Raw genomic sequence first — 72,089 nt, forward strand, 5'->3', positions numbered from 1 at the left:
TGGCCGAAAACTGGGATGTTACAGTGGACAAGATCTTGCACCAATAGACCCATCAAAACATATCGCCCACTAATCGGATGAGTACTTTTCACGTGCATTGTTCATACAGCCATGTCTCGTGTGGGTATGTTTGTGTGTTTCTATATTTTTCATTTAAGTCTCAATTTTATCTGAGAGTATATGAGTAGTCTAAAAATTCTAAATATTTTTATGAGCAAACTAGAGTTCATTGGCAACCTATTTTTAACTGGTTTGATCCAAAAAGCATAAGCTAATATTTAATTAAAATTCTCCAAAGCAGCCTACTTTTATAACTTATTGACATATTTAATCCTTGAATAAATTCCTCAAAATCAAGAAAAATTCACTAATATTCTTATCATTTGATTTACTAATTTATAAAAATATTTCCAACACTATGTTATTTAGTGAAAAAGTGAGTTACTTTGTAATACTCTATCTTTTATATTTTTGTTATTTCTTGTGATATTTTCTTTTTAATTCAATTTGATATTCTCTTTTTAATTCAATTTAAATTCAAACAAATTCACGATCCACAAACTTTGTGCATCTTGAATTTTTTAATTCAAATTGAATTAAAAAAAGAATATCACTTAAAATGACAAAAATGCAAATAAATAGAGCATTATAAAGTAATTCACTTTTCACCAAATAACCTAGGGTTGGAAACATTTTAAACATTTTAATATGATAAGAATATTAGTAAATTTTTTGATTTTTGAAAATTTATTCAAGGCATTTAAAATTTCTATAAGTTATAAAAGTAGACTGCTTTGGAGAATTTTAAATAAATATTAGCTTAGGTTTTTCGATCACTGATGTATTCTCAGATAAAATCAAGATTTAAATAAAAAATATGAAAACACACAAACTTACACACACCAAATATGGCTAAGTGAACAGTGTATATGAATAGTACTCATCTGATCCGTGGACAATATATTTTGATGTGACTACTTGCGTAAGATCTTACCCATTCAAAAGGCGAGATCAAGGTCTCACTCACTAAGCGAGCGAGACCTTGTAAGCCCCACATGTCGATGGTTTTTTATTATCTGATAGATATGATTCACATGGTGTCACCTGTTTATCGTTGATGGACTAGCGTCGGTAATCTATTTCTGCGATTTTTTCAAACGAGCATGGATTCTGCAAATATTAAAGAAAAGAATATATATAAAAAAAATTCCTCAAATTTGCAGCTCTGAGCCGCTGGCGTCTCCGTGTCGTGCTCGTGCGTGGCGGTTGCGCTTGTGTTGCGTCGCGTCGCACGGAGAGCCTCTCGTCCTCCCGCCTCCAAACCCCATCTGCTTGGCTCGCCTCACGCACACGCCCCTCCATGGCATCCCTCTACCACCACTCCTCCCTCCCACTCTCCCCGCCTCACCACCATGGCAGCGGCGCCCTCCCCTTGCCCCCTCGATCCGCAGGTCCCTCAGCGTGCCACTGCAGGGCGCCGCCCCGAGACCACGATGCCGACCTCCTCCGCGCGCTCCAGTCCAACGGCAACGGCAGCCTCCACAGCGAGCCCTCGCCGCCGCAGGTTCTCGATTCGTGCACCCATGGAGCGGCCGGAGACAGCGGCTCGGGCGGCGGGAGGAGGAGCTCGCGGCTCCGGGCGCGGGACTGCGCGAAGCGGATAATGGAGCTGCCCGTGGAGGAGCGGGTGAAGGTGCTCGACCTCCTGCAGTGCGACGACGCCGCGCTCACCGTCTCCGACTACAACGACATCCTCTCCGCTCTGGCGCGGGCGGGCGACCACGCCTCAGCTGTCGCGCTGTTCCGCGCCATGCGCGTCGCACCCGACGCCCACTCCTTCGCCACCGCCGTGCAGTGCCTCTGCCGCCAGGGGGCGCCCGACGAGGCCAAGCGGGCGCTCGACGAGATGGTGGCGCGCGGGTTCCGCCCCAGCGTCGCCACCTTCTCCGCCGTCGTCGGGTGCCTCTGCAAGCGCGGCCGCGTCACCAAGGCCATGGTGGTGTTCGACGCCATGCGCGCGCTCGGGTGCGAGCCCACCATCCGCGTGTACAACAGCCTCGTTGGGGGGCTCTGCTACGTCGGCCGGCTCGAGGAGGCGCTTCACCTGCTCAACAAGCTCAAGGACTCGCCCATGACGCCAGACATCTACACCTTCACCATCGTGCTTGACGGGTTCTGCAAGGTCGGCCGGACGGAGGAGGCCATGGCCATCTTCCACGACGCCGTCGGGATGGGCCTCTCGCCGACGATATTCACCTACAACGCGCTCCTGAACGGCCACTGCAAGGAGGGGAACCCGCTCAAGGCGTACGGGCTGCTCATGGAGATGTGCGGCAGCGACGAGGCCTGCCAGCCGGACAAGATCAGCTTCAGCATCGTGCTGCCGGCGCTGCTGCGCGCCGGTGAGACCGCCGCCGCGTGGCAGACGTACAAGCGGATGGAGCGCGCCGGGTTCGAGGCGGACGGCCGCGCGCTGGACACGCTCGCTCGGGGCCTGTGCCGGCGGTGCGCGACGGACATCTCGGCCCTCGGGGACGCGAGGGAGGTGTTCGCGAAGGTGGTGGCCGCCGGGTACGAGCCGGTGTCGTACACGTACTGCCTGATGGCGCAGGCGCTGGCGTGCGGCGGCGAGGTGGACGCGGCCGTGGCGCTCCTGGAGGAGATGGTCCGCAAGGGGTACGCGCTGCGGAAACGCGCCTACACGGACGTGGTGCGCGCGCTGTGCGACCGGGGCAGGGTCCGCGACGCGCTGCGGGTGCTGGTGCTGGTGATGATCGTCAGGGACTTCGTGCCCGGACGGAACGCGTTCGACGCTCTGCTGGGCGAGCTCAGCCGGCAGGGGCGGTGGCCCGACGCCATGGCCGTGTACGCCGCAGCGGTGAAGCGCGGCGTGGTGGTCTCGTGGAAGCATCTCAGCAGGGCGAAGGAGCCCGTACAGTTGGGCGTCCCGCAGTGAGCTGAGGCTCTGAGCGATTATCCACGAGGATTCCCGCCTTCTCGAGGGCTTTCCGGTGTTGAAACTTGTAAGCAAGATTCCATTTGATTCGCGTTCCCGAAGCCTGATGGGAATGCGGTATGAGGTTCGTGCAAATGCATCTGATCTTCGTGAGGTGAGACACCGAGGAACAAACTATGATTGCATTGACAAGTGATTGGTTTTGGTGTTCTTTTGAGAGGAATTCCGGCTCGATCGGGTTGACAGATTGGCAGAGCATATAAAAAATTTGATCACCCATTTTCGGTGGTAGACATCACTCGCTACTTCTTATATCTCGGTCTCTAAATCTCTATATAAAGAGCTTCTTTGAAAGTTTCTCCCTATTTTTGAGTAACTCTTTAAATCTCGTTCCTTATATTCTACTCATCTATATTTGTCACATCCTCCGGTCTCTTATCATGCAATGAGCACTCATGTTGCATCATTTGACATCTCATTTAAAACTTTGAGCAACTATTGATAAGAGAAATAATTTCATAGGAAATTACGATCAATTTAAAACTTAATGTGAAATTGATGTGTTGTTAAGGAACTCACAAAAACACTATGCAACTTAGGGTTGGAATTAATTTTAGGAGTTATTCCATGAATTATGAAGGATATTAGTGATTTTTACTAAATTTTTAAGAATTATTTTGAAGCCCTAAAAATTAGTGGAAGTTCTAAAAATAGCCAACTTTGAAGATTTTTAATTCTATTTTGGCTCAGGCTTTTTGGGACAAACCAAGTAAAATAGGTAGCATTTGAATTATAGAACACCCACAAAAATGTTTGGAATTTTTTGATAGCATGAAGCACATTATTTAGTTAGAGAAAGAGAAGGAGAAGAATTGTTTAAAAATATCAATTATTGGTGGACTTCACATATCATTCTTTCTCCTTCTTCCTCATGACACCACACAACAGGGGCAGCTGGGCATCTGCACGACCAACACAATCCCCCTGAGTTGGCGCCCCTCCCTTGAGCTTATCCCCTCGAGTCATGCTCTCTCCTCATCCCTCTCTCCCTCCCTCCCGCTGCTCTCTCTCTTCTCTCCCTCCTAGCCATATCAGAGCCGAACAGAACCCGACCACCACCATGCAGCGTAAGCTGAGCTCTAAATCCGACGCCCGAGCTCCTTTCCTCACCCAACCGAGCTTGAGATGATGCTGGGAAGTTCGTTAGGACCCAACCATGCGTGAATCCCATCCGTTCCCCTGGCGATTTGAAGTTCGTGTCGGCCTCTTCTTCAAGTCACAACGAGGCGGCGGCAAGAGGGATGACGCGCAGGACACTTTCGCGGGAGGCAGTTGCGGACAGTGGGATGGCGAGCTCCTTAGAATGCAACGAAAAATGGCGACTGAGGTAAGAAAATGGCGAGGGAGAGAGTAGGGAGCCGACTGGAGCTAATATTTTTAGCCTAATTGCTATATTATGAGAAGCCGGATACAGAGCCAGCTGAAGATGTAACTAGACCCACAGAAAACTAGTGTGGATTGCAATTCTTCATTCTTGTTACGATCCTCGCTGTTATAGTCATCATTATCGATTACCACACCACAAGTCTCGAAAGATGCATCCGCTTACTTGCTCAACTTGCACAGCAATAATTCAAGCTTATAATTGTACGCACTGCCTGCACATGTTTTGCCATCCATCCGGAGCTATGAACACACAAAGCACTGTATTATTTATTGACGGCGCCATGAGAGAGAGAGAGAGAGCAACCAAAAAAACACAGGCTAGCAAACATAGATGGCGCGAATGCTTCGAAGGACAAAAGTCACAAACGGAAACACAGGGGACTACAAATTTTGAGCATCGATGCACGATCTGCTCAATAAGCCTCAAACTGTCAAACAGCTTACTCGTACGCCACCACCTACTCCATGACAAGCGGTTCCCTCTCCCTCATTCCCTTCCCACGCCCCTCCTCCCTCACCTTCACCTTCGTTATCATCAAAAGATGCATTCGCTTGCCTGCTCATCTCGCACAGTAATCATCCAAAGATTGGCAAATGCTATTAATATTTCAGGCTCTTAGTTGTTTCTTTCTTTTCAGTCGATGTTCTCGGCCATCCGATTTGTGTCCAATGGGCGTACACCTTTCACCTTTATTATCATCAAAAGCTCATTGGCTTGCCTGCTCAACTCGCACAGTAATAATCCAAACCTACGCATGTGCTATTTTCGAGGCACCTGTTTTTTTCTTTCTTTCGGTCCATGTTCTTAGCCGTCCGATTTGCATTGGAAGGATGTGCGTCTTTCTTCGACAAAAATTTAAAATTAGACAACATATATGAACGTATTTGTTGAAATAGATAGCATATTGTCGTATTTATAATTTTGGTATTTGTATTCGACACATCATTTACCGAAACTAAAATTTTGGTATACCGTACGCCGAAAAACCGCGGATCCGATCATATTCGACACACCGTGTACCGAATATGGCACTGTAGCCCGTATTAGGCACACGGTATGCCAAATACACACGATGGTCTTTGCCTGTCGTGCGGTCACTAATTCGGCATACAATCATATTTGGAACACCGTATGGCGAATACGGCACTGTAGTCCGTATTCGGCATACCGTGTGCTGAATACGGTTGATATGTGTACTGAATATGGGCTACAGTGCAGTATTCGTCACATGATGTATTGAATATGGGTTTTTTGACGTACGATTTACCGAAAATCTATTTTTGAAAAATAATGGACCGAATACAGATGCTAAATTTGTAAATACGATAACATATTATCTATTTCGATAAATACACTTATATATATTATCTAATTTTAAATTTTTGGCATTTTCTTCCTCCCACTCCTCCCATCTCGGCCGCTGCCGGATGCACCGTCACCCACCGCGGGGCTAACCCGGGAGATCGGAGAAACCCCGCTCGGAAACAAACCTCCGCTAGAGAGGAAAACCATCAACAGAAAAGTTCGCTGTTTTCAGGCCCATGAAGAATAGGAGGCGCGCCAAACTTATAATTGCACGCACTGCTGCACGAGTTTTGTCATGCATCCAGAGCCATGAAGTATGAACACACACACTTTATTACTTATTTACGGTGCCATGAAACACACACAGACACAGAGGTCACAGCACAACACAGGATAGCAACATTGATGGCGCGAATGCTTCGAGGAAGAGAAGTCACAAGCTGGAAACACAGGGGGCTGCAAACTTGAGCATCGATGCACGGCCTGCTCAATAAGCCTCAAGCAGCTTACTCCTACGCCACCTGCTCGATGACCAGCGGCTCCTTCTTCCTCTCCCACGCCCCTCCTCCTCCTCCTCCCTCTCCTTCCCCTTTCCCTTCCCACGCTTCCCCTTCCTCGTCGCCAGGAACGATGGCAGTATCAAAGCCTCCTCTTGCGTCCGCACCAGCTCCCTGAAGTCCTCCTCGTGGGCGTCGAACCCGGCGGCCAGCTCCGGCCCGAGCATCATGCAGAGCACCGAGGTGGCGCTGACCAGAAATTGCAGCCTTTTGCCCCGCGCCAAGGTGGTGAAACCGAAGAACTTGAAGGGGCCGCCCCGCGACGCCACCTGGCAGAATGGGAAGTAGCGCGGTACAAAGAACACGTCGCCAACGCGCACCACCGCGCTCATCGCCAACGACCCGTTCGGAAACACATGGACCACGCCTTCACCGCTCAGCACCACGCCGTACTCCGTGGCCTGAGGGTTCACGTGCGGCGCCAGCATCGATCCCTGCCACACACATAGCAAGCATCAGCTCTGCTGCAACCAACTATCTTCTCAATCGTGCACTCAAGAATACAAAAATTGTTCGTGGCTCCCACCGCGGTGAGGTTGACAAGATAGACACTGATGTGGAGTGGTGGAGGAGCTCGTAGTCGTGCTTGTCGACGGCGATGGTCCAGCCATAGGTGTTCCGGAACCCGGGCTCATGATCATACATGTTGTACGGCTCTGGCGCATCTCTCTTCTCCGCCTCCGCGACAACAACGCCATAGGCGTCCGCGCCCTCCGAGTCTAATGAATTTTCATTCGGCACCAGAGATACCGATGTTATTAAAGAAGAAAAGAATTGATCTATTTATAAATAAAATTGAGTCTAAAAACCTTAACAACTTGTAACATGTGATGATAAAAATGACCTCAACTTAAAAAGAACGACATCCATACCAAATAGTACAACCAAATAACAGATAAATTCAACCAAACTGAACTCGCGTGCTAACCAACCAAACAACTACCTCTCACACAACTCAGATCGGCGGAGCTTTGCTCCCACACTGCACCTTGATTAGCGGAGCTCTGCTCCCACGCCTCACCTCTCAAATACACAAGTTAGCAGCGCATTGCTTCGGAGGAGGGTGCATTGAACCACATCACTGTCATGAAGCGTCAATCCAGAATGAAGAGCCATTGCAAAACGACGACGTAGGGGCCAACCTTCTATCATGCTCGATTTTTCAAAAGAATAATCAGGTGCATTCCACATGTATGCCAGGATCAGTTTCATCATACATGCGGTGAAATGTCAGTGATATACAGTTCTATATCGAACAAAAACAACTTTATTTAAATAAATACCAGAGTTTTTAAACCATAGGAGAAGAATAAGAGGAAACTCCAACGAAAGCTTCAGGACACACCATAAGCAATCGACTGTGGGCAACGCGACCTATGATGCTCCGTCTTCATTGTAGTCTTAAGCTTACTTGATCTCTACATAGTCTTCTCCAACTGAGTATCATTTATTATTGGAAACAGCAAGTGTGAGTACATATCGTACTCCATAAGTGTGAGAAATTATAACATAAGGGCTTAAGTCAAGAAAAGGTTGGACACTGATTTACTGAACTAAGCAACATTAACTTATAACTCTAATAAACAAGCATCCTAATTACTAAGTGTGAAGACACTACTTAAACAAGAGGAACAACTCATCAGATTCCATCCGACTACCAAACTCACCAGATATTCCACATCCGGCTACCAAAACTCACTAGGTAATCTCATTACCTAGCTACCCAACTGTCCATACCAGAGCCCTGATCCCAACTAATCAAAAGAAGTCCAAGCCGCTCTTGGCCGTGAGCACAGCTGATATATCAGTTTTACACTCTATAGAGTTTGCACACTTTACCCATGAGTCATGATTTCATCATCCGCATTACCAGGTGATAGTCTCCATGTTGCTGTGCCGGTCAAGCACTTGCACACTTCCTAAGGTGTGCCGTCAGAAGATCACTACAAGACCTTTACAAAGCTCTCGTCAACCTGTTAGCACCCACTGAGGTTTCACCGCTAACAATGATTACATCACTGCAGAAGCCCCCTCTTGTGCCACTCAAACCGTCCAATGGTGCTCATAGAACTAGAGGGGTGACTAATTAATTTGCCAGGCTGTACCCATATAGGCCCCGTGGTTACGCTGTTTAGCCGAGTTACATGCTTCAAGAGCCGGTCCTTAGGATCCCACACAGGTACAAAGCACAATCTAACTGTGCATTCCCGAACCATCATCAAGCCAACCATCCTGTTAGGATCCATATGTTCCATGTCGCTACAAAAGATTACTCAATCCGGTTCATGTTGCATAGACCATTAATCAGATTAACATTTAAACCACCCGACTTGACAGCATGACTAAGCATTTATACCCTTAACACCCAAACTACAACACAGGCAATAAGGATAATCTGGAATGTAATAGTAAATACTAAACATGGGATTCATATTGAAAAGCATGTAATGAAGGATAAATAACTAACATAAATTTCTAAAATAGGTGCAAGATGTTCAAGGACACTTATCTTCTCCGAAGTGCTGCTCAGTGTTATTGAAATCTTGATCTTCAAAATTCTCGAATGGCTCTGAAACAGGATCGTCTACACACGAAGATAACAACACGCCAAAAGCAAGCACAAAATGAAGCTAACACAACAAACAAACGGTAAGGCTGGCTAGGGCACAATTTTTGAAAGATTTGGGCGCAAGAATCGCCCAAATCGAAGCTACGATGCAAAAGCTACGGCTAATTTTTTTTTAAACATCTAAAAACGATGGAAACTATTTTTTCTGAAATTAAACCTAACTTTTAAAAGGCTTAAAACATTTATTTAAAATTTTTCAGAATTAAAGCTAATTTTATTTGCAACAAAACATATTAAAAGCATTTATTTTACTAAAGAAAACATATTTAAACCATTATTAGAATTATTATAGATTTTCTAAACTATTTTCCAAAAATAAAAATATTTATTTGAATCATTAAAACTCTTCTTAGAATTAAAACTGGATTAAAAACCTACTAAACATATTTATTTAAAATATAAACTATTTTCTAGAATTTTTCTATTAAAATGAATTCTTGGAATTCATTAGATTTCGGAATTATTTTTCTAAAGGAAAACCCGATTTACTACGCAAGTGATGACTCAGACGTCAGCACTGAGTGGGCGCTGACTCCGCTCGGGAAGATGACGTGGCCGACATGTGTGCGACATGTGGCACAATCCTATTGGCTAGCGAAGGGGTATCTCACCTTTTAATCCTGGTCGTTGCTCTACGATCCGACGGTGGAGGGCAAGCTTTATCGGCTCCGGCTCGGGACGGCGATGGCGTCGGGTCTCCACGGCGGCGCACGGCCGGAGGACGGTGGCGATGGTGCTATAGTGGTCGGGAGGCGACGGTGAGCGGCGGAGCATGACCAAGTGCTGACGGTGAGTCCATTTGACTGGTCGCGGCGTGTTGGGGAAGACCGGAGAGGCTCAGCTACGACGGGCTTCAACGGCAAACGTCCAGCAGCCTCTGGAACTCAAACGTGGCGACGAAACTTGATGGAAGTTGGTCAAGGACGTCGACGAGCGGACGATGAACACAAACGTGAGGTTGGACGGCGTCGGTGAAGTGCAGAGAGGCACAACGACGATGAGGGTGCTCAACGGAGGTTTGGCGACGGTGCAGGAGCCCTTTGGTGGGGGAAATCCGATGAAGCTTGGGGGCTTGGGCGCGGTGAGTCGAGAGGAGCCTCGGCCGGGGGTCGATTCAGATTTTATAGCCGGGGAGGGTGGTTGTAGAGTCGGGGGATCGAGTTGAGGGCGTTGTGCGGCGGTTGCGGGGGAAGTGGGGCGAGCGGGAGGTATGGGGTGATCGAGCGGAGCCCACATGGCAGAGAGAGCACAGAGAGAAGAAGAAAATTGGCGTCACACCTACATAAGAGAACAGAGGCTTTTTGAAGTGATGTCTTCAGAAAGGTAATGACATCAATGCCACTGTCACCCATCTGGACATGGTTTTTACCCGAACAAGCATCTAGGGTGGAGGATATATGATAATGTCATCTCCAGGGAGGGAAAGATGCTCGAGGGCGTCAACGATATTGGCACCGGTAAGTCGGGTAGAGCTTTTACTGTCAGCTCCCCACCCTAGAAACATGCACAAAAGGTGGTAGGGTAGCCCGAGCCAGGGCCAAGACCAAAGCAACAACATTGCAGCCTCCTTGCAGCCGCGCCATCCCACAGCCATCCCAGCATCACGAAGCTCCCCACGGGCACAACCTGAGAAGAGAAGAAGGCCGGGCAAGGGGAGAAGCAACGTAGAACGCTAGGGGCCGGGATTGACATAGATGATATGCTGAGAGAGCGCATGAGCAGCAGCATAGGCACCACGATAACACGACACAAGGGGAGCACCACCACCAGCACAATAGCACATGACGGCACTGCACACAGCAAGCACGGCAAGCGAGTGTAGCACAAGGCAGCGCGACACCACCACTAGCACGAGCACGGCGAGCACCATTAGCAGCCAGGTGAGAACCACCACCAACACACGGCAGCATGGCACACAGTGAGCATCACCACCCAAGACAGCAGTGGCACAACGTAGCGCGGTGCTGACAGGGCCACGGCATGGCAAGCGACGGCTGCAGCCGACGGGGGGAAGGGTCAGTGACAGAAGGGGAGAAACAGGGCACCACATCGCCGGACCACCGCGTCACACCACACCGTTGGCCCGGGAGAGAACAAGCCACCGACCAGCCTTGGGAGCCACACCGCTAGGCCTTCGAGGAGGCAGGACGAGCCTAGACGGAGAACAATATGAGAAGTGGTGAGTGGCTGCCTGCCACACCGGGCGACCACCGAGGAGAGGGGGTGCAGTTGCCGGCCATACGAAACCACCACGTGGCAAGGTCGACCAGTGCGTCTGCAGCGCCAACGCTCGTAAACCCATGGGCTCTCAGCTATGCAATGGAGGCTGCCACGGAAGATGCGCACTGGGTGCGGCTGCAGGGGTGGCCTACCACGCCAAACCACCACCAGGGCGAGGGCGGCACGAGTGGTCACGCCGGAACACCCACCAGATCTGGGCACAGAGCCAACGGATCCGGTTGGGACAAGCACGGATCCGGTGAGCTGCCGGCAGATCTGGTCGGGCACACGCAAACAACGCCGAGGGGGGGGGGGGGAGGGAGAAGAGGGGGAAGGGATGAGAGAGGAGAGAAGCTCGGACGGCGCGGGGAAAACTGACCGACGCCGAATTGCTGCCACTGCCACCGGTTGGCAGTGGCTGCGGTGGCTCAGGCTTGGACGGTGCGACACAGTCACCCCCGACTCACCCCTGGTCAGCAGCTTCCTCCACGACCACGCCGGCTGTGCATCGTTGCCTCACTCATCGTCATCCTCTCCCCTGCCCTCTGGTCTCCACGCGCTAGCCTTCTTGCACCGTGCTCCCCTGTCCCGCGCATTGTGTCCGTCGCTCGCCCTGCCCATGCTCTTTGCCGTGCGGTGGCATCGATCGCCTAGTGGGGTGCGGTGGCTTGGGCTTGGACGGTGCGGCGCGGTCACCCAATGAGTCACCCCTGGTTAGCAGCTTCCTCCACAACCACGCCGGCTGTGCATCGTTGCCACACTCATCATCTTCCTCTCCCCTGCCCTCTGGTCTTGACGTGCCAGCCTTTCTGCACCGTGCTCCCCTGTCCTGCGCATCGTGTCCGTCGCCCTGCGCATGCTCTTTGCCACCGCTCTCGGTCTCCGGCATGTAGTACATGACGGGGCCGCGGGTTTGTGCCAGTAATACTCTTGCCAATTCGTCGTATGTGGCCTGATACAGGACATGAAAAGCAATCATGCATACATCAGTAATTGGACATTGCCATACATGTTGCACGGTGTGAATTGTTCGTATTAGCTGACATTGAAGGCAATGGCAAGCGTCTTCGGGTCAAAACCAGCGAGCACCGACATCGGGTGCCCTGCGCCGCTAGGAAGAAGGCCTCCATTGTATCTTGGTTCATCAGACGAGATGGGCCTTTGAAAGTACGTGCTTAGATGAATGTTTGGGTTGTGCTAAATAAGATGTGAATTTTTATTTATTTGCGAGGATGTATTAAGAAGATGTAAGACGATAAATGTTCTTTTTTTTAAAAGAGTAAAAGGATGATAGATGCAGAGTATAAGCAGACCTGATATGGAGGGCCAAAGCCGAGGTTGTCGGAGGCGTCGATGCTGGCATGCTGCATATGATCTGCAGTCTCTGGCCTTTGCCGGTGTTGACCATGTAGAAGGTGGAGCCGGCGTCGATGTGGAGGACGTCGCCCATCTTGAGCTTCCTCTCCACCAGCTCGTCCTCGCAAATATAACCAACCTTCACTTCCCCTGCTCATAACACTACGTATGAAACCCATCAATGCACGCACAAATTAAACCACCAACTCGATGAACCTTATTCTAAAATTCACTTGGCAAGAATCAGGATCTGAATTCTGAAACCGTGACACATATTAGCACGTGTGAACGTGTCGTGTCGTGTGTGCATATATACCTCGATGCACGAAGAGGGTGAGGCTGGAATCGAGGTACTGCGGCACGAATAGCGTCTTGGGCTCCATGGGGATGAAGCCGATGTACATGAGCCCCTCGCGGGCCCCGGCAGGCACGGCTGCACGCGCACCACGCGCACCAGCCCGCCCTCCGGCTCCATCACCTTCTCCAGCCTGTCCAGCACGAAAAGCCCCCTCCCCGTACCGCCTGTGATAGAAGGTGTAGAGAAATGAACGACCTGTGATAGAAGGCGTTGAGAAATGAACGGTTTTTATATGTATAAAAGAGATCTTTTGTGAAAATTATTTTTATAAGTAGTTTATTGAGATGGTTTCTCAAGAGAACCATATGTGTAGATGGCGTACTTTAGCATCCGATTGTAGATAAATAGATTTTTATAGATGGGTGACATAAGTACCCGTATATATTTTACTCCCTCCAAATTTTAACGTATTTTCAAAATAGATTTTAACAGTACGTGAATCAACACAGGTCCTATTCAACATAAGTACAATAATATTTATAAGTATAATATTTTTATATCACAAATCAATTTACATCATAAGTCAAATAATCAACACAAATATTATTTCATCTCTCACTCACAAAGCCTCGAATGGCTAGCCAATTCACCTCTGCGGTCAAACAATCTCTATTCTTGTGGATGACTTCGTGTATGATGAACCGACACATGTCATTAGACGTTTTGGATATCTTCGTCTTTGAGCGAGGTGTGAATACATTCGATCATCCGTTCTTGAAATGAAAATACAACTAAATAAGTTAAAACACTACTGACAACGGAAACAGAACCAAATAAGAATGTGCAAGTGCAATAATGACTTACGTTCTTAGGATTTTATTGTGTATCTCCTGTTTACCCTAAGAAACTGGCAAAGATAGTATCCACAAAGTACGATATTGAAACCTTGCTTGTGGCACTTCAAATAAAACACAATGTATTCGTTAGTTTAACAAGGATTTTCGTCATAAATAGTGAGATACAAGCATTAGAGGTGTGTTATTACCGGAAAGTGTGTACGAACCGTCATCGCATCTAGCTTGGCCGTATCGTGTATCCCACCTTTTATTATGTACCACTTGTAGGTCCTATTCGAATGTTAATAAGTAATTATCAATTCATAAATGATTTATAAGAATTTTATGTATGAGGATTTTCTTTACCTCTGTATAACATCGATGAGATATTGGTAGGATGATAGGAGGAGATTGACTGAGTCAAGGATCACGAGTCTACTCCGCTTCGATATCAACATTATACAAATAAAGTGGTCACTATATGAATACTTATGTTAGATTCTTGACCAACCAATTAAGTTAGGTGCAAAATAAACTTTTAGGACTAATTGACATATCAAACTTACTTAAAGTTGTAGGGAGCCATGATGTAGTCCTTGTCTTGTATTTGTAGCATAGCCCTTCCTATGCAGGTTAATATAGCAAGCCGATGTGATTTGGTAATTTCTTTTAGGACCCTTGTTTTCTCCTTTTTATCCTTTCCCTTAATCTCGGGGGCATCAGTCCTCAACTTCACGACTATGTTGGGCTGAAAATTTTTGTTGCATATCAATGAATTCGACCGGTAACTTCAACTTTTTCATATCATTAAATTTCATTTTACAGAATAAGTCACTAGTCATTAGCTTTCATAACATACATTAATAGATATATGAACATAGAGGTAGATTGTAGGCACTTATAGGCACCACACGCTTATGAGATTGATATCGAGTTTATCGCGGCGGAACAAAGTGTGCATGTCCTAAAAATTCACCATGAGATAGGAGTCTCCGCTTAGAAAAACGTTAGCGGGGACAATAGCAGTGATTATCGAGAACCTCGCGCGACATGACCTTATGTACTATTCGTGAAATCTCCTCATCTCCTATAGACCTTCTTGGAGTTGAAACAATGGTAGAAATAGCTTGTCATTCTCATATTTCTCAGGAACATCCGGTGTATGCAAGAAATCTAATTGAGGGGTACTTAATATTTTGCCAGTCTCTTTCATGAGATCGCCCTTTGCTGGAGATTTCTGAGCGGACGATGCCTTTGTTTTGGAGGATAGAAGCCACCTCTTCACTGGAGATGTTAGAGTCTTTTCGTTTGGGGTAACTATGATAGGGACTCTCCGATGCTCAGGTGAAGATGCCGGAGGCATAAACACTGGAGGCGGAGATGCCGGAGTCGCAGACGATGGAGGCGTAGGTGCCAGAGTCACAGATGGTGAAGCACGATGCAAAGATGTTTGAGACAGAGAGACTGGGGGGGGGGGGGGTGAAGGTGTCTGAGGTGGAGAGGCTTAGTGCTGGGGCAAAGGTGCCTGAGACAGAGATGCTAGGCGCGAGGGCGGTCGTGACGTTGGTGATTATGACTGCTGACGCCTGAAGATGATGTCTCGTCTGGACCATAGAATGAAGTTGCCAATAGCCTCATCGAGAATCTCGATACCCTCAGGTGTGCTGATGTCTAGCTTTTACTTCATGAAAAGTGGTTGTACCGAGTCCATTTGTATCTTGACGTAACCGACCGGAATATCTTGATTGTGAAACATACGGTCTGGAATAGAACTCTAAGGACTTACACTTAGAACTTATAGAAAACTCCTAATGACCCTCGAGCTATGTAGACCTATTATCTTAAACCTAAACGATACATACTAGATTAAGCCGGTAAGTAGTTACCATTATTATTTTGGGGGTAGCGTAGATGTGTTTCATAGGCTCTAGACTAGTCGTGAAGCTGAGACACCGAGTCTTTGGGTTTGCGTTTAGAGATGCTATGATCGTGGTTACGACTGATGCTTCTTATCCACTTTTATCCTTGAGTTTTTGGGTTCCTTGTCACATTCCAAGGTGTTAATTACATAATTGAGTATGCATAATCATCATGACATTACATTTTACGTGTATAATTATTATTTTAAACGTTCAATCGGATTTCAAAGGTTTTATGTTCAGAACCTTTACACGTTTTCCCCGCCTAAATGTGAGTATATTCATGAGTAAAAATGGTTTAGAGTTCTTTAGAAAAACCCCCAAAACTTCTAAGAAGAAGAAGAATAGAAAAGGAAAAAAGAGATTGTTCTCGCGGTCTGACCAAGAGCTCTGCGCCCACTTAAGGAATCGGCCAACTCTCTCGATCTCTCTCTCACTTGTCACTCTCACTCACACTCTTCCATCAACCTTAAAGAGAGAAGTAGAGATCCACTTCGATGTGTTTGACGACCGGAGATCGACGGGGAGAACTTCCCCAAGCTCGTCGAGGACTTCCCCGAGCTCATTCCCTTCTTCCTCTTCGCCGAAGATGTTTCTATGCGGATTCATTTACCTCAAGCCCGGACGCCACCCCGGAGCCTAATCTCCAAATCAAAGCTTCCCCAGAGTGATCCCCTTTAATAGAAATATTTCCTACGCTATGGTGAGACATCTCCTACTATTTTCCCATAATTTTCGAGCCCTAGTTGGTCCCCATTCCATTTAGACTCAAGCTCCACCCTAGCCTAGATCCCATCCATGGAGCTTTTCAAGTTTGGCTAGGTGAATGTTGTCTAAACCACCCTAGAAGCACTCCACTAGCCTCCTAGAGTGCTCTGGTACCCTTCATGGTCGAAGGCATCACTGGAGCCTTCACCGGCGACCTCACCAAGGTGCTACCGGTAGGGAATCATGGTCTGATTACCGCTTAGGCTGGTCTGAGCGCTGGTTGTAGGTCAAAACCTCAGTCAAACTCTAGAGTCAGGAGTCAGACCGTTACTAGGGTCAGTCTGACCGCCATACCACGTGGTCTGACCACCCAGGGGTCTGGTCTGACCACGAAGAACACAAAACCCTCTGAATGCCGACTGTCTGAATGCCGCCATACCACCGGTCTGACTGCTAGCTGCTCGAAGCCTTATGAACTTAGGACGTATTATCCAAGGTTCAAGCCTTTTCCAACTCAAGTCATTTGTCGATCTTTTGCAAATATTTTCAAAACACATCGTTTTATTATTATTCAAACATGCATCATATGCACACTTTTTCGGTTTTCAATTGTTTATGCGATGCATTCTTGGTTTATTTAGAGAATGAGGTGCCGACTATCCAAGTGATTGAAGGCGACACCGAACCACCAAAGTTTTGTGAGTGTTGCACAGGAAGTGTCAGGCAGACGCTGGAGCAGCAAGGCAAGCATCTAAGCATATTTCATCTTATAATTTGGATCATGTGGAGTCTAAATTGATAAGTTACTGTTTATGTAAGATATGCATGCTAGAGTTCCAATGTCGGGTCATATGGGTAGAACCTATGTTGATGCATTACCTCTACCTTGAATTGTTGGTGATCCATATCCTTGTAACCTGGATTAACAATATTGTTGTCTAATTTAAAAGTTTTCTTCGATATGCTTAGTAATGGATAGGTTCTCAGTAGAAGTTGAGAGTTGGTTCAACTATTGTTCGTGAGCTTAGGGCTTATTTTTGTTCACAAGGATAATTATGATATTGGGGAGTATGAGTTGTGAGGATGAGGCGAGATGTGATCGGTGCTCAGGGTAGACTAGGAGAGTAACCCGGATCGTTTAAGTATAGACCATTGTTGCAGTTGGCTCTAGCACTTTTTTACTAACCATATCTGATTACGGGAAGGATGAGCCAAATACCTCATATTGTTGTGACCCTTTGGCTTGCATGTCTTGGGTGTTGCATGTCTAGTTTGCTCTGGAAGTAGTTCTAGATAAACCACGCACTTAGAGGCGCCTGTTCAAACTGTTGGGGTTTACTTGGGAAAGTTTGACATGAGTACCCCCTTATGTGGGCAAGTGTGGTCACGCAAGTCGAATGGTTCTCGAGTCGTGTGGGTAAAAATGTACCCTCTGCAAAGTGTAAGAACAATTCGAATTGTCACGCTCTTGGTCATGAGCATGCTTCTGTCCAATTGCAGCATGAGTAGAGTACCGATGTGGGATGATGGTATGGTATGTTGGGAAATGGTTGGTGATGGCTATTCATGAGATAAGATAGTTCCGTTACAGATATGTTTGTGTTATGGATTTCACGATAGAAGGGTATATATGGTTAAGTGTAGATGCTCACACTTTTGTGTCAAAATTGCTTTTGCATATAAATCTACTTAACCTTGTGACCGATTCCTTGCTAACTCATCCAAATGCATAATCCTTGGAGTTGGATTATTATATGTACCCATTATAGATTAAGTCTTGTAAGTACCTTTGTACTCATGTTGCTTTTACAGATGTGGAGGAGCTAGCGTTTGGTTACTTCTTGCCCGCCGAAGTAGGTGACGGGTAGGAGCAGTGCAAACTACTCGAGTGATGCAGTTTTGGGGTGGTGCATCAGGGCAAATGGCTCCACCCATTATTTGTTGTTCATACATTTTGTTTTCCGCTGCGTAGTATCTCTAGGTGGCTAGGAGGTGAGATTGTTCTTTTACCCTCCTAGTGTTCGTGTGTTGTAAATTGTTGTAAATGATAATCCTAGAAAGACTTGTAATATAATTTCATTACTCGCTCTTTATTCAGTTTTGTTGTGATGACATATGTTGGAAAGACGTGTGTTCCGGTATTTGGCATAAAATGCCGGAACTACCGAGATGGTATTCTAATTAATTATTGTGGTCATGATTATGTAAATGATTGACTCGATGATTAATTAAAATACTATTTGGACAGTTTCCCACATTCCTCGCTTGGTTGGTGTTGAACTACCATGCCAAGATCTCGTTTGTCACAACGGAGACCTGCCTTAGGATAACTGTACCTCGAACAGTGATGATTCCCTTGAGTTCGGGGATGTTCACGAACTGATAAGCGTGATGCATGACGGCCAGGAATTTGGTGAGAGTAGAACTTCTTAGGATGGCATTGTATGCTGTCTCGAAGTCGACCACGCCACTCTAATTTTTTCTATTTGAAAATTGTCATGCTTTTCGAATGTGACGGGTAGTGATATCTAGCCGATGGGAGTGGCCCAAGATCTGGGCATTATGTCATGGAAAGTTTGAGTAACTGGTTTGATAGCAGGTCGAGAGATATGCATTTCTTCAAGTACGTTAGCAAAGAGGATGTTCAAGGAACTCCCTCCATCGATAAGGACTCGGGTAACTTTACAATTGTTTATCGTAGACTCGACCGTCTTGTACTTAGGCCAACGTCTTGTAGTGACTCTTGGATTCATAGGACGTGGAGCCACCAAACATGTGGTTGATTGTCCTCTCACCTGGTTAGAAAGATATCGGGTTCGTATCGTCTTCACTGCCATTTGAGTCAGAGTCTCTACTTTGGGTCGTGACCTGGATCTTCTTTCCCTTAGCCACTTTTTTTACCTCCATTTTGACCAACTTTTTCCAGAGGCAGAATTCGTAAATGTTGTGGTTGTCGGTTTGGTGGAAGTCGCACCAAGGATTTCCGTTTCATTCATCGGACTTCCTTCTTAGCTTGTCTCACTTGTAATGATCTCTGATGGATTATTTTTTGACTCCACCTTCGTAGGGCCCCTTAGCTCCGTGTATATATATATATATATATATATAGGAATGTCATACGTCCTCTGAACTCCCCCTTATTTTTGGAAATAAACCTTTCCAGTTACAGGACGCCTTGTGTATCTACGTGTGGTTTCTTTTCTTCCAGGGATCCCCTTCTTAGGAATAAAGATATGCCTTGAGAATTATAGGAAACCCTAAGGTACTCGGATATGGTAACTATCCATTATTTATCGTCAAGGCACGTGATACAAGATAACAGGGTGAAGAAACAACATATTGCATATCTTGACCCAGTATTCTTTCCCTACAAAGCATTAGGGCTGATGAAACATGGGTCACTAAACACCTTATACATCAAATATCACATTTCAAGGGCAAGCAATACTTTATATTTCCCTATAACCCAGGTAGTCATTGGGTTTTAGTGATCATAATTCCTAATGTCTACAAGGTGTGGTACATGCATTCCATAAAGTCGCAGCCACTTAATTATATTGCACAACAAAATATTATTGATACGTGAGTTCTATCAAACTTTACTCAATTCATTTGAGGTTCTTTTCCTCTTGCGACATTTAAATTTATATTGTTCTTGCATGCATGTATATCTTTTGATGCATACATCCACCTCAAACGAGGTCCACAACCGAAAACACAAACCAAACTGAACCATTCATTCAAATCCCGGTATAGTAAAATATTTTAAATACGTTCTTATTGTACTATATGTTCTACTGACTTTACACAAATATATTTTTATGCTTTCTAGTGCTACCAGCAACCCCGGGTAACGCATGTGGCTTCTATGTTGCTCACCACATGCAGCACATCATTGAAATAAGCAGTCATCAAGATCCAAAGGTTGTACATTATCACTTCTACATCAATCTTCATCTATACATGCTAATTACATACATATTTTCTCTACTGTCAGACTTTAAGACTGCCAATAATTACACTGCCAACTATAACACTTGCTGAAATCCGAGGACGGCTCACCTTTTTCTTAATTTCTCATGTAATAAATCCAAAATGAGAATTTCATTTAGACTGGTGATGTATGTGGTGTGTACTCTATATTGTGGAACTAATTTGTTAATAAGTTATGTACATATGTGGAGAAGCGTTATATATTGTGTAATTTTGATATTGAGTTCTGTTTAATTTTGTGCTCTGTGAATGTCAGATGTGTCTGATATATTAATTGCCTATATATAGGGTTCATATTTTTATGAGATTATAATATGTCTAGAAGGTCGCATGGGAGCAAAATTAGAGTGGGGGGGGGGGGGGAGGGTCTAGGCACACACAGACGGTTTTTATACTAATACGTCTAAAATATTTACACACAGACGAATCCTAAAGTAACACATTTGTGAAATTTTGCCTCAAAGATAGTATGTGTCACATGACACAGACGATTACATACGAACTCCGTCTCAAACAATAATCCAGATATAGACGGTTTCTACAATTCCTGTATGAAACCATCTCAAAAACACATACATTTTCTACAATTCCCATCTAAAATCATCTCCGAGACACAGATGGTTATGCAAAAAAATCGTCTGTCATAGCATATACACATAGACAGTTACGATGGTAAATCTGTATGTGATACTTGTGAAATTGACAGTTGTATAGTCATATTACGTACATAGTTGTTAATCAGAACTGTCTGTGTACCTATATTACAGATGGAGTGGTACCTGTCTGTGATAAGCGCAAAAACCCAGACACTTTTACATAGAAAGAAATGAAACCCATCTATTATAGGATTTAACAACCGTCTGTGATAACCCGTTCTGAGGTAGAGGCCTCCTTTGCATAATTGAGCCTTTGTGATTTTCAGGAATTATAAATGGGCTTGGCCAATATATCTAACAAATTCCCCATTAGATCTCAAAATTCTGTAGAGATTTGTTTATTCTCTATATTTTTTGATACCAGTATTTCGATGAAGACCTATTAGAGTTGAACATCCATCTAGAGCTTCAAGTTACACTCATTCATAACTTAGACAATAGACCACACCTTGAATTACATGTTTGGTGCAAATAATTTTAATCAAAGTCATAACTGATACTTATGTGCCAATATGCTACCCTTCGGGTGGAGCATATAAGTCATAATCTTTGGTCTCTTCATGAGCTTACAATAGATTACCTAAGTCTCATAGACTATGACCAACAATCGAAGCTTATATATGTGTGTTCGTTCAAGAATGCTCTTTAGGATAATATCTTTGCTAATTAAAGCCAATAGAACACATTAAAGCAAAAGCCAACCTACCGTACAAATTCTGATAGTATTGCATCTTCACTTAGAGTGGGTTAAAGGCATTCTCCTTCAGTTAGCTAATAGCTTACTCTTCCCAGGTTCTAATTCACGAGACATCCGATCAAATAGATTGGGTTACCACTATAGTATAACTCATATGGGGCTTATACCCATCTCTTTCGATGCATTATGTTGATGATTGGTGAATCATTGATCTTACAAATTTGTAAGATTGGAGAGGGGATGTTTTAAGTAGACGAATCACATGAGTACACACAGGGATTTTATACATATTCGTGCCTCCCTGAGGATAATAACCCTATGTCATATTTATCTTATATTTCTCTGAGCCCGTTACAAGAGGGTATGGCTAGCCTAGATAGATCTAAATCTAGTCGACAACTTCCTTGCTCGGCTTCAGGTGTCTTCTGGTTTGTGACTTCTAATGGCTTGTATCGCTTCTTCTAACTTGTAATGACTTGTCCTCCATAGAGGCCTCAGGTTCCGTATATGCAAGGGACATCATATATTATCTAAAGTCTTCCTTCCCATTATTAAAGATAAACTTCCTTATTTACAGGATACCCTGAGTATCTATTGATAGTTTCTTTTTAATCTAAAGATCTTTTCTCTGCAGATAGAGATATATCCAGAAATTATGAAAAACTCTGAGATACTTGGATATAATAGTTATCCAGTAGTCATCGTCACATTATCTATCGTATTCTGTGATAAACCCTTATTAGTTATGGAATCAGTCAGCTTATTAGTTATTTGGATATAATCAAGGCGGCTGGTACTTCACGGATCCTCCTTCCACGTCACCCTTTTTGCCTCCTACGCCTGCAGCTTGCCACCAGGCTTGAGCGCGCATCTCCCGCACCACCTAGGCCTGTGTGTGCCTCCTTTTGCCGGTTGCCGTGCACCTCAAACGCGTCCAGCTACTTAGGTCTGCCATGGCGAGGGTCGTGGACAATGCGATGGCACGTTAAGGAATACCTTGGGTGGCTGTATGGGAATGACGAGCTCTGTCATCGAATGCTAGCAACCTGTCGAGCGCCGCGGCCGCGGCCGCGGCAGAAAGACGAATTTTGTAGCACCCACATACCGCTGGCGCCGCCGCTACAAATTGAGATGGCGGGTAAGAGTTCTGGGGAGGATGGAAGAGGTGAGCATGCAACGCAGGTCACCTGTTCTGTTGCATGCTCACCTGTTCGATGAAATGTGTCAGGGGTAAGAACTTGCAGAAACTTCATTCATGTATCTTCCTTGACATTTGTGAGCTACTTTGAGTTATTTTTTTCTTGGAATTTCTGGTTCTTCTACATTGGAATTGTTTTAGGCCTTCCTCAAATTCTTTTGGCTGAACGAGATTTATTCCTGAACAACCCCCAAATGACTCCTTGGATTGTACCTTGCTTTACAATAGAACTGGTTATTCGTGTCGGATCATTAGTGTTCGCTAGGTTATAACTGATACTGATGAAGTACCAGTGTGGTTCGTAACATCTCACGCTCGATCGATAATTGAGCCGGGTTGAACCGACACTGATATTCAGTATCAGTATTGGCTCTTTGAACAAATCGACACTGATATTTCAATACTGACCGGTAATCATGAACCGACACTAATACGTGGTATCAATGCTAATTTGTGTTACCCGCCAACACTGATAATTTAAACGAACCCGAAATTTTGCAGAGGCAAAGTGAATAAACATCCACGTCCGCTCGGCCTTATCTCCTTGCCTCTCACACACCCTCGATCTCCTCTTCTCCCTGTCCTATCTCACTCTATCCTCGGTCTGATCTTTCTCTCTATTCTCTCTCTCTCTCTCTCTCTCTCTCTCTCTCTCTCTCTCTCTCTCTCTCTTTCTCTCTCTCATCGATATCCTCCCTTGCGGTTGTGGCGGCGGCCTCCTTTGTCCGCGCCTCCTCCGAACGATAGCCTCTTCGTCCCCCGCGCCCCTCTGTTGCTCCGCCATAACGGCCTCCTCTACGGCCATGGTGTTGCCGCTTGTGCGGATTAGGCTAGGCGAAGCGAGCGGTGGCCCGCGGTGGCGGAGGAAAGGGGTGTGGCAACAGTGGAGGCGAGGTTGGTCTCCATAACACCGGCGGCTGTGTGTGGTGCAACGACAGTGGGGGCGAGCATGCAACAATGACGATAGAGGACCACCGCTCGTCCACAGCGGGTCTAGGGAGCGGGCAAGGTTGCCCATGGCGGCAGCCCTCCCCCATGCGAGCTATAGTCGAGAGGGGATGTCAGGCTGCCCCACACGCCGCATCTACCCTTCACCACCGGTGTTGTAGTCGATGGAGTTGGAGGCATCGTCGTTGGCAAGGTACCTGGCGGGCGCGGCGATCATGATGGCCAGCGTGGTCCTCCCGCTCATGATCGCCGTGCAAGCGCTCCCCATCTTCCAATGCCGCCGTCGCAGCTGGGCCTTCTTCCTTCTCCAAGCAGATGTATGTGTTCTCTGCCTCTCTTACTCCATTTATTGTGATGTATGAATCGTGATCTGATTATGATTTGCATGCTTTAATCTGGGATAGATGTTGTCACTTATTCTGAAGAAAAAGAAGATAGACATATCATTTATTCTTAATTTTGGTCATGTAGTATCTTCTCAGTTCGTCCGAAGCACCTTGAACTGTAAGCTTGATGATATAGGTCTATCTCAAGTTGGTGAGTGAATACGTGTAAATATTGTATCATGTAAATACGTATATTGAATAATACAAATATTATGAGCAAGCTGTATACGTACTAAAATCATTTTTATTTCTAAAATACGAGTTTTTTAGCCCTGTAATATGGATCAGTGTCGGTCGGTATTAGAAACTTGCATTATCAGTGCCGACCGGTACCGATAGTAATTATCAGTACCGAATAATCAGTGTCAGGTTCAAAAACCACCATCAATGGTGTTTTTAGTGGGCACTGATTACTATTTATTAGTACTGTTTGGTTTTAAGTCCACAGGGTGGTTGGAGGTGGATTAACCCAATCCAAGCATATATTTGATTACACGTGTGTTATTTCACCAGGTTGCTAAACAAGTCCTAAATTTACAACGGTGCTATAGGTAGTAGCCCGTAAGAGAAGATGGTTTGCTCCCACATAAACCACATAAAGAGACATACGACGTGTTTAGCGTAGTGACATTTTTTAGTGCCGAAACTGCCTCCAATCGCTTCGGTCATTTCGCTTTTCGTGTCGGCTTGTATTCGGACTTTCTTGGATTTGCGGAGTCTGAAAGCCTTTCTCCTTCTTTTTGTCATGTCAGATGCAGCCTTTGGCACTCAAATGTGGATTCACCTTCATAGAGCGCTTTTCCCTGGGCGAAAGGGACATGGTTGTACTGGATTTCTAGTCCTAGAACTACCGGCTCTCGATTCTTTTGTACTGAGCATGCAAACAGGTCGAGGAGCTGAGGATGTTTCCAATACCGGCCGCAGCTCCGGCTTAAGCAATTGCGGCAGCTCCTAATCAACCCGAACAACAAATACTATCCTCCACCGCTTTTAGGAAACTAACCTACAATTCTGGTCTCGTTTCACTTGCAATTTCTTTTGTTTCAACTCGATTCGAAAGATTCTGACTTATAATTTCAAGTTGAAGAATATTGAACTTCGTTTTTAAGATGTTTGTTTCATTTTCAATCGTTCGGATTGGGGACGGGACAAAAATCGCCCATCGGCCGCGCTTGGACTATGGATTCCAGTGCTACTACCACTTCATCTTCTACTAGCTAAGTGTCGGTGCATTGTAATAAACATATAAATATTGGATACGGTAACATCAAGCACAAGCTTAAGATCTGCAGATGTGGATGCGTCATAGAAGCACTGCCGAACGAATACGTCGGGAACAATACCGTAGTTTGATTTTAGATGGATATTATCTGCTAATTTCCCTTCTAATTTCTTTTCCATATTTTCATTAGTAAAACGAGTCTCACATCGGTAGCCGGTAAAGAGGCAGAGAGGTTGAAGGACGAAGGTAGATGGCAAAAATGAGTAAATTATTCGAATTTTAGAGGATTTAATTAGATGAGAGGATATCTAAACTATAAAGGCACGAATGCGTTGATATAAAGCACCACGTACAACCCCTCTAGATCAAATCCAATGCGTCACTTTTTCTCTCTTATTGTCTTCCCCTCCATATCAAATCCAACGATCCCCCTTCGCTCAACTGCATCTAATAAAAAATCAGAAAATACCAAGATAAACTTGGCCGACCCCAACTCCCGGCCCTGCCGCTGCCAGCATCCTCCTCACCTGCCCGACCCGCTCCTGAAATCGTCACCCGCTCCCAAAATCACTGCCCGCTCCCATCGCAATGCACAACGCCCCTTGCTTCTCCGCCCCCCTCCGCCTTCTTTGCGCCAGCCTAATGCCCCATCATGGGCCCATGGAGGTTAGCCCACTACCAACACCCTGCATAGCACCCCCCACCCACCGCCACTAGCACTGCTCCTGGCTTCTTTGCACCCCCACCCACCGCCTCCCCCCCGCACCCCGTCATGGCCCCTAGAGGTTACCCCACGACCATCACCGCCAAAATCACCGTACTGCACCGCACCCTAATCATCATCGCCGGCACCACCCTCTGGCTTCTTCGCGCCCCCTATAAGTACCCCTGCTTCAAGGGCAACCCCCCGGCGGTGGCTTCTACCTCGGCGAGTACTCATCCTCCGTCCGCCTCGCAAGGTGAGTAGCACTAGAATCTATTTTCCTTTGCTCCCCGCTTGTGCACGTGGTTGTTTATGGTGGTCTCGATCAAAGCTGTCCAAACTTTGTCGAGAAAGTCGGTGCTTTTCCTGCTTTATGGTGACTATCTCCTATTTCATGTGATGCATAGCGAACCACATGATAAGATTTCTTTGTTTGACGCACCAAGTATTCAATCCTTGATTTTTTTAGTGACCGATTACCTGATGCTTGGGTGTAGGCATGCAATTGTGCTTTTGACAAGTTTGTAAAGAAATTGCATCTGAAGGTCTTCAGATTGAATGTTTTCAATAAGTCATGCAATAGGATTTGTACACTTTCCACACCTACATTGTCTAACAAAAAAAAGCCAATATTAGTTTGTTAAATTGTTGATATCATATGCTGGTTTGATATGATCAATTCAAACAATATGAACCATGATATCTTCCTACTTCATAGAAATACCCCTTTAACCGTGAGCTGCAGTGATAATAAAAAATACACCTATAATAATATGAACCATGCTATCAATTACATTATGATATTTGTCACTAGGGCAATGGCATAGATTCTGGAGTCTCAGAATGCCTATCACTATGTGGCTGGATTTATTCAAATAAGAACGTTGTTAGAGTGACGAATTATTCCTTGATTCCCTAAACAAATATTCATACGTAACCATTCAACATTTCAAATAGGACACCTCTAATTGATGTGTAAAGTTGAATTCTTTGCGAGTTCTTTCAACGCTCGAATAAGTCAACTTGAGTGACGTTGATTTGGAGAGCAGCGAGGATGACACAATGTCCAAGAGCAAGACATTTCATGATTTGACTGGGTTGTGTCTCATGGCAAGTAACAAAGAAAGCTCAACTGAGGATGAACTTGATAGCGGCGGTAATGAGGTATTACCTACTTATGATGATATATCTATTGATGTTGTTCATCTTGGTACACTTTAAGAGAAACGTAACAACAAAATTAAGAAACATGATATTTTAATTGAATCATTGAATTCTAAAAGTGCAAGACTTAATATTTTAAATTCTGATGATGATGCTTGCAAGTCATGTGACTTAATTTATAATGAGCTTACTTCTCTTAGAAATATTCATGCTTCTACTCTTGAAAAACTCACAGAAAAAATTGAGAAGAATGAGAAACTTATTGTGTTAAATTGCAGATTAGTTAAAAATGCTAGTTGTTCAACATCTAATTTGCTTGATTCAACTTTCTGTTTTAATTGTTCAATTCTAGAATTGAAGTTACATGATGATAATGCTAGAGTTTCTCAAATAGCTAATGACATGATTACTCATGAAATTCTTTCATGCTCTAATTGTCATATAAAAAAAACTATGAATGTTGCTTGTAATAAGTGCCTAGCTCTTTCTAAATAGGTTGGTTATTTGAAAGGAATTTTAGAACGTTTTTCTAAGGAAAAGAAAAATCTAAACATGATTTTAGATCTATCTAAGTCAAGCATATAAACAAGGTTTCGGTTTTGATCCCTATGCTCATTCTAAGATAAATGCACACACTGTTGTTAGGGCTCTTGGTAGTGGCAAATTTGAAATAGTTGCTGAATCTAAACCTAAGAAGGTAGTTTTTAAGTTTGCTAGATGTTTATCTTCTACAACGAATGCAAATCTAGCTTCTTCTTCTAAATCCACACATCGGGTTAAATACACTTGCACTCATTGTGATAGAGATTGACATTTAGTAGAGTTTTGTTTTAGACTAGCTAAACAACAAAGGAAAAAAAAAGTTTAAGGCTAGGTCTAATTTTCGAAAGGCACATGTTATCCCTCGTGAGGTTGTTGCACCTCATTTCATGCCCAGGTAAAATAGTCATCACCTTTTGCTACTCTGTAACTTAGTATGAACCTACTCGAGGTTCTCGAGTCGAGTCTAATCGGGTTACTCTTATTTTGCCTACTCGCTGTTCTAGTCGGGTGACTCAGTACTGGATTCCTAAATGCTTTATTACTAACCCCAGTACTGAGGCATCAACATGTTTTTTTGCTTTGTAGGTTTCTTGAGCAAGGAAGGAGAACGTATGGTTAGTCAATTTTGGATGCTCACGCCATATGTCTGATGATAATAATTGGTTCTCATCCCTTGGACGTGCATCTCATGCTGAGAGTGTTACATTTGGAGATGCTTCTTCTGCTTTTGTTGTTGCAAAAGATACAATAAATAATAAGTTTATATTCAAGGATGTTGCTCTAGTCGAGAACTTGAAATTCAACTTGCTTTTTATCTCACAAATGATTGATGAAGACCTTGAGGTCTATTTTAAGAAACATGAATGCAAAGTCTTAGATGCTTCAAGTGATCTTGTTCTTAGAATTTTGCAATATGGAAGAGTTTTTAAAGCTAATTTTGATGCATCACCTTCTTTTAAGCTTATATGTCTTGTTGCTAATGTGTCTAAAGATTTATTCTTTGGCATCGTAGACTTGAGCATGTTGGTCTAGATCATCTCACCCGAGTTAGTGGTTTAGATCTTATTCGTGGTTTGCCTAAGCTTAAGGGTGATAGCGAATTAGTATGCTCTTCGTGTAGATATGGTAAAATGCATTCAAGTTCATATCCACCTATTACCATGGTTATGATAAATGCATCTGGTTAACATTTGCACCTTGATATTGTTGCTCCTTCTAAAGTACAATCTTTTGAAGGTAAATGGTATGTACTTATTATTGTTAATAATTTCTCTAGATACTCTTGGGTTTTCTTTATGACATCTAAGGATGAAGCTTTTGATCATTTTAGGAATCTATTTCTTAGATTGTCTATTGATCTACCAGGTTCACTTAGAGCTATTAGAAGTGATAATGGAACCAAATTTAAAAAATCTTCTTTTGATCACTTTTGTGTCGAGAAAGATATTGAATATCAATTTTCATCACCTAGAGTACCTCAACATAATATTATAGTTGAAAGGAAGAATAGAACTCTGATTGAGATGGCTAGAACCATGTTAGATGAATTTTCTACTCCTAAAATTTTTTGGGCTGAAGCTATACCTACTGCTTGTTATGTTTTAAACCATTCTTAAGATCTAAATTGGGTAAAACTTCATATGAGTTGCGGTTTGGACATAGGCCTAGTGTATCTTATTTTAGAGTTTTTGGCTGTAAGTGCATTGTACTGAAATCTGAAATTTTGGATAAGTTTGAGTCCAGATCAGCTGATGGAGTTTTTCTTGGATATCATGCTCATATTCGTAGCTACGTGTGTTTGTTTTGGAGACTAACAAAATTATTGAAACCTGTGAGGTTACTGTTGATGAGGCTAGTTTTGGAACTAGATCATGTGATGCAGGTATATGTACACATGTTCAAGGGAGTCTCAGAGCATATTTATGGATGATGAGGAGGAGGATAAAATTTTAATTCCTGTGACACAATCAATTGAAGATCATTTGGTACATTTGACTACTTTTGCTACAGTTGGATATCCTAAGCTACTGCATTATCTGTGCATGTTGAAGGTGAAGAAGATATTGCTTCTGGAGTCAACGCTCCTTTGCACATTCAGCGGAATCATCTACCTGATCCGATGATTAGAGATTTGCATGAACGAGTCACACAATCTAGGTTTATTGATTATAAATCTCATGCTTATTCAGTTTTTGTTGCTTCTTTTCAGCCTAAAGATGTTTCACATGCATTAACTAATGAATCTAGAATCAATGCCATGCATGAGAAACTTGAAAATTTTGAACGCAATAAAGTCTGGAAGCTTGTCGCACCTTTTTTGGGTCATACACTTATCGGTACTAGATGGGTTTTCAAAAATAAACAAAATGAGGATGGTGTTGTTATTAGAAACAAACCTAGACTTGTAGCTCAAGGTTTTACATAGGTAAAAGGGCTACATTTTGTGGAAACTTTTGCTTTGGTTGCTGGACTAGAAGCCATTAGAATTCTTTTAGCTTTTGCTGCATCTAAAGGCTTTAGATTATATCAAATAGATGTCAAAAGCACTTTTATGATTGGCTATATTAATGAGGAAATTTATGTTAAGCAATCATATAGTTTTGAAAATCCTAAATATCAAAATTATGTATACAAGTTGTCTAAAGCTTTGTATGGTTTAAAACAAGCCCCTAGAGCATGGTATGATAGGCTTAAAATTTTCTTGTTTGAAAAGGGTTTTGTAATGGGAAAAGTGGACAAGATGTTGTTTTTGCTCAAGCATGGTAATGATCAACTATTTGTTCAAATTTATGTAGATGATATCATCCTTGGTTGTTCTTCTTATGCTTTAGTGTCCTAGTTTTCAGAAAAAATGAGCAGTGCATTTGAGAAGAGTATGATGAGTGAACTAACATAATTTTTGGGTCTTTATGTTAAACAAACCAAAGAAGGTACTTCTGTTCATCAAAGTAAGTATACACAATACCTGCTATGATGTTTGAGATGGAAAACAACAAGCCGATCATGACACCTATTGGAACAACAACGATATTTGATCCTGATGAAGATGGTGAGCGAGTTGATCAAAAAGAATATAGAAGCACGATTGGATCATTTTTGTATCTCACCGCTTCAAAGTCAAACATACAATTTGTTGTAAGTTTGTGTGCACGATTTCAACCTTTTCCACAAACGGATTTTCATGTATCTTCATATCACTCAAGATTTTGACATATGGCTTTATGCTTTTTCTTGTATCAGCTTAAGAGCTTTTTCTGATGTTGATTTAGGAGGTTGTAGAATTTATAGAAAATGTACATCTGGTACATGCCATTTCTTGGGTAATTCTCTAATTGCATGGTCATCTCGAAAATAGTCTTCTGTTTCATAATCTGCTATTGAATCTTAATTTGTAGTTGTTGCTCACAAACTCTTTGGATATTTGCTACACTCAAAGATTATGAGATTAATTTAGAGAGTATTCTACTTTTCTATGATAACACTAGTGCTATAAGTATTGTTAAAAATCTTGTGCAACATTCTTGGACTAAACACATTGACAACCGATTTCATTTTTTAGAGACAATATAGATAAAAGGGAATATTGAACTTCTCCATGTAGACACAGAAGACCAACTGGCAGACATTTTCACAAAATCTTTGGATTCTTCTCGTTTTACTTTTTCTTCGAGGAGAACTTGGTGTTATTCATCCTATGGGATTATTTTGAGGAGGAGTTTTATGTCTTGGAGTTTGTCGGAGTTTAAAAATCCAAAAATAATGAAATATGATGAGCATTATATCTGATACATGTGTGACTTTTGAAGCCAATGCTTATGCTATATGAGAGTTTTTACACTTTCATATCTATTCGTGTAACTGTGTAGTTTTTGTCATGACCTTTTAATCAGAATGAAAACTCGAATTAAATTTGTCATGATTAAACTTTCTTGACAATTTTGATCTCTTCAAAAAGTTATAAATGTGAAAGTATCAAAGTTATGTGTTAAAGTGTTGAGTAATAGTTGATAGGCAAAACATCAAGGAAATATGCATCGTCGCACTTTGATATGAACTTGAAAGAAGTTGTGTATAACTGTAACTATTGTCTTAAGCTTCTGATTATCTTTGACATAGGCTTGATATGGTTGGATAGAATAAGACTGATGGTGCATACAATTTCTTGCAAATGAATTTTTATCTTATACGATTTTATACAATCAATCAGTTTTTCAAGCACAATCAAGTGTTAAAGGTTTAATTTTTTTTGAGATTGAAGTACTTAAGATTAAAAGATCATTCCTTGCAAATAAATCATTAATTATACTTCTTAAGTTGTGATCACACTATATTTTTACATATGTAGATGGGTTGGTGTAGATATTCTTGATAGTGTGGTTTGGTTGAGTATATGTTATATATGTGGCTGATCTATGATGCTCATTATGATAAAAAACAACAAAAAGATTTGATTCTTTCTTTTGAATTTTTTATGAAATCATTGCCAAAGGGGGAAAGAGTTGCTCATTTCGAGAGAAATTTGTGATAAATCTTTGGTTTTTCTCAAATGGGAAGAGATTTTTTCTTTCAAAGGATTTTTTGTTGATCTTTTGATTTCACTTTGCGTTTGATTTTTAAAATCAAATCATGTCTGTTAAGAGGTTGCCAATGTTCACATAAGGGTTGCCAATATTTTCATCAAGGGTGAGATCATGTGATGAAAAATTAGTTTGAATAATAAAATTGGCAGAGCAAAGTGATTTAGCATAATGACATTAGGATAATATTCATGAGTTGCTAAGATGCTGCTTAGATATGCTTATATGCTGGTGTTAGCGTAGAGATGATACAATATACTCGTTTATGTGGTGCTGTGTGAACTGATCTTGAATCAAGTCGGGAAGAATTTATGCTCGTACTCATTTGTTTATTCATGTGCAGGTGTTGCTCGAAGACAAACATGGTCGATGATGGATCAACAAAATAAGTTCATGGAGGAACTGAGGTTCAGTGACTAGGTTCAGGAGGAATTGAGGTTGTAGTGATCAAGGATGTCATGCAGAGCGTTCGGGCTAAAGAACAGTGTACGTGAAGACAATGCTGCATGTGTGCGACTAGGTGCATTGTGGAGAATGGAAGACGTATGCGAGGCTGCAGGCAACCAGATTGTGTGTTGGATTCGTTCGAGTACATGGCAAGATTAGGCTGCGGTCTGATTGGTCGAAGAGTCCAGTCCCATAAGCAATCGAGTGCTAGTCTAAGTTGGACTCGAGCATGAATTCGATTCGTTTATAGGTGGATGTGTCTTGGTATGGTTTGTGTCCAGGTAGGATACGACCAGATTGTGTCCAAACCAAGGACGGTTTGGGGGGCTATATATTAAGAGGGTCTTGGTCAGGGTAAGGAGGACTAAGAACAAGAACATACTCAGAGAACTTAGACTTTGATCTAGAGAGTAGATATGTTTAGGGTTTAGGATTTTGTGGAAAGCTTTGTTAGATGCTTTTGAGGAGGCATCTTGCAAATCTATTTATGCAATGAAAATCAAGTTTTATAAGCTGATGAGTTGCTGATTCGAAATTTTCTTTCTGTTCTATATTCTGCATGCTTAGTTTTAGTTTTTGATTAATTCCATATTTTTATCGAGTTTAATCTTGGTTTAATCCATCCAAAACCTTGCTAGAATATATAGTGTTTGATCTGAGAAAATTTCGAGTGACTTCGGTTTGATCTTGAATAACTTTTTGTTTAACTCGCTAAGTTTTAATCTACTCGATTCTGGTTGATATAGTCTGTTTCAACTGGGCGTTATTCTTGATCAACATATCCGATTGACTCTATTCTTATGGGGTTAGTTTCGTATTTGAATCTAGCTTCAGCTGATCAAATTTGAGGGCAATCGGACTAGGGGATATTTCTCTAAAATGTTTTTACTAGAGCATCTACAATATGTTTCCAGTGGAATACTGAGTTTAAATCAATTTTCAATTTAGGTGAATAAATCTTTGAATTTGGTTTCCACAATCATTCACACCCCCATATGATTACCTTATTAGAGTATAATCGATCCTACAAGTATTGAAAGGATAATTAAGCTAAACCAAATAGTTAGATTAATTGAAACATCCCTGATTGGATAATACAACTTTCTAGCGGTTGTTAGTCACGGGCAAGAGGGACCTCAGATTCGTGAAAAAATTTTGTTGAAAAAAGGTACCTGGCAACAGGGGTGTGACCTATATTGGGTACTTATGGATTCAAGTTCATCTCGAAAGATATTTTTTAATAAATAATGCTAAATAATGCTTGATTTATAGTTTTAGACTAGACATGCTATTTTGTTTTTTATCCTTGGATGCTTGCTTCGTCGTGATTTCTATATTATTCTTATGATGCCAATAGTTACTCATAATTTTCTTGCCTCAAATGTTCTTGAACACAACCAAATGTCAAACACATAATTTCTCTGGTAGGTGAGAGAGACAATCAGCCCACGCCCGATTTGACTAGATTACCTGACATCGCCGATCTGATTAGATTACATGCGATTTGATTTGTGCATGTGTACTAGTCCTGGAGATCAGGAAGCGACAAGAACTGATTTTGGTTAGTCAGAGCAGACAAATCGGAAATTTGATCCAAAAATTTCAGTTAGCACACTAACTGGTGGGTTTGTTTATATGCTATACATCAAATTTTCATGTGAGGAACATTTTGATGCGTTGCTTGGACTTTCTTCTTCAGAGCTTCTGATTGGTTTGGTTGGTCAGAGCAGACGAATCAGAAATTTGATCCAAAAATTTCAGTTAGCGCACCAACTGGTGGGTTTGTTTATATGCTATATGTTGATTTTTCATGTGAGGAAAATTTCAATGCGTTGCTTGGACTTTCTTCTTCGGAGCTTATTTTTCTTCCCGGAGGCTTCTGATTGGTTTGGTTGGGGTCATCGGTTTCTTTTTCCAAGCTTCGATGGATCATATCCAGTGGTGGTGATTTGTCAGCCTCACCCTCATGTGGTGGTAGTGCCATGACATCTACGCCGCTTTTGCTCTTGGCTGACGGTGAGGGCAGGCCAGCCGAATTTATTGCGTGCGTGCGTGCATCCGATCCATTGCTTCTCCTTGTACGTCAGATCAGCGATCTGGAATTGGTTGACCAGCTACTGCTACTTGGAGCCACAAGGGAGTCGAAACACTCATGTTATTAGAAGCAGCAGCCTTGTTTTTTCATCTGTTGCAACAATCTTACAGGACGTATCCCCAAAAGCTTAATATTATGAGGTTATTGTTCCCGAGAGATGTTATATGTTTCGTCAGCTCATAAGTTTTATAGTCAGTGGATATCATGTAATCAACCACTCAAGTCACAAGCCTACATTTCCAAAACATAGGTTACTTAAGTAATACTCACACTATAGAGCTAATCATCAAAACCACACTATTCAAATAGATTTATATCATTTATAGGTTATACAATTTTACTCACACGATATGCACACACCCACACCATCGTTGTGGATAGAACTGACATAACGAGATCCATATCTACCAACACTGCTACAATAACCACCCACGGAATCACCAGAGGTCTAAAGCATATATCATATATAATCATGGCTCGAACATGGCTTTCAGCATAGCACCAGTCAGACCTCGAACTGCTCATAGTCTGAGTTTTCTCCTAGTTCCTGTTACAATCCCTATCTCCTGGGTGGGTACCGAGCCAACACTAGTGAGATCTTAATCCAAATCCTATCCATTTAAAACGTGTGGTTGCGTGATAGTAACTAAGTGAGATGTCAAAACCTTGCCATGCTCATACTATCACGCATGCACGCTTGCATTCTTTGTTCTCTTTCCTACATGCACACATAAGTCTGTAACGTTTACGTGCTTCCAAACCTCATGTTTGGCCACCGCACAGCACCATCATACCATCATCATGGAGCAGCACGTAGTCTGAACACAATAGTCAGCCGCCCATATGTGGACCGCTCTCCGACTTCTCACGACCGCACCGCCGCCACGCTAATGATATATGCATATGTATATGTTATTATTCTAAAAATGAGAACTACCTAGAACATGAAGTCATTTTATGAAACACATACTGATTTAGGCTGCTTCATGTGCCCTTAGATCAGACATGCTATTATGTGTTTGTTTCCTTAGATGTGGATATTTGGCTTGGCTTTTTGAACAAACCAATCGAGCCTTCTCCCCTGTTTTCTTAACTTGTTAGTATATTGTGTGATGAATGGTCGGATATCCTTTTATCGTAGATGTCGTCTTTGAAGCGAATTGATTGTACCACGACGTTTAATGACCTCGCTAACGTTGGTATTATGAGTAAGGGTGATTATCATCTCTTTGAAGCGGTTGTTTTTCTATATACTTTGCTCAATCCATATGTCAACTACTGACTAAATCTACTGTTGTTTTTTTATTAGATGGCTCCGACGTTAACGGTCCGGATGTGTCTACATCATCCAGTGCGCTGCCATCACTCACGGATGTCGAAGAATGTAAGAGCCAAAGGGAATAGGACCGATACGTACAAATGACTATAGATAGGAAAGAAGAGATCCGCGAAATAAATCATGAAAGGGTAAGGGACCGGTACATGCAAATGCATATAGATAAAAAAAAAAGAAGAGTTGCTCAAAATTAAATGTGAGACGGAAAAGGACCATTACGCGCAAATGAAGTGTAAAGCTTGTAAGCGGCAAAACAATGATGCAACCACTACATAGCCAACGCTCACATATCCCAAAGAATGTAGGGGGCAGAAGGATAGTGAGTGGTACACACAAATGTCTACAGAAAAGAAAGAAGAACATCTCAGAAAGAATCGTGAGTGGTGTACGAATAGGATAGATGGTTCCACAATTCACACTCCCGGTTGCCGTGGAACATCGAATCCACTCCCTATAACACCTGGTAATTCCAACAATTCATTATTGAGTTTTTCATCAACACTTGGGGATCTAATGAAGCATATCATGTTTTTTGTTGTGTTGCATCTACAGGCATTCCAAGTGTATGTGGACAATCTTGCACCATATGGAACAAGCAAAATGTTGCTCTTGGCGACGAGACTTGTTGGCTACGCTGAAATGATAACTACCAATGGTCAAAAATTAATAATTCACATGGTTCGGTTGCAGCATTGGACATTGACCAAGGTGGATTTGGAAAATCCACTATCACAATGTTACATCACATGCCGTGTGCGGTACGTACTCCATTTGGAGACACGACAAACACTCTGATTAAAGGTACAACAACATGCCATATATTCATTGAACTAATTAAAGAACATGTGTTCGTGCTCGATCTGGTTACAATCTATGATGAGTGCAGAAAAAAAAAACTAGATGCAAGTGTCGTAGATCATGCTCAGCCGTCTCCTAATCATGGTATGCCCGAATGTCTGCAGATAAGAAGGTTGAATACTTAGAGAAGAAGCGTTTAGCCTGCCAGAAAAAAAAATGAAGTGTTCAGTCTCAATGATCGAGAACCTTCTTCATGTGAGTCGGTGAATCGCACATGTATGGTGATGGTTTAATTACTCGGTTTTGTTTCACCACAAATCATCTGTCATATATTTCAATAGGGAGACTAATGTGAGTGCATTATCTGACAGGTACAGCTGGCAGTGGTATTGATAGTTTCACAAGCAGTGACCATTGGAGTTCTAGTCGTGAGCCAGACCGTAAATGTCAAAAGGGACGATAATGGTGCACGTAGATGTCAGATGAGAATAGATCGGAATACTTACATAGCCTATGTATTAGTTGCCAACAAGAAACACCAGTGCACTCGTGGAATCAAATACTACACACATCACAATTGGAATACCTGATCCTTTGAATCATATTGATATTCGTCCATATCTTGATAATGAACTTTATGAATATGTTACATTTGAACCACCGGAATTAAATTCGTCGAATGAAGGTAACACATTATCTGTCATTGTACTCTATTTTGATGTGTTCTCACACTGCTTATTTTGACCCACAGAGCAACTCGAGGTAGTCCAGAATGTTCCCGATGATTTCGACAATGATGAAGGGAGGTTATATCGTGGTCAAGGCAAAAACATCAATCCAATTTGCAGTCCCATATTATATGTTGGTCTATCTGTTTTATTACATAACATGTCCATATAAATATTTTGGTATTTATGCATATGTTGTTTTTGAATCATACGTGGTGGAAGGTCCTGATAGTGTGTGCATGCAAGGTTATGATCCATCTGACCACATCTACCAAAATCTTCCAAAGAAGCATCATGTTTTAAGGGAAGCCAAAAACTGCCCCATGTTGTGGAGCCAAATGGTTCCAATACGAGGGACTTGCTTTTTGTTGTAGGAAAGGAAAGGTTAAAAAAATCATTCCAGATGTACTGGATGAGTTGCGACGATTGTATACAAGTCTTGATGATGACGATGCAAAATACTTTAGACAACACATACGATATTTCAATTATCATTTCTCCTTTACAAGTCTTGGTGTTACACTTGATCGTCATGTTAGCACTGCTACAGAAACTGGTGTATATACATTACATGCACACAGTCAGCTATATCACTGTCTGGATCAACTGGTACCTGGTGGGAAGGGTCCACGACACCTCCAACTATACTTCTATGATACTTATGAGATAATGGAACACAGAGCTAAGAGGTCTCCTGGTCTTGATATCAATTTGATCCAAAAGATTCAAAGGATACTAGAGCACAACCCTTACGTGCAAACTTTTCAGAGTGTTGGTTCTGCTCTAAACCTCCATGATTATAGGATTGAGCTGAATACGGATATTGCACTGGACCAGCGAAGGTACAATGCCCCCACAGCTTCACAAGTTGCTGCTATCTGGATGGAAGGGAATGATCCATAAAAATGTTTCGATAGAAATGTTATAGTGTATGGAAAAGCCAATCGACCTCGATATATCTGGGCATACATGGGTGCTACGATCCGTTGGTATATCCTTTATTTTTCCTTGGTGGTATAACAGGATGGCAACGTAAGATGCTTTATGAAGGCCTTGACCCAGTATATTGGCCAAACAATTATGATGACAACCATGATGAGAAACATCTATAGGCTATTTCCTATCTTCCCAAAATTAAAATTTTACATGATCAGTTAATATTATTTCTTAACCCCTTATGACTATGGTATTGAGTTTATGTTTTGTGCAAATAGTGGTAGCGAATCCAGCAAGCATGTCAGTGCTAGGGAATATTATTGTTTCAAGTTGCAGATCAGGCTTGGAGAATTTAACATATTGTTACATAGGTATCGTCTTTTCCAACGATGGGTTGTTGACATATATATAAAGATAGAGTCTATGAGGCTCGATTGGTATACGAAACTAGAGAGTCAAGCTCTCATACGTGCAGACTTGTACCAAGTATTATATGCCATCTTATTTATTTGAGAATTGTATCATTAACATGTGTCCTCCTTTTATCCGATGTGTTGCTTATTATAATACCAGAAAGGGCATTATAGATACAATTGTTGCTGGTGAAGCGCGTGCTTCTGATGTTGGTCTAAGAATTGTGCTCTTGCGAACTTTCCTTGGAGGAGATTGAGACGTGCAATCACGATTCCTTGACACAATGGTTTTAGTGACCCATTTGGGAAGCATGTTTACTTTGTCACAATGACCTGTAATCCACATTGCGAGGAGATAACAAGGCAACTATTCTCGGGCCAGACACCACAAGATAGACCAGAATTGGTTGCGAGAGTATACCGCGCTAAGCTGTGTGATTTACATGATTTTTTTATCAAGAAGAGTCACTTGGGTGGGGTCGCATCATATGCATATGTTATAGAGTTTCAGAAGCGGGGTTTTCCACATGAGCACTTCTTATTGATTATGGCCCCTAACAGTAAGTTAAGTAGTCCTGATGATTACAACAAGATTACTTTAGCAAACATTCCTGACCCTGGCAAATACCCTGTATTGCATGCTCTGGTTATCAAGCACATGCTACATGGACCATGTGGTGCTATCAACAAAAATTGCCCTTGCATGATAGACGGACAGTGTCACTTCCATTATCCTTGACAATTCTGTTCAACTACACAGCAAGGAAAATACTCTTATGCTATATATAGGAGAAGGGAAGATGGGCGTCAAGTGTCGTATTGGATAATAGATTTGTGGTTCCGTATAACCCCACACTGCTTATGCGGTATAATTGCCATATTAATGTCAAAGTTTGTTCAAGCATCGAAGTAGTTAAGTACCTATACAAATATGTCTATAAAGGCCATGATCGTGCATCCTTCTCAGTCAATCCACAAGATCAAAATGGTGCAGTAATCAATGAGATTTGACAATATAGGGATGCAAGGTTTATAACTCCCCCCAAGGTCGTGTATTGGATATTTGGTTTCCCTTTGTACGCCGTATCTCCTTTTGTTTTGCAACTCCAACTCCAACTACCAAACATGCAACTTGTGTCATACAAAGCTACTGATAACTTGAATGATGTTGCCAACCGAGAGAAATCTAAGAGGTCGATGCTTACTGAGTATTTCAAGATGAACCTGATGGATAACACAACACGTAAATTGTTACACAAAGAGTTCCCAGAGCACTTCTAGTGGATCAAGTCTGACAAGCGTTGGCAGTCAATGGTAAAGAGGCTACAGGTTGGGAGAATTATGTACGCAAACCCTGCTAAAGGGGAGAGGTACTATTTACGTGTGCTCCTCAACCATGTGAGAGACGCAACTTCATACGAGAACCTTCATACTATACATGGGAAAACATGTTCCACCTTTAGAGAAGCATGCGAGATGATAGGGCTCATCAAGACTAATAGATCCTTTGATGAATGCTTGGTTGAGTATGCTACTTTTCACATGCCTTATGCATTGAGAAGGCTGTTTGAGTCAATTATTGTATTATGTGAAGCGACAAATATCCGTGGCTTATGGGGAAATCACTTTGAAGCAATGTCCCAAGATTATCGTTGTACACACAATGATGCAGCAAGGGTTGAGCAAATGGTGCTCATGGATATTAGAAACGTGGTAAATAGTCAAGATGGTAAATACATTACAGGTGATCTCCATGATGAATTATGATTTGCAGATAACACCTTGCCTTGTCGACTAAAGTATTATGATTTACATAACACATATAACAATTTTTCTTGGTAACTGTATGAATAATTAGACTCAATTATATAGCTAAAATATGGTGATGTGAATAAATGGTTGGCCAAATAGCAGTTCTCTTATAGTTATGTCAGTGCCAATGTATCTAACACTGTATTGTAATCATTTTGTTATATTAAATGACAGCTCGGTTAATATAATTTATTATTATATTATTTATACAGCTGATTATTATAGAAATCAATCGAGACAAATATTAGAGGAATTGTTAATAGGTGTGGACGAAGAGTATCTGAATCTTATTAATACACTGAACACAGAGCAGTGGTCAGGGTTTGATGAAATAATGGATCACATAATCAACTTTAAGAGCCAGGTATTCTTTGTTGATGGTTCAGATGGCACGGGAAAGACATATTTGTACAAGGCATTGCTTGTAAAGGTTCGTTCGATGGGTCTGATAACCATTGCAACTGCAACGTCTGGTATTGAAGCGTCCATCATGCCCGGTGGTAGCACCACCCACTCTGGGTTCAAGATCCCCATAAAGCTTTCCGACAACAACATGTGTAATTTCACCAAGCAGAGCGGTACCACTGAGTTGCTTTGCAGGTCACACTTGATAATCTAGGACGGAGTTGCCATGACCAATGTCAAGCTGTTGAAACACTTGATAGGTCTCTCCAGGATATAATGGGATGCTTGCAGCTCTTTGGTGAAAAGGTCATGGTATTTGGAGGAGACTTTAGGTAAGTCCTTCCGATGGTGACACGTGGTACGAGGGCACAGATCACTTATGCTACACTACAAAGATCTTATATATAGGAGAACATATGTAAGATATAGCTAACTAGGAATATGAGAGTGCAGTCTGACCCATGGTTCTTCGAATACCTCTTTAGGATTAGCAATGGAACAAAAGAGATGATTGGTGATGATTATGTGCATCTCCCAAATGATATCATGGTTGGTTACAGTATTGCAGAAGAATCAATTGATAAACTCATTGAATTTGTATTCCTAGATCTCTAGAACAATTCTACATTAGCGGCCTACATGAGCGCACATGCTATCCACTTAACTAAGAATGAGCATGTGGATGAGCTGAATGCAATTTTGATCAATAGGATTCCAGGCAAGGAGATGGTATACTATAGCTTTGATTCCGTCAACGATGATTCACGAAACAACTATCGATTGACTTTTTGAACTCAATCGCACCAAATGGATTGCCGCTACATTTGCTTAAACTCAAAAGCAGCTATCAAGTTACCTTACTTTGAAATCTTGATCCTCACAATGGTCTATGCAACGGAACAAGGATAATGGTTAGAGCTTGCCAACGTAATGTTATTAATGCAGGAATTGTTGGCGGCCAACATGCTAGAAAGAGGGTGTTCATTCTTAGGATCTCTTTATCCCCCTCGGAAGACATTTCACTTCCTTTCAGTTTCAAGAGGAAACAATTTCTAATCAGCCTTAGCTTTGCAATGACTATAAACAAAGCTCAAGGACAAATCATTCCTAATATTGGTATTTATCTACCCAAGCCTGTGTTTTCTAATGGACAATTGTATGTTGCATTGTCGAGGGGTGTACCACGGCAATCGACATGGATTCTAGCTAACCCAAACAAAGATATAGATGCTATGGGGAGAAGCACCAAGAACATTATCTACAGAGATGTATTGGAATGATGTTCCTTGGTTTCATGATCGGTATCTTGCTTCTTGCCTCACTATATTGATTCATTTGTGAAGTGCAAATGTAATAATTAACTACTCTATAAGAACGTTTCGGGTTTCTTCGTTATCGAGTGCAAGCGCATATAGAATGGAGAAAGGCTAGAACCAATAATTCATAGAGTAAGTCTTTTCCAACGCAAAATGGTGCACAATTCTCACTGATCCTTATTATTGACATGCAATGCACATATAGGATGATAACGACAGTCATAAAGTAAGCAATTTTTGGTAGACTTACTGAATTATAACAGGAACGAATATGAAGACGACATTCCCTCCCATGTATGGGAAATTGTTAAGAGAATTAGGCATTTGATGCTTCCAAGGATAAATTAGTTGTGACTATCTATTTAACCATATATTACTTGTTATATCGTTTATTTTTATTCTTGATGTCCTAAAACCATATAAAAAATCGTAGATATACAAAATTGCACGTGTGTGTCGCATGTGAATGGTTACTATTTAGAAGTCGTAGTTGTACAATTGCTTGTGTGTGTTACACATGCACTCCAACAAGTGTCCATGGAACAACCTGACTACTCACATCTGAATCCAAGGACCGTGATTGCATTGTCTCTCCATCCTCTCCTCGCTCGATTTCGAATTCATTGATTTCCTCCATAAAATTTGCTCCCTAAACTGCACCCCTATCAAACCATGGCCCCACTTCAATCAGGGTTGAGATCCCCCGACTTCAGTGGTTGAAATCGCAAGATGACTTCAGGGATCAATCCGTCGTGTTGAGTGTCCTTTCACCTGGCTTCAGGGGTCAAGTGAAGCCCACTCTGGTGATGGCTCCTGGTCTAGTAGTAGCAGGCCCCTCCTCGCCAACAGTCAAATTGTCAGCTCGATGATGCCATGGATGTTGTCGCACATCACTTCCAATGATGCTTGGCACCCTTTGACGGCGATAGCCCCTTTGACTATAGTAGCGGCGGGATGTCGTCGACGTGGGTGGAGCCCAAATGAAGTGTGTGCAGCGAGTACGTGAAGATTGAGAATTGCATGAATGCACACACGCACGCATAGGTGTTGAATGTATATGGTATTTAGTTACTGCATTGCTGTGTAATTTTTGGTTAATTCATGTGGCCCACTCACATGCTGATATCCACTTCACTTCGTAGAATATTTAATTTTTATCACTGTATCAAAATAGTAATTTTCTATTGAGACAGATAAATAGAGCCCATGAGTTTATGAACTGTAGATCAAGTAATAAATTTGTCACTCTACCAAATAGCAGAGTGGCACTCCACTGCTCCACCCCATCATCTCTTAGGGTGTGTTTGGTTGATCGAACGAGGTTTTATAGAGTTGCATCATATATTCAGGACGAGAAAAATCAAATTGAGTGGAATCATACGTGTTAAATAGAAAAGTGTTTAATTGGTTGTATATGAGACCGTATGAGTAGATGTATAAGTTAATTTTTTGTTTGATTGACTAAATCTGAAGTTACATGAACATATATAAGAGTTAAGATTATGATTAATTATTCGTATAAAAATATTTTTTAATATTAACTAATAAACTTATCTATATAAACAGATACATACCTCTACATCTACTCATATTAGCGTAGCATCCGATTGTAAAGTTCGACCCTCGTACAGTGACCAAACATACCCTTAAAAACCAAACCAAACCCGAAAGCTGCGCGAAACACGGCCGCAGCAGCCAGCCTGCCTATCCACCACTCCTGTCCTCCAGTCTCCGGCCCGGGCCTTCGCGCGCGCGCTCGGACAAGCGGGGAGACAGCGAGGGAGGCGACCGGGCGGCGCCACGCAATGCAGCCGCCGGAGCCCACCGATCCGCCGGGGCGGCCCTTCCCTCCGCTGCCCGCGCCGGTCGCGCGCGGGGCGCACCACCGCCGGGCCAGATCTGAGGTCGCCTTCCGCCTCCCTGACGACCTCGGCCTCGGCGGCGGCGGGGACGGCGACGGCTTCGACGAGATCGGTTCTGAGGACGACCTCTTCTCCACCTTCATGGACATCGAGAAGATCTCCTCCGCCGACCCCGCCGCGGGCTCCGACCGCGACCGCGCCGCCCAGACATCCTCGCCGCCGCGCCCCAAGCACCGCTACAGCAGCTCCGTCGATGGCTCCGGTCTCTTCTTCTCCCCCGGCAGCGGCGGCGGCTCGCGGAACGACGCCGCGGCATCGCTGGCCGAGGTCATGGAGGCCAAGAAGGCCATGAGTCCCGAGCAGCTCGCGGAGCTCGCAGCCATCGACCCTAAGCGCGCCAAGAGGTACCGCCTCCTCGATCTCTCTCCCCTTCTTACCCGTCTCCTTTGTTACCATGCTCGGCATCGTGACTGAGGTCTGGACTCAGTTGCGGAGTGATTGACTTGCTCCGATGATTGGTTGGTAGAGAAATCGTCATGTACTATAGATCAGTTCTTTCGTTTCTCCGAGGTGGCGACTGGCGAGGAATCAGCTGAGGTATGGAGGACAATTATGCGTGCATGCTTTCTGATGGAAATGCCTGCTGGTTAAACAAAAGACGTGCATTTGCGCCTTGTTTGTTCCTCTGTGGGCACTGTGGATAGATTGCATTGTATGGTTGGTTGGAGGTTGGGAGTTAAGGCGGTGGTGGTGGTTCTTTAGCGCTCGGTTGGTAGGATTATGGATAAGTGCTTGTTTCTGTGACGGTGACAGATGCTTCTGTACGTCTTTTTGCGTGTTGGGGGTTTGATAATGATTGAGAAAAAAGGGGTGGGCGAAAAGGGTAGCCGTAATTTGCTTGATTTCTTACCTGCAAGGTTACAAGTACCGGTTGTAATTTGAGAGTTTGCTGCTGAAGTGCTGAGATGTAAGCTGGATGGCTGGTTTCGAGGAGTATATTGCTTAGTTTCATCACTTGTGAAAGATGGCAGGTAAATGTTAGTCGGTTGGGAGAAATGAAAAGAAAATGAAGCACATTCAACTGGGGTGTTAAGTCATTGCAAATTATTTAGATCTCATTGGCTAAATTGATGGTGAAAGGCAGAAGGAGAGAAACAGTCATTGAAAGCTATCCAATCAAAAAGAGGAAATAACAGGCTCTTGCCTTTCTTGCCTATTGTACCTCTGGTTGAAACTCAGAATCATTTCTGGTGACCATTGGTAGCAATTCAAAATAGAGAAATACCATTGTGTTATTTAATAATGTTTTAATCAGTTGGATTTATCATTTCTAAGATCACATGCAGTAATCCTGTCACCAAAACCAGATGTTTTAATCTTTAGCATGATGGAGATATATTTTTCGAAAATAGCATGATGGAGATCTCACTAGTAAGAAATAATATTATCCAAACTTTGTAGTTGATAACTTGATATCCTCTATTTACAGTTAGATTTTTAATGCTTCAAAATTATGTTGCATCGTTACCAGTTTTTCATCTTTTTAGTTCTCAGATCGTTTTACTTGTGTCAATTGGTTGACTTGCAAATAGTAATACTGTAATAGAAAATTAGAAATGACAGTCTTAAATATGTTATGGATACATGTTACATTGCAGGGATTGATCAAATATAAAACAGTTGATGGGCAGATATATAACAAAACTTTGTTCGTGAAGTGAATGATTCTACCTGTATCTTCTCCTTATCAATGAAGCTCATGCTTTTGCTTGAAAATTAAGGAGAAATGTAGAATGTTCTGGCTGTTGTAGTATGAGCCATCTGTGTAGGGTCTTGATCCATTATTCCTTTAAATCTATATTGGAAAAGAGGAATTGAAGGTATAAAAAAAATATGTAGTCAGGTTGTGGCTAATTATCCATGCATGAGTTTGTATTCGCTCCTAGAATCATTCTTCCAATAGCATTTTATAAGTTTACATTAACATGTTGTATTCATTTCATGCAGAATTCTAGCTAACAGACAATCAGCGGCTAGATCAAAAGAAAGAAAGGCTCGTTATATAACAGAACTGGAGCGGAAGGTTCAAACTCTTCAGACTGAAGCCACCACTCTCTCCGCACAACTCACACTATTTCAGGTACCTTTCCATCTATCTTTTTCTCATGGATATCAGGTCAAGTTTAAGTTCATGTTGTTTCTGGAAGTGGTATCTTGTACGAGCAAAATGATCATTTTCCTTTGCAGTCATTATAACAAAGATGGATCTATCCCCTGATCACAGGGCACCAACCAAATTGTAGCTTCTTTGCAAATTGCATCTAGCTTAATAGTTTTCTCTGTGTATCTTCTGACAAACTGTGTAGCTGTATGGACTAGGACAGTTGCACATGCTTTGATGAATCTAAACATCCCTCGAATTAAATATCAATTGTGGTGTGTGAACAGTTTGAAAAACTGAAATGATGAGTTTAATTTGTGTCGATTGTCAGCTTTGACTGTCAGCTGGTTATCGCTATATTTTACGCGGTTGATTGTCGAAGTATTGTATAGTTTACTGATTTGCTATATTGTTGTATTAAATTGTTGGATGACCTTTATATGTTGCCTTCAATCATCTGCAGAGAGACACGACTGGACTTTCTGCAGAAAATACAGAGCTCAAGATAAGGTTGCAGGCCATTGAGCAACAGGCTCAACTGCGTGATGGTGAGCATTGTCCCCTTATATAAGATAATGATAATTTATTTGTCAATTCGCTACTTTCAATATACTTTTCCTGTAATATGAACTGATAGTAAGGCTGTGCAATAAATTTTGACATGATATCATCGAAGAGTCATTCTATTTTTCTTTGCCCTCCTTACTCTTTCATTTTTTTTTAACTCAAGCTAGACCTCCTCCTTTTTCCATTACAAGTCATTTCAACCTGTTAAAGTGCCACTATTTGAAGTCAAGGGTCTTTGACACAATAATACCCTTCACCCAATTGCAACATGATGCCTGTAGTTTTTCCCTTCTCTTCCGCCAAGACAGCGTAAATATGGTTACATGTGGTCAATTTGCTGCATCTAAGATATCATGCCATGAGCTAGAGTGACCTACTATATGGAACATAATGCTAATTATATTTTACCAATGTAGAACAAATTAATAACTGGAGTTTGCATTATGAAAGGTTCTGTGTTCTACTTTTGCGTTCTAAACAGAAAATCTGATATATTTTGCAGCTCTGAACGATGCACTGAAGCAGGAGCTGGAGAGGCTTAAGCTTGCTACTGGTGAGATGACAAATTCCAGCGAGACATTTAACATGAGATTTCAACATGTCCCATACAACTCTTCCTTCTTCCCGCTTTCCCAGCAAAATACAGCCCAGCACCCGGGTGGCGCCCAGTTGCCACCGCCGTTCCATCCACCTCATCCTAATGTGCCAAACCACCATATGCTATCCCACCCAAACACTCTCCCAGACATAATGCAGCAAGACCATCTCGGACGTCTGCAGGGTTTGGACATTGGAAATGGGCCTCTAGTTGTGAAATCAGAGAGCAGCTCGATATCTGCCAGTGAAAGCAGCAGCACCTTCTAACAAGGCTTACACATCGACTCGGCAGTTTCATTAGATTTCTTTGTTCATAGCCTGACATCCTTGCGCTGCTTCCTGTTCTGTAAGCTTATTTTTTATTCAATTCATTCGATTTAGTTGAAATTGTTTGTAATTGCACTGCCTGATCTATCCCTGTTGTAGGCATGATCCCGGAACTCTTCACGTCTGTTTGTTTTGGGTTCATTTCATGTGTGCCATGTTTGGGATTATCAGGGCATTTGGAGTGGAATTCTCTGATAATATGGTGTTGTTTTTAGCCATGTGGATTCTTCTTTCGGAACATACATGTATTCTCTGCAATTTGTTTAGCTCTGCGCATTTGTGCTGCCAAGCTAGTTTGATCAATGTGTACTCTGATTGAGTGAAATGGTGTCGCTTTAAGGAATTTCAATCATCCGTCAGAGGTCAAGTAAATGCTGTGCCATCATCGGCGTGTAACTAAAGAGCAAAAATAGATGTAGTTGTGTTGGTCATTACATCCATTTGCATATTGCGTGCTAGCATAACTGCCTTGTTAAGATTTGGAAATGCACATGTTTGTTCCTTGATATTCCAAAGGCGAATTCGGTAACGGGAGCTTTAGCTCAGAAAACTCTTATATCGTGATTTGACCGACCACTGCAAGCCGTGTACATTTGTTGTAGAAATATGAACATATGGCAAAGAGTTTATCACTACTTTTTGCTACAAACTAAAACATACGATTCTGGAAATACTTGGAAAATTAATATACAAACATTATTTTCAATTGATGAATTTTTTCATACATTACTTATGAGTATTAGTAGTCAAATTTTAGAAGCATTTGATGGTGCAGGGCCCAAGATTTCATTTATTTGAAACAATTGGATTGGTTTTCATCTTCTATGTTATTAGAATATTTGTACTTGAGTAAATTTGCAAAACTATAATAGATTGGCAAAACTATCGTGAAACTATAGATTTAGAATGTTATATCATATGTAGTGTGTTAATGTGTCACAAAACTATAGATTTAACAACTTGTATTGCAAAACTACTCACTTATGGGTTAAATCTATACTTTTGCGATAGATTGACGCATAAATCTATAGCTTTGTGATACAACTTCTTAAAACATGCAGTTTTGCTATAAATTAACATACTAAATATATAATTTTGTGATACAAGTACTTAAATATGTAGTTTTTTCTAGTAACCAATGGGGGGGGGGGGGGCTAAGAAAGCCCACCTGAACATTTTTATTCTATTGAAGTGAGATTACAAGATTAAACATATGTCCCCCATTTCAAGGCAGCAACGATCAGTGTACAACTTTAACAGAGAGGGATATGGAGCCACAAGGGATCACAATCGCAGCACACACATGCACAAGAACACTACACAACACAACAAAACATAAGGAACAACGATCACAACAGCTGATCCAAGATTTTCTCCACAGATGGAGCAACCAACCGATCATCTGTTTGTATCGCCTCTAAGCAACCTTGCTTACCAGTTTTGCATTGAACAAAAGTGGAGATCAATGCCGGTCTTCATCTAACCAAGGTGTGAAATCAACTGAAGAGAAAGAGGAGATTCAAGGGAGAATCTAAGGTCTTGTTAACCTAGCTTCGGACAAGTGGTGAAGCCACTCTCATCAATGCTTGTTAGACACGAAGACATCCACTTCACAAACAATCATCAAATACCAAGGCAAACATGTTCGTGACCCTATGCCACACAACCGGTTCATCAAGCAGTACCCAACAACTATGGTTGACCCAAACCACTCGTATCAAGCCATCGAGAGATAGACTTCTCAATTTGCCACTCAGTCTCTCAATCTCAATTCTCTAACTAATGATCCTTCGAATGCCATCTAGGGCGCAAGCAGAGGCAGTACTGGATCTCTCCTAATACCCTAGACTCTACCTAGTAGTGTGGCGGCTTCTCCTTCATCTATCTGCTCCCCTTGCTCTCCCTTGCGAAATGACGTAACCCCTTTTATAAAAGTTGATATGTTTGACGAGGCAACACTTCTGGCGAGGGTATGGTCAGTGGCGAATGTACCGCACTCCAAACCTTATGGTGTCGATCCAGTCTATGCTTCCAAAATGAAAGTTGTTCCAAATTGCATCTTCTACACATATGTACCTTAAGTTTTGGGATTAGGTCCAAATTTCCTGTGTTTTACTCAACAAGTACTTTTTACGTATTAAATAATTACAATTAATGTAAAAATAACAAGTAATCAGCAAGATTTTAAGACAAAATCCACAAACCATGATACATTTTATGGAATCATCAAACTCCCCAAACTTAATTCCTTACTCGTCCTCGAGTAAAGGCAACGAGAAATCATGAAGTAAAAGAAAGAAAAAAATACCGAGTCTAAAATATCTACATGATGGTGAACTTCTTTTATCGAAAGAGGGGTTTTCATAAACTCTCATATCTGAATCAAGATACTCATTTATAAGAATTTTCATTATTCTCCATACCACTAAAATTTTGGGTCAAGGACTGCTCCATTGAAGCATCTAGGCCCCTAATTCGTGTTTTGTTAATTAATGATAATAAGAAATTTGTGGACTAACATGTTCATTTGAGTTATGAAAATGTTAGTCACAAAGGTGTTGTGAAGCTAGAAGAAGCATATGTGAAAAACATGAAAATGGCTAGCTCAAGGTAAAGGTATAATTGTAGGGTATTTTCTTTTACCGGTCAAAGGAGATTAGGATAAGTGTCGTACTATTAAGAGGGGTTAATGTGCGTTTACTTGAGACATCTATAGTGCCACAATTGCTCAAACTTGCATTTCATATAGAGTGAAAAATTCAGTTTGAGAGAAACCAAAGAAAGACGGCCTTTGGGGTGTTTCTGAGTTATGGCAGTCTGACCACCAGAATGGACGGTCTGACTGCTGTATAGCAAAGGTTGTTCTATTCAAGTTTTAAGTGTTGTGGTCTGGCCAAAGGGCTTTGCCGGTCTGATCATTGTATAACCATTTTTGAGATGTGTTCGGACCATAGTCCCGGTCTAACCGTGGTGCGGCCCGATCTGACCGCTAAGGAACAGAGGGGTTCAGACCCTCTGCTCTGGCCAGCGGTCTGACCATCAGGCATGGCCGGTCTGACCGCCCAGGAACAAAGAGGTTTGGCACTTTGTTCCCTGCTCGCGGTCTGACATATAGGGTTGGCGGTCTAACTGCTAGCCTATGTTATAAGTCATCATCATGACTTTATAGCCGTTGAACGGTTGGTGGTCTGACCGCCAGTGTTGCAGAGGTCTCAAATCAACGAAACTGTCATAATTTGGAGTGTGGCCTATATTAGTTGCTTGGCTGGTTTAAGGGAGTGCTCTAGCACTTTACTACAACACATTTGAGCTCTTTCCTTCCTCCTCTTCCTCTCTTGGCTTAGTGGTTACATTTTTTAGAGTGTGAGAGCATTTAGTTCATAACTTTGAAGAGTTTGAGCATTGATACACTAGTGGTCCTTCAAGCAAATGTTATCGATTTGTTACTCTTGGAGTTTATCGCCTCCTAGACGGATTGGAGGGTGTTGCACTGTTGAGCCCTTCAAAGAAGATTGTGAAGGTGCCACGACGGTGATTGTGAGAGACTTTGAGCACGCCTTGTCCGAGAAACAAAGTGCTACTCTAGTGGAATCGAGGTATTGAGTAGTTCTTGTTCTATTCTGGCTTAAGATCAAGTTGCTTAGTGTGAGCCATTTCTTGTGTGAGAATTGGATACTTAATGGAGAAACGGTTAGAAGCTTGAACTCACCTCAATGTGAATTAGGGGTGATCGGCAAATCACCGATACAACAGGATAAATTTCGTATGTCATCCTTTGAGCAATTTACTTTCATGTAATTTACTTTATGCAATTTATCTTCCTAGAATATATATTGCTACATGTCACCCTAGGATTGATATGGCTCTTAATTGTTTTCATATTGCTCTATTGATCTTTAGTTTGTTTCTGTAAGTTTTCTTGATCGCTTAGCAATTAGTTTTAATACCACCTATTCACCCCCTCTCTAATCGATATTCTTGATCCTACAAATGGTATCAGAGCCTATGACTCCTTTTTATAGCAGATTTAACTATCCCAGAGTAAGATTATAGCTAGTGACGCTCATGTCAATGTGGAGAAGCCTTCATTCTTTAAGTGGGGGAGGGGGGTTAACTATGCCTATTGAAAGGCTAGAATGATTGTCTATTTTAAGACTATAGGCGGTAAGTTATGGGATATAGTAGATAATAATTATGTAATTCTTGATTCTACTAATCTTACCATTGAAGATGGAGATAATACTTTTGCAAATGCTCAAGCTATAAATATTTTTTATGGTGATTTAGATCTTAATGAGTTTAATTGTATTTACAAACTTCAGATCGCTCATGAGATTTGGGAAAGGCTCAAAGAAATTCATGATGGCACAACCATGATTAAAGATGCAAAGCTTTTTATTTACGAAGGGCAAATTAAAAAAATTACTATGTTGCCAAATGAAAGCATTGAAGAAATGTTCAATCGTTTAAACAACAAAAAAATGAGCTTGAGGGGCTTGGTATGGATGTTTCCGATGTTGATTTTTCTCATAAATTTCTTAGAGCTTTGCCTAAAAAATATGACACTATTGTGACTTTGCTTGTGAGGTCAAATTTGAATGATACAACTCTAATACAAATCTTGAGTGAAATTCTCGCTCATGATATTTTCAAGAAGTCACAAGAAGATCTTCATGATGATACTACCGATGCTAAGAAGAAAAATGTTGCATTTAAGGCTCAATCATCAAGAGACAAAGATGATCATGAAGAGAGTGATAATGAAGATGAAGATGATAAAGAAATAGCTCTCTTTGTGAGAAGATTCAAGAAATTCATGAAGAAGAAGAAGAAGAAGAAGAAGAAGAAGAGATATCAAGGTGGATATAGCAAGAAGGGGCAATCTTTCAAATGGAATCCCTTCGAAGAAAAAAATGCTTTGAATGTGGCGAAAAGGGACATATTGCCACAGATTGCAAGAACAAGAAAGAAAAGTATACCAAGAATAAGAAGAGTAATGGCAAGAATGTATTTAAGAAAAATTACAAGAAGAAGAAAGATGGACAAGCATGCTATGTTGAGTGGGATTCGGATGCAAGCTCAAGTTCCAACTCCGATGATGAGAAGCCATCTCAAAAGAGTCTTGCCGATGTAGCCATCAAGGAGGCACCTTCACTCTTCTCCACACCTTATTGTCTTATGGCAAAAAGAAACTCTAAGGTATTATGTAATGAAGATGAATATTCATATAATGATCTAGTTGAGTTAATAAATAGTTTTAATGACTTCATGAGCAAAGAAAGAATAAAGTTTAAGGAATTGAAGAGAAGATATCTCTCTTCAAGAATCCTATGAGGAGGTAATGACATCTCATAAGGATCTAAAAGAATCTTAAGAGATACTTAAGGAAGCTCATGACTCTCTTATTGCTCATGAAACCAACAAAACAAAAGTGGATATGAGCATATCTTGCAATATTCTTAATTATATATCTACTTCATCTCTTATGTGTTCATCTACCTCGCATGATGATTTACTTACTTTGCCTAAATATATATCTTGCAATTATATCTTGATTATTGATGAAAATATCATGTTAAAAGAAAAGGTTCAAAAACTAACCAATAATCTTGCAAGATGCTATATTGGAGAATCCAAACTTAGACAAGTTTTGGATAGTCAAAGGTTCTCCATCAAGAAGAAAGGTATTGGGTATGTTTCTAAGAAGGATAAGAAAGCATTCATTCATCACAAAACCACTTTTATGAAATGTAGTGGTTATTGCATGAAATACAAGAAAACCGGACATATTGAAAAAATACAAAAATATCAAGGATAATTCATATGCATCTTTTGATTCATGCTATGTTCTTAAGAGATATTTTAATGGTAGTGTTAAAGCTAGATTTATTGGCACTCCTATAATTAGTGCTAAAAGGAATATCATTTGGGTGTCTAAAGCCTTGGTGACTAACATCCAATGACCCAAATAAGTTTAGGTATCTAAAAGAGCTTAACATTATTTTGTAGGTGAACTACAAATCCGGTGGGAGACATTAGATGCTAGAGAGTGGATGCACTCAACACATGACCGGAAATCAAAAGATGTTCAATTTTATAACCAATGATGGATCGGAATATGACAAAATCACATTTGGAGATAATAACAAAGGAAGGGTAAAAGGATTAGGTAAAATTGCTATCTCAAATTATTTGTCTTTCTCAAGTGTCTTACTAGTTGAATCTCTAAATTTTAATTTGTTATCTATTACTCAATTATGTGATCTTGATCTTTCATGCACTTTTCTCTAAATGATATGATAATATCTAGCATGAACGATAATAGTGTAGTTTTCAAAGGTTTTAGATATGGTAATGTTTATCTAGTTGATTTCTCTTCTAATGATGCAAGCCTAAGCACATGTTTGTTTACAAAATCATTAAAAGGTTGGCTTTGGCATAGAAGGTTTGGTCATATTGGTATGAATCAACTAAATTGTTTGTTAAAGTATGATCTAGTTGTAGGGTTGAAAGATGTGAAATTTAAGAAGAAAAAGTTATGTAGTGCTTGTCAAGCCGGAAAGCAAGTGAGAAACTCACATCCGTACAAAAGCTTTATGTCAACCTCAAGATCTTTAGAATTATTACACATAGATTTATTTAGTTCAACTACATATGTAAGTATTGGAGATAATAGCTACTGTCTTGTCATCGTTGATGATTTCTCTAGATATACTTGGGTATTCTTTTTACATGATAATACTATTATATTTAACACCTTCAAAAGCTTTGCTAAAAGGACCGAATATGAATATGAGCTCAAGGTCAAGAAAGTAAGAGGTCACAATGGCTCCGAATTCAAGAACACAAAGGTTGATATTTTTTTGAAGAAAAGGGTATCAAATATGAATTCTCGGCCAAATACACTTCGGAGCAAAATATAGTAGTTGAAAGGAAGAATCGGACTCTTATTGATATGGTAAGATCAATAATTTTAGAATATGATGTTTCGGATAATTTTTTGGCTGAAATTATCAATACCACTTGTCATTCATCAAATAGGTTCTATTATCACCGGTTGTTGAAGAAGACTCCATATGACCTTCTTATTGGAAGAAAATCAAACATCTCATATTTTTAGGTATTTGGATGCAAATGCTACATTCTAAAGAAATATACTCATTTATCAAAATTTCAAAAAAATATGATGAAAGTTTCTTACTTAATTATCCTTCTCATAGTAAAGCTTATCGTGTCTACAACAAAAATTCCAGTTTGGTTGAAGAGACACATTATGTTGAATTTGATGAGACTAATGGCTATCAAGAAGAGCAAGAAAATTTAGATGATGTAGGTAATAATAGTTTGAGAAGTACTATCAAGAATATATCAATAGGTGATATTAAGCTAAAAGAGGAAGATGAACAAGAGGATGATCCATATACCTCAATTCAAGCTATTCTATTTACTTCCACTACAAATAATCAAGTTCAAGATCATAATTTAGGAGATATGGATGATCAATCGCAACAAGCTACCACTTCATCAACTCCATTACAAGTGCAGGTAGCTCATCCAAAAGTTGACCATGCCATTGCCAAGGATTATGCCATTGATCAAATTTTTGGTGACCTTAGTAAGGGTGTTCAAACTCATTTTCGTATTGCTTTATTTTGTGAATACTATTCTTTTGTATCTTCTATTGAGCCTAACCATATAGAAGAAGCTTTAAATGATCCGAATTAGGTGAATGCAATAGATGAAGAGTTAAACAACTTCGCCCGCAATAATGTATGAGAATTGGTAGAAAGACCAAGAGACCATAATATGATTGACACAAAATGAGTTTTTCGGAATAAGTAAGATGAAGAAGGAATTGTTGTGAGAAATAAAGCAAGATTGGTTGCATAAGGATATACTCAAGTCGAAGATTTGGATTTCAGTGAAACTTTTGTTTCCATAGTTAGACTTGTGGCTATTAAAATCTTACTTGTTTTTGCTTCATTTTATAATATCAAGTTATATCAAATGAATGTGAAAAGTGCTTTTTTAAATGGTAAAATTAGTGAACTTATCTTTGTTGAGCAACCTCCCGATTCTGAAGATTCTAGAAAGCCTAATCATGTATATAAACTCCCTAACGCTCTCTATGTCCTTAAACAAGCCTCACGTGCGAGGTATGAGAGACTTAGATATTTTCTTGTTTCAAAAGATTTCAAATTTGAAAAAGTTGATACTACTTTGTTCACTAAATCTATTGTAAATGATTTCTTTGTATGTCAAATTTATGTTGATGATATCATTTTTGGATTTACTAACAAAGATTTTTGTGAGGAATTTGAAAAAATGTGTCTAGGGAATTTGAAATGCCTATGATTGGAGAATTGAGTTCTTTCTTGACCTCAAATCAAGCAACTCAAAGATGAGACTTTTATTAGCCAATCAAAATATTTGAATGATCTATTGAAAAAATTTGGTATGTAAGATGTGAAGCATATCAAGACTCCTATGACGATAAATGGTCATCTTGGTATTAATGAGGGAGGTAAATTAGTAGAGTTAAAGCTTTATAGATCCATGATAGTTAGTTTACTTCTTACCATATCTAGGCCCGATATCATGTTTAGTGTGTGCATTTGTGCAAGGTTTCAAGCATCACCTAAAGAATATCATTTGATGATTGTTAAGCGCATTTTGAGATATTTGAAATACTATCCTAGTATAGGGCTTTGGTGTCCAAAATGTGCTAAGTTTGAGCTAACCGGATATTCGGATTTCGATTATGCGGGTTGTAAAGTAGATAGAAAGAGTACCTCCGGAAGTTGTCAATTTCTAGATAGATCGCTAGTTTTATGGTCTTCTAAGAAATAAAACTCCATAGCACTATATATCGCCGAAGCAGAATATATTTCCACGGGTAGTTATTGTACTCAATTGCTATGGATGAGGCAAAATTTGTTAGATTATGAAGTTAAGTTCAAAATAGTGACTCTTTTGTGTGACAATTAAAGTGCCATGAAAATAGCCACAAATCCAGTACAACACTCAACTAAGCATATAGATATTCGCTATCATTTTCTTAGGGATCATGTAAGCAAAGGCGATATCCTAGTAGATAGTATGAGGACCGAAGACCAATTGGCAGATATCTTTACCAAACATTTAGATGAGAGTCGTTTTTGCAAATTGAGAAATGGGTTCAGCGTCATTGACTTCTTAAATGTTTCTTGAAACAATGGGCACATAATATTTGTGCATTTACATATTCTAGTAATCATACAATGCTTTACATGCTCATATTGCTTATGGTTATTTACTTCTTGAACATACTAAATTGTTGCAATATTTCAATTCAAGTTTTTTTCATCTAAGTTTATGGTTGAATTATGTTGCATATGGTTCTATCTCATATCTTATCTCTAAAGATCATAGGTCGCTTCTTAGCTCAATTACAAGAAGTTCTGAATTTTCTGGTTCTAGCGATCCGATTGCCAGAAGCCTGGTCTGACCGACAGATCTATATAGAGAGTTTTCTAGCCTCCAGACTCCAACAGTCTGACCGACCCAAGTCACGGTCTGACCGCCAGTGCCTGATATGGCTGAATCGATTTCTTTCTTTATCTTCTCCTCCGATCCCCATCTCACCAAATCGAGCTTTTGATCTCTCTCTCTCTCTCTCTCTCTCTCTCTCTCTCTCTCTCTCTCTCTCTCTCTCTCTCTCTCATGAACACGTGCTCTCGGTACCAACTCAAGAAAACTCAAATCCTTCATCCCCGGTCGATCCGAGACCATCCTTGGTCCAATCGTGGACTCCTCTGACATGTCTTCTCAGTATTTCCTCGATTCCTTCCCTTTTTACCATGTATTTCTAAGCTTTTGAAGCTTAGGGTTTGAAGAGTATGATCTATCACATGAGGCATGGATTTGAGATGAAACTTATTGGAATAAGTTGCTAGCATCTATATTAAGTTATTCTCAAAGTTTGATCAGTTGGAACTTCAATTTTCATCAAAATCCACCGTTTGGATTTGTCTGCACGTTTACGGTCAGACCGTGGCCTATGCTGATCTAACACCGCCAATAGTGATAGAATCTATTTCTTTCACTGTTTCTTTGATATAATTTTTTGTGACATATCTTATGATTAGTGGAAGTGGAAGTGGCCTTGGGGGGAGGTTAAAAAAGATTGTGGCCGGTCGGGGTAAGGCTAAGAAAAGATTGGCAGAATCGGATTCCGAGGATGATCGTTGGCACTCCGATTGAATGTCTTCTCAAGATATTGCTGAGGAAACCTCATTTTCTGTTGGTAATATTGATCATGACATGGAAGATGCCAGTGATGAGGATCTTGAAATTAATCATCAAGCTTATGTTGGGTATAGAAAATTTTGGACTTTAACTGAATATACTAGAGCTAGAAATACTTATCAGTATGCTCTAGATAATGATGCTACTCAACCATATTTTTACACTATGGTTCAACAAGATGCTTTCTATGGTCACCTTCTGAATCAGAAAATCTATGAACAAAAGTGGATTGATTAGGCTTATGTGAGAAATCAGCCTAGCATGGATGGTTTAGCTTATATCTTTTAAGAGCTAGGTCTTCATGAGTTTGTAAGCTTCAAATATGATTAAAATGCAACTATCATTAGGCAATTCTATGCAACAGCTAAGATTTCTCATGAGTCTTAGAAAATTGAGTGGATGACAGGATCCATAAAATATGAAGCTTCTTTTAAGGATTTTGCAAGTGCCGTGAGAATCTCTTATGATGTGGTTTATGGCTCTATTGATATAAATGATGTAGATTGCTTGTCGGAGGATGTTTGGAGCACTTTTTATGAACCTTTGGGTGTTTTCTCCAAAGTCACCATTGGGATAATGACTGAGTTAAAAGTGCTACTTGCAACTATCAATAAAATAGTGAGAGCCACTTTTGCTCATAAAAGTGGAAACAATGATGCTATTCGGGATCTTTATTGGAATATCATCAATCATGTCATGAATAGGAGGAAATTGATGTGATCAAGTATATGTTGAAGGCTATTAATGATATCACAGTGAGCATAACTCCAAAACTCTACTTTGCTCCATATATCTTGTCTCTCATTCTTTTGAAGTTAAATTTCCGTCAAACATCTTGTGATATAAAACATATGGGATACAAGCCCTTTAAAGTGAATCCCCGCATTCTTCATAGATGTCAAGGAAGTCAGGGTGTTCCTGCAGCTTAGGGAGGTCAGGATGAGAAACCTCAGCATTATATTCCTCCTCAGGCTCAGCCAGTTCCTCCTCAGTGGGCACCTCCAGCTAGTTTTTTTATCCATATATGGTATCGATTCAGTAGAGTATTCAGTAAAGCTTGGATGCTTTTTAGACAAACTTTCAGCAGACCTACTATCAGCCTACTCAGCAAGCCATAGCTCTCGCTCATGAAAACATTGCAACTTTGAATATTCAGAACCAAGATTTAAATGAAATGTTTAATACTTTATCTATTGGACAGCAAAGTCATCAGCAAAAGTTCAATACCTTCTCTGATCACTTCTACAGTATCTATCCGATGCCTCCTCCACCTTCTCCTAAAGATGACTAGATCTTTTTGGTACTTGATGCCAAAGGGGGAGAAGTTGGAAGAAGTGAGAAAGAGAGAGAGTGGGAGATAATCTATCTTTTCATCTTGTGCGAGAGATAATCTATCTTTTTATATTTTCTATGCAAAAGACCCTATCCTGCATGTAATGTGATGTATTGTGTTCCATCTTTATTTAATTTGGTTGCATCAAAGTAAATTTAAGTAAGTCTAATGTAGTCTACGAGTTACCACTGTCTCTATAAGATGTATAGGCTCCTTTCAACAAAAACCTGCACTCAAATACTCGCAAGCAACAATATTGAGGCAAATCCCTAAATAACAATTTGAACAAGTAAATTGCGAGAAATTAAATGGAGACAAGATTTCGAAGTTCTACCACCTCACAAAGAAGTGCCTACATCTCCGTTGAGGAGCTCACAAAGAGCCGGGTCTTTTTCAACCCTATCCTCACCCAAGCGACCACAAAGATCGAGCTAGGGTTGTTACTCAATTTGCGAGTAATACAAACTTTCCGTGGCACTCCACAATGATTGGGTGCTCTATGGGTGACCTCTTGCCATCTAGAAGCACAAAGCTTCAATAGAAAAGAACACAAATCGCAGCTTGGCAGGAACTCAAAATGCTCAAAGATTTTCTTGTTGTTCTCTTGCTCCAAATCTCACTCCCCAAACCCTAACTCTCAAATGTTGCAAAGATCAAGCACTAGAGGGGTTTGGGAGGGCTGTTGAATGCTCTTGAGGGAGTTAGTTTACAGGTAGCTTAGCAGCAATAAATGGAGAGGGTGAAGAGGTATTTATACTCTTCCCCTAAAAACTAGCTGTTACTGTGCTTATCAGACAGACTCGGAGTATCCGGGTTCACCTGGAGTCTCCGGGTAGCACAGAAACTCACGCACCTAACCTGTCAGAACTAGCCATTACACTGACTCGGAGTATCCGGACTCACCCGGAGACTCCAGGTAATACTTGAGAAAAACCTGCTAAAACATTAGTTCGGAGGATGCCTGAAAAGTTCGAAAGCACCAGGACCCGGAGACTCCGGACCAACTCGAAGATTCCAGCTATAGCACCCTTGGCAAACCAAGGCTCTTTCCCAGAGTCTAACTCGGAGACTCCAGGACACTAACAGCATCTAGAGTATTCGGGCTAACCCGGAGACTCCGGGCTTAGGCTTTGAAGCGAGATAGAGACACTCTCACGGAGCCTCACTCGGAGACTCCGAAAGACTTACACAGTCTAGAGTATCTAGGCTAGCCCGGAGACTCTAGGCTTAGACTTAAAGCCAGACAGAGACCTTTTCTCGGAGTCTCACTCGGAGACTCCGGAGCACCTAACAGAATTCGGAGTTTCCGGACTAACTCGGAGACTCCGGGCTCAGACAACTCTGCCCCTCTTTCCTGGTGTCCGTGAGTGATGGTGTCTCTCAAAATTTGATTTTAACAAGATACTTTGAGCACTGAGATATTAGCAAGACTACCAAAAAGCATCCCTCTTTATAGTACGACATTCCTAAACTCAAATTGAAAATTAAAATAAATTGAACCCTATGAGTTTCTTCATACCGCTTCTCTTTTCTTTTTGAGGGACGTCGACTTCTTTTAACCTTTTTCAATGGGACTAAAACCTGTTCATAAACTTGATAAACTCATTAATCCCTTAATCGTTTGTCATCAATTAGCCAAAACCCACAAGGGGCTTAGATGCACTTTCAAACATGCGAGAGAACTTGAGGCAAGCATCAAGACCCTAGCAGAGAAGATGTTCGACGACTTTAGCCTTCAGTTAGATTAGATATGATCTACTCTCTGTAATAGTCTTAGCCACATTGCTTGTACTCAAGATCATCAATATACAGCAGCAACACCCCCACAGGACGTAGGGTATTACTCCAATCGGAGGCCCGAACCTATATACATCGATTGTCTCATCTCATGATTAATCTCTGAACTCGAAGGTACCCAGTCAATTTACGGACATATTGTTAGGAACTAATCTTCGACAGGGTTGCTCGCACGTGTCGCATTAGTTGTGTGTGTTTGACCACTTAGCATTAGTCGTGCGCAAGTTCGGGAGTTTGTTACTCTTGGAGACCACCGTATCCTAGTCGTTTAGTTGTGGATTGCCGGTGATCTCCTCAACTGAAGATTATGAGGAGGCCCAAAAGTGGTTGCGGAACTCATCATCTTCGGAGTGAAGGAAGAGTTGGCTATAATGGAGTCGAGGAGTGCATGTGTGCAACCTCGTGAGGAAAAGGGTTGAAAAAGATTCGACTCAAGTGTGACTGAGCTTTCTCAACAGAGATGTAGGATATCGATGGATATTCGAACTTCGTTAATAGATCATTTGTCTTTGTATTTCCTTACTCTTTTGCATTATTTTGATATCCATGCTTGTATGCTTAGTTGTACGTGCATTGAGTTAATTTTGTGATTTCCAATATGTTGTTTTGCACTGGTCAGAAGTTACGACAATATCGAAACATCTAATGAACAGTAAATTGAAACATTCGATGACCGTAATTTTAGAATTTCCCATTAGAGTTTTGTTACGTATCTTGCTAAATTTGATTAATCTTTGTCATGCCCTAGGATTGTAATATTCACATTTGTTTAGACTGATTGTGCATTAGTTGAGTCTACCATATTTAGGTTTTTCACTTGTGAAAAATATATTAATTTATTTCCACTGCAAATTTAGGCTAAATTTCAAAAGGAGACGAACTTTTGCAAAAACTTCTTTTCACCCCCCTCTATGCGATATCATTGTCCTTTCACCTAACCAGGTCATACCGTGCCGGGCCGTCCATTTGGCAAGGTCTAGCCATAGACACACGTGGCGGGGCCAGCAACTGCGTTGAGGTGGTAGTGGCAACAAGAGATAAAAATTGGCAAGTTACAATGGCGACAAAAGCAATGGCGTCAAAAGGAGGTCGGTCATGTAGACTAGGGGTTGGAGTGACGATTAGGGAGAAAATGTGCTACAAATGGATGAATGAGGAATAAAGACGATCTATCGAATGCAGATCAAAGGTCCCAAAATGCGAAGGCCTCTATTTGCATTGTTGGATTTTCATATAACCTGAGATACCAAATTCACGTAGAGTGGATTCATTCTTATAACCCCCCAACCCAATTCAATAAGAAATCGAACATAAACTATAAATTCTGACCTTCTGTCATTTTTCTTTGATCTCTTTCGAAGAGATGCTCTCCCTCCAAACTCACTGTACCATTTTCCTATGAACAATCTAAACTAGTCACCTCTAAGAGCAACTCCAACCGATTTGCTATCCGGTTCGCCATCGATAGAAATAGCAACTCGGCCAAAAAATTAGCTTCAACTGGCTCCCTACTCCCCCTCGCTATTTTCTAGGCTCGCCATTTCCTCCCTGTGCTCGCCACTTTTGTCGGATGAGCAATGAGCTTGGCATTCCTTCATGCTATCAGTTCCCTCCAGTGTCGCCTTCACGCCGTCAGTTTCAACCCGCACTGCCTTCGTGCCATATGTTGCCGCCGGCTCGAACATGCCCAGTCCCTCCAAATCAAGCTATCCATCCACCCACCACCGCAACTATGTCTGCTTGCCACCGCAAGTACCCGAAGGCATCCTCGTCTTCCTCCTCGAGTCCTCATGCACCATCTAGGCTACTAGTTAAGTGGTAAGTGTTTCGGTGGTTAATAACAATCATATCATTATAACTAACAAGTTTATTTTAATGGGTTATTAAAATATTAGTTCATAATGTTGTTGGGTAATCTTGGTCTTTTAATTGAATGGTTGAGCGATCAAAGGATGTGAACGTCAAGATTAAAGATCTTCTAGTTCTAAGTGTTACAAGGAGATGAATGATACTTAGAGTAGCATATGCTCTCTTTTGTTCTTTGATCATATTGTAAAGAGGGGCTAAGAGTAATAGCTTATCCTAGTTGAGTCTAGATTTAGTTGGATGCACACTTGTGAAATTCTAGTACTAGGTAGTTTAGAGAAGCCCATGAATAAGTTGAAAAGAAGATAGAACTTAAAGAAGTTTGATTTGGACAAGTTCTGGAAAAACTTTATATGTTGAATGATCCTGCTCTAAGGAGCATGTACATGCTGGAATATTTGTTCAGAAGCAGGCCTTAATGCTTGTACACGCTGAATGATCCGACGAGGTTAAGTTGGCTGCACTGAAGTATTTTTTAGAAGAAGGATTTCGAGTTGTACACGCTGGATGGTCCGATGTACACATCGAAGGCATCACTGGAGTGAAGTCCCGAGGGATTTCCTTCAGTTCAGTGGAAGATGATCTTACACACGTCGGATGGTCTTGCGTACGTATCGGAGGATCCGCTGGAGGATTCAGTGGCTGTAACGGCTAGCCCTGGATGGATCATTCACACCAAATGGTCTGATGTCTAGAGCCTGTGCATGCCGGATTATCCGACGTTAATGAAAAATATGGGTGGTTCAGAAACAGCTACTTTTGGACTTCTAGCCTATAAAAACCCTCTCATTCCATCTCAATGACAACTCTTGTGAGCCAAAAGAGCTGAAACACTTATAGTGTTGTCAAGAGGCAAGAGAGTACACTAGAATGATTTGTAAATTTCTTAATTAAAGATTAAGGACATCATTAGTGCAAGGAGAGTAGCAAGTGTGCATCTAGTTGTAGTATAGGCTTGGTTTGGGTCAAGTGAAGCTATTGGCTTGTTACCCTTGGTGGTTGGCAATACCTAGCCAGTCTTGATGATTGGAGGTGTCTTGATGAGCTTTTGGAGTTCTTATGGGAGCCCCAAGAGGAAGCTTTCTATTTGATTTGAAGCCCGCCAATCCAGAGATAGAGAAGTGGCTATCACTAGAGAGCACTTGAGTCTTGTTGACTCAAGATAGAGTGATATCATTAGTGGATGCTCCAATGAGAATTAGGGGGAGAATCAACTCCTTGATATATCAGGAAAAAATTCGGTGTCTTCTTGCATATCTCTTTACCTTCCCATATTTATTTTGAGCATTTACTTTCTTGCAAGCTAATGCTCTATAATTCTCTTCTTGTTATAGTTTGCATGTTTTATTGTTTAGCATTCTATCAAATTTGGTCATTATAGTTGATTTACTATTCATCTAAGATAAGGTTGTTTAGTTGTTCTAGAGTTTGATTGATTTAATTAGGGCCCAATTCACCCCTTATTGTGCCATTTGATCCTTTCACCTTATCCGTTGCAGGTACCCGAAGCCACCGCAGGTGGCTGACCAAGCCTAGTGCCGACACCGAGCTCCGCAATGTCGTGTTGCTCGAGTCCACTTCTTCCTCTGGTACGCAGTTGCCTATTGATTTGCGTCCCCCATTTGTTTGTTAATCGATTGAGTGCGAATAACACTTCTATTTCACGCTCTGATGTTCTCATGCTCGTCTATGGTCATGGTACCCTTGTTGTCACTCTAGATATAGAAGCTTCCACTTTCAAGTCTTTGCGTAGCTATAGAAATTAGAAAGAAACAACAATTTTGGTGCTTGATTGTTGAGTTCAGCTATACAAATCGCTAATGTTTTGGGCAACTGCTTATTTGCTAAGCTACCTAGAATTGATGGGCGTGACCAACTTCAACAACTTGGTATGTTGACTTGTGTTCTTACAATCTAGGTGTTCTCTCCATTTCTTTCTTTGTTGGAAGTAGAAGAAGAGAGGGTTGCTCAAGGTTTGTGCTATTGTGGTAGCTCTGCGTTGTTATAAAAAGAAGCAATGGTCTGCAAGATATTAGTTGTTTAAAGTGGACCAGGATATGCTAGTTTGCAGTAGTTGTAAACATGTGTACTTGCATTTATACATTGTTCATAGGAATATATGCTGAAAATGATGTCATATAAGTTTTCTTCTTCTTTTGCTTTTATACATTGTTCGTAGCAATATCAAAGTTTGTTTGATGGATTGACATTATTTCTTTCTTGGTGATTTGGTTATCCGGCAAATAGCATGCTTACTAAGAAGTGACATGACCTATCGGTGCCATCTAAACTTATCTGAAGCACTCTCTCTTTTTGTCTCTTCAGGCTCAAGCACATGCGCTTCACATTATTGTAACACTAAAGCTCAGCTTAGCCTACTCAAGCTGCATCACCAAACCAGTGGGTTTCAGATGGCTTCAGTTAACAATTCTTGTTAACTCCTCGTCTTATATTATATGTTTAGATATGAAATCAAGCAAGAAATAACCGTGGAGTGCACGAGACTGTAATGCATACTAAATCAGATTAATATAACAAATGTCCATATATAGTAAACATATGCATTTTCTGTTGTGGTACAGGTAATGTGGGAGGACTTGAGAATGTGTTGAAGGCTGCTAAGAGAACACCTACTGTGAAGATATTGCATACACAATGATAGCAAGCTCATTTTGAAGATCTTGGTAATGGCTTAGTCAAAGTTTTATTAGAAGCCAAAGTGTATTTTGATTTCTGAATAAATATGTTGTTCTATTTTTGCAGAAGCTGAGAGAATGGATAGTTTTTTGAATTTGTTGAACCAGGGAAACAATGACAGATATTGGGATGATAGTGAGTTTGGTAGCCCACCTAAGGAGTGGCAACAATCAATTGTAGAAGCTACTCCATCCGCGAAACCAATCTCCAAGAGCTCAAAAAAAAAATCAGTGAGAAGGAAGACAATATGTTGGTGTAGGCATAGCTAAATATAAGTATGGATGCAGCACAAGGGGACGAACAATCTCGGTTTACTTATTGGAAGAGAATTCACGCTTTCTTCCATGAGCACAAGGACTTCGAGTCAGATCGTGGATCAAATTCTCTAATGCATCGTTGGTCTACCCTTCAAGAGCAAGCTAACAAGTTCTGTGGATGGTATGAGCAAATTCAGAATAGGAGGCAAAGCAGGATGACTAAAAAAGATTAGTTATACATCTCTCTAGTCCAATTTGGTTGAAACTTCATATGTTGCATGCAATTTAAATAAAATATATTCACTTGTGCAGATTGTTCAAGCATTGGAACTATACAAGAGAGAAGAGAAGAAAGTGTTCGGTTTCTTTCATTGCTGGAGTACCTTACACCTCCATCCAAAGTGGACTGATAGGTTATCTCAGAAAAAGCAGAAGACCACCTCAAATTCAAGTCTGGGTACGTCTACTCCTGGAACCCACTCAAGTCATTATTATGATAGAACAGATGGTCCTACTCTAAAAAGTGAGGCTGTGGAAAGGCCACTTGGTAGGAAGGCAAGAAAGAACAACAACGAGGCAAAAGTTCTAACTCACTATATGGTAATCCTTATATGGAATGATTAGAGAATATGTGGTCAAAGAAGAAAGATGTGGAAGCTATGAAATAGCTCAGTAAAAAAGAGCGATATGATTGAAGATATGTACTAAAAGTAGAGAGGATTGCAAATGATAGGAAAATGATTGAAGTAAAGGAAAGGGGGCTATAATTCAGGAGAAGGTTGGAAGATGAGAGAATTATGAGTATGGACATTACTGCTATGAGTGAGCCACAACGACAATACTATCAGAGCTTGCAAAATGAGATCATCGCTCGACGACTTGGTGTAGGCTCGGGTTGAGCTGTTCCATTGATATTTTGTTATATGAACTATTATGTGGACTATCATTGATATTTTATTGTATGAACTATTATGTGGGCCATCATTGATATCTTATTGTATGAACTATGTGGACCATCATTGTTTTTTTTTTGTATGAACTACATATATTACCACACAATATTAAAATTGCATGTATTACCATATATTATTAAAAATGCATGTATTACCATACATTATTAAAACACTAGATCCCTTCATAATGTTGCCATAGGTGCTCGACAAGATCATCTTGAAGCTGTGAGTGAGTTTCCTTGTTTCTAATCTCATGATGAGTTTGCATAAACTCAAATAGTTCAGACATATGCTTATGGGAAAGCTTCACCTTTTCACCTACTTGATCGTAATTGAAGTCTTCTGGTCCTTCCAGCCGCCCATCTTCAATTACCATGTTATGCACGATGACACATGCTGTCATGATTTGCCAGAGTGTGTCTTGATCCCAAAATTGAGTTGGTCCATGAACAATGGCAAAATGAGCTTGTAGAACTTCCAAAGCTCATTCCATACCCTTCCTAAATCCTTCTTGAGGTTGTGCGAAATGTTTCTTATTGCCTTATGGAGATGATATGGTCTCCACAAATGTGGTCCATGAAGGATATATATCATCTGTAAGGTAATACCATTATAGTTGTGATCATTGATGATATAATTCATCTTTGAAGCTTGCCCTTCGGCTAGCTTTACAAAGAGAAGGGGACGATGAAGAACATTAATATTGTTGTGAGACCCTGGTAAACCAAATAACGCATGTCAATTCCAAAGATCTTTTGAAGCAACGACTTCTAGAATGATTATTGGCTTATGCACATGGCCGGTATCCATACCTCTAGCTTCACCGCCCGATTGTCGGTCGCCGGCCTCCTTGCCATGCTGTAGGGTAATTTTTCCAATTCCAATGCATGTAATCTATGCTCCCCATCATTCATAGAAAACATCTTGCCTCTTCAATTTCAAATAATCTAGTCATACCATTTTCATTTAGAGATCTCATATACTCATCTCTAAAGATTTCAATAATAGTTTTGACAAACCTTTTAAGACTCTCTATAGTAGTACTTTCTCCAATTTGAATGTAATCATATGTAGCATCCGCTAGTACTCCATAAGTTAACATTCAAAATGCAACAGTAATCTTCTGTAAAGGAGATAACCCAAGGCGTCCAGCTTTATCGCTCTTATGCACAGAATAGTGATCATGGTCTTCTACAGCTTATGCTATGCGAACAGCAGAACAAATAGAGAACGAGCTATTCTAAACCTGTGCGAAAAGAAGAATGAGCCATAGACAAGAGGATAAACAAAAAAGGGGAACAAAAACATATGGCTAACTATAAACCTATACCAAAAAAATAGTTGGTGTAGGTAGGAGCCTCTAAAAAGTAGTCTTATTATAGCCTACAATGCTCGACTTCTCTATTACAATGAATTAACTGGCATCTAGGCACAGAATTGCGATGTCATGGATCATAGTTCATATTGATTATGTGCTAGGTGTAGAATAAATCTGCTAGAATGAGTTGATGACGACGACGATGAATCTCAGAGAGATGGTAACTCATTTTGTTGTGGTAGAGGAGAAACGAATAGCTTGGAGAAACATCCAGCCTAATATCCTTGCATATATAGATTGAAAATATAGCTATTAAAAATATAGATGTTGAAAATTTAGCCGTTGAGAATATAGCCGATGAAAATATAGCAGTTAAAAATATAGTTGTTGCAACTATAGTCATTATAAATATTTTTTATTTATAGGATACTAATAAAATATATGAGAGTAAATTAATAAAATATATGAGAGTAAATATGGAGAGATTTTAGGAATCAGTTAGAGCATACAGAGAAATAATAAAAGAATATTTTAGATAAGATCGATATAGGAAATGTGATTTAAGAAGTCGATGCTCTAACTTCTGTGCGTTGAAATCCAGTAGGAATCGATGGTACAGGACATTCCAGTCCTAGTTTTTCCGGCTCCAAAATGTCCTGATTGTTTCTCGCAGGAAAATGAAATTGAAACCCGCATGTCGCACAGAAGGCCTATGAACTATTGCTATAGTAGAAATTTGGTGACAAGTTAATGAAAATGGAGATAGTATTATTCTAGGTTTACTATGTCACGATCAAGCAGTCAACTCAAGATGACCGTTGAAATGATAAAGGGAGATTAATTTACCTCTACAGCTCTACTGCGTCCTGCGGCCAAATTTATAGACTTTTATAAAAAAAATATTTTCTAAAAAGCTATTTATAGCTTTTGAGAAAAACTATTAACTTATAATATTAATTTTTGACTCTAAGTGTATAGCTTTTTAAAAAAAATCACTTTCAGCCAACCTACCAGCTTTAGTTTTTTTTAGCAGAAGCTAACTTATAAGATTTTTAAAAGCTAACGTAAACTTAACGTATTTGATATAACTTATGATAAACCGTACCAAATAAAACCTACGTACGCCCCTAGCAAGCTCCCTTTCGCTGTCCCATCACCTAGCAAATCAATGCCTACGTATACACCACTTGCGGTCTACCTGCCGACTCGAGTCCACGAGAAGAGAGCCACACGCCAAGATCATACCTACGTGTAGCCTCTCGTCATCACGCAAATGTTCAAGCGCTTGACGCGTTGCGCGTGTGGTCGTCGTCGTCGCGCACAGGCGGGCGGCGGCCAAACAAGTTCAAAGCATTACAGGGTAGCCTGCGCGCGCGGAGCAGAGGCTAGACGGCAGAGACAGCAGGACCAGGATTGGCATGGCCCGGGAAAAGCAGATTGCTAGCGTTTGGGCGGCCACTGGTGTGGCGCACCGGAGAACCGCTGGCCATGCCCATGCCCATGCCCATGCCCGGGTAAAGCGAGGCATGCTCGGACCGGCACCGATCTAGTAGTAGTACCTATCTGTCCCAGTCCCGGCCGTACTTCACGCCCGACGACACGACCCGAGCCCGAGAAAGCGAACTCTCTTTTGGTTCTGTAGGATGAGAAACCGCTGCTGTGTAGTTTCTTAATTATTTAAGAAAATAATTGTAAAAGAATATACAATGTAGAAAAAAAGATGTTTTTTATTTACCTCTGTTTATAATAAGAGGTGTTACCGGTATAAAGTGCCAAAAATATCTAAGAGATAGAGACCTATTCTAAGAAAGTCGAATCTTTAGAGGTCGAGATGTATCCAAATTTTGTTGTAGAACTGTAGGTTTTGTAACACTTTCCCTTAGTCATTTCTCGTGAAATACATATCTCATCAAAACTCCCTAAAAATCTAGTGAAAAAAATTAGAAAAAAAAGTACATAGCTCGTGATATGGTCATTTGAATTGCCTCGTTAAAAACCATAACATGAAAAAATTAGGAAAACTCATCTAAAGAAAAAAGTGTATAATTCACTCAAAATGCTTTAAATAATGTTCATAACTAACTTTGGGCATTTAATCTTCTTGACTAACATTAATTCTTCATCTCGGTATTATATGAAAATTCTCTCTCTAAAATGTGCAACTCTCTAAATCTCATCATCCCAATGCAACGAATACATCTTAAAAAATAGATGCGGGGAGAGACTTAGTGAATAAATTTGCAAGATTTTCACATGACTTGGTATGTATTACCTTTATTTCATTAATCTTATACAATTCATGAGCATAAAAGAATTTAGAGTTGATATGCTTGGTTAAGTTGTTTTTCACATATCTTGATTGCACTTATGCAACACATGCAGCCTTATGTTCATAGATAATGATAGGGGTGTTAGTAGTGTTCAAACCGCATGACTGATAAATATGATTGATTACTCTTTTAAACCACACGCATTCCCGTACGACTTCATATAAAGCTATTATTTTCAGGTGGTTTGTTGAAGTTGATACAAGACTTTGCTTTGATAATTTTCAGGATATTATAGTTCCCCACATAGGAAAATATAGCCAGTCTGTGATTTTGCTATATGCGGGTCTGACAGGTATCCAACATCTACGTATACAACCAGACTTAGATCCTGATTTTTTCTGTAGAATAAACACAGATCTTTGCTACCTTACAAGTAGCGCAGAATATCCTTCAAACCCTTCTATTGCCTTTTAGTGGGCTCTGCACTGTATCGTGTAAATAGGTTTAATGCAAACGCTATGTCTAGTATAGTGCAATTAGCTAGATAAATCAGTGCACCTATTGCATTTAAGTATGGGAATTCCGGTCCTAATACTTTCTCCCCATCTTCTCTAGGTTTATATAGATCTTGATCTGCTTGCAATGACCTTCCGACCATAGGGGTTTTAGCGGGAAATGATTTTTCAAAACCAAACCGCTCTAACACTTTCTGAGTATAGTTTGGTTGTTGTATAAATATTCTATCTGCCACATGCCCTAGCTACAAGCCCAAGCAAATTTGGTTTTACCCAAATATTTCATTTCAAATTCAGATTTCAAGTAGGAAATTGCTTCTTCTATTTCTTCTTCTATACCAATGATATTCAGATCATCTACATATACAGATATTATGCAAAATCCATTCTAGGGCATTCTTATGAATACACAGGGATAATTCGTGCTATTCGTGTAGTCTCGTTTTCTATAGGTGACATTACCTTTAGATATTTAATCTGAATGGCAATCAACCTGGAGTTGAAAATGAAATTGATGGATGTTGTGACCGTGTATCTTTATGGGAGTCTAGATTCGGATATTTATATGAAGGCACCTAAAGGAATATCATTGTCGAATCACGATAGAAGAAATAGACACCTTTATAGTGTACAATTGAAGAAGTCGCTATATGGGTTGAAACAGTCAGGTAGAATATG

At 41.0% G+C, this 72,089-nt stretch overlaps 2 protein-coding genes and 1 pseudogene across 3 annotated transcripts; 2 read left to right on the forward strand and 1 right to left on the reverse strand.

Moving 5' to 3' along the window:
- Nucleotides 1-1,235: 1,235 nt before the first annotated feature.
- Nucleotides 1,236-3,310, forward strand: LOC133912460 (protein Rf1, mitochondrial-like). The gene has a single exon (XM_062355193.1). It carries the CDS (start codon nucleotides 1,361-1,363, stop codon nucleotides 2,954-2,956), a length of 1,596 nt encoding a protein of 531 aa, XP_062211177.1. The 5' UTR covers nucleotides 1,236-1,360; the 3' UTR covers nucleotides 2,957-3,310.
- Nucleotides 3,311-6,023: 2,713 nt separating this feature from the next.
- Nucleotides 6,024-13,837, reverse strand: LOC133910542 (vicilin-like seed storage protein At2g28490; annotated as a pseudogene).
- A 30,382-nt stretch (nucleotides 13,838-44,219) lies between these two features.
- Nucleotides 44,220-48,415, forward strand: LOC133912461 (transcription factor RF2b-like). Of its 2 annotated transcripts, XR_009908807.1 has the most exons (5): nucleotides 44,220-44,870; nucleotides 46,474-46,606; nucleotides 47,091-47,175; nucleotides 47,697-48,137; nucleotides 48,218-48,415. XR_009908807.1 is itself a non-coding variant. In XM_062355194.1 (4 exons), the coding sequence occupies exons 1-4, from the start codon at nucleotides 44,410-44,412 to the stop codon at nucleotides 48,056-48,058; spliced, it is 1,041 nt and encodes a 346-aa protein (XP_062211178.1). In that variant the 5' UTR covers nucleotides 44,220-44,409; the 3' UTR covers nucleotides 48,059-48,415. The 2 variants fall into 2 exon arrangements, 1 of the variants encoding a protein (XP_062211178.1); XM_062355194.1 differs by having other exon boundaries at nucleotides 47,697-48,415.
- Nucleotides 48,416-72,089: the final 23,674 nt, after the last annotated feature.

The sequence above is a fragment of the Phragmites australis genome, chromosome 3, assembly GCF_958298935.1.
Source record: "Phragmites australis chromosome 3, lpPhrAust1.1, whole genome shotgun sequence".
NCBI lineage: Eukaryota > Viridiplantae > Streptophyta > Magnoliopsida > Poales > Poaceae > Phragmites > Phragmites australis.

Coding starts and splice junctions, on each gene's coding strand:
- LOC133912460 (XM_062355193.1), top strand. CDS start 1,361: ATGGCATCCCTCTACCACCACTCCTCCCTCCCACTCTCCCCGCCTCAC.
- LOC133912461 (XM_062355194.1), top strand. CDS start 44,410: ATGCAGCCGCCGGAGCCCACCGATCCGCCGGGGCGGCCCTTCCCTCCG. Junction 46,607..47,090: donor CACAACTCACACTATTTCAG/GTACCTTTCCAT, acceptor AATCATCTGCAG/AGAGACACGACTGGACTTTC. Junction 47,176..47,696: donor ACAGGCTCAACTGCGTGATG/GTGAGCATTGTC, acceptor TATATTTTGCAG/CTCTGAACGATGCACTGAAG.